This window comes from Cydia fagiglandana, chromosome 21, assembly GCF_963556715.1.
Source record: "Cydia fagiglandana chromosome 21, ilCydFagi1.1, whole genome shotgun sequence".
In the NCBI taxonomy this organism is placed as follows: Eukaryota; Metazoa; Arthropoda; class Insecta; order Lepidoptera; family Tortricidae; genus Cydia; species Cydia fagiglandana.
The window spans coordinates 13,098,568-13,170,656 of NC_085952.1; the positions used below are offsets into that span (position 1 = coordinate 13,098,568).

Here is a 72,089-nt window from a genome sequence, read left to right on the forward strand (position 1 = left end):
GCTCGGAGTTTTACGGGAAGGACCCGCACGAAGACACCTTGGAGTCGTCGGACGGCAGCATAGCCATCCGACACACGGCCTGCAAGTCGAGGCCGCGTCCTACGGCGTAGAAGCAGCGTCAGCATGACGCTCAGCAAAATCGGGGACGCGCAACAGCGCGCCAGGGAACACGGTCACCAGCCGTGCTCATGTCCATCGGCGACATGGGACGCACTAAGTAACTCACGCGCACAATTCACGCACAGCGATATACGCACTTTACAAATCGGTCTCCCACCAGCCGAACCAGGCGGCGGAAGGAGACGAGGCAATTCCTCTTAATCTTTAATTAGAAACCATCCACATGCTAGCGTATTCCCATTCCAAGTCCAAGTGAAGTCTCCGTGACAGTTCGAAATAAAATCCTACCGGACACGTTGCGTTTCGATTCACATCAACACACTAAACGTCAAACCAACTTAAATCCTTTCCAAATCAAATGATTCTCGGAAAATGTCAATACTCATTAATACTTGTAATATTCTAAGTGGTTAATAATAATTGCTAATAATTATATTTTTTATTACTGTTTTCTACATTGCTTCATTCAGAATATCTTCCTTCCGATGCGGTAACTAAACGCGTAACTTATTTTCTGACAGTTCACCTGTCAAAAATCTCAACTCATTGGCACCCTCAAAGTTGCAATTTATGTTTCATAAAAATTCCGAAAATGATTCTAAAATACGAATTAAATTAGGATGTGACCTACTTGAGCAGTTAAAGCGGATCACGAGGATAATTTTGATATACGTGAAGCCAGGTTTGGTTCAACAATCTCTGTACAATCTGGGTGACAAGTTCCGTTCGAGTGGCATGCTCTTTGGACTTGTTTCTTCGAAACCAGTTAGCCAGGAGGCAGTATATGCTAATCAACCTACAGCTGAGAAGGTACGTTACAGTTTTACCTAAGTGTCATACTCTGGTGTATGTTATTCTGTCCAAAATGCGACACTAATGTTGTACAGGTCACATTGTATGAGAAAGTACATGTTTGGTATAGGAAATTATGTAGCATCGCTACAGGTCCTACCTATAGTACTTATTCAGTTCAATGAATTTTAAATCATATTCGATTGGAACAGAGTTGCTTTTGCTTTGTATCGTTTAGTTTTTGAACAACGTAAAATCAACTCTATTTACTACACTAAAGGTTCAAATTTCTGTGGCAAATATTGAATTTTTCATTTGTATGGCTGGGCTTTAGGAGGTTATACCATGATCATCATAATATATCACTAGTCTTCAAAATCCCCAGGGCCAGAGTGAGGAGTACAAACAGCAATACTCCTGACTGTAAATAGGTGGACCTTATTACAAAAGGCATAAGGTCCAGGTCCACCTATGTATAGTTAACAGTGTGAGCGATGGTACAAAATCTTATGGCTCCTCTACACGATGGGCCAACGCCGGCCACTCCAAGGGACGCATTTATGCGTTAGGGGGAGCAAGTGATATTGCTATCTCATTCTACCCATGGCTGCGTCCCTTGGAGTGGCCGGCGTTGGTCCATCGTGTAGAGGAGCCATTAAGTGGAGCATTTGCTGAAATGCATCTGAAGCAAACACATCGAACAGGGCAAATTAATAAAAAGACAAAGAAGGTAGGCCCTAAGGTAGATGGAAACAATAATTGCCAAGGATAGAGAGAGAGACAGAAAGGAATCTATACAGGGTGATTTTGTTATGTCTGACGATACTCTGAGGAGTGGATATACAGGATGGAAAGATAAGTCGGGCCCTGGAGGGAAACTACCTTAAATCCTTAAGCTGGGTCATTTTACTTAAAGGAGACATTCCTTTATTTTTAAAAAGAAACAAAACTGCATTCAAAGATTTTCTAAAACTTGCTTGCCTCGCCCGGGACTCGAACCGACTAAAAATACCAAAAAATAAAAACTCGCTATTTTATTCTACTAGTCGATACAGTTAATGTTAATGATAACATTTCTCCAAGAAACATTAGGTCTTACACTCGTCTGTCGTACAAAATATCCATAAAATCTAATATTTATTACTTAAGATTTTTAAGGACAAGCCAAATTGAAGAAAAAAAGAAATATACTTTGAATGCAGTTTAGTCTCTTTTTAAAAATAAAGGAATGTCTCCTTTCAGTAAAATGAGCCAGCTTAAGGATTTAAGGTAGTTTCCCTCCAGGGCCCGACTTATCTTTCCACCCTGTATAGGAGCCACGACTTCTGACTTTGAACCATACCACTAGACCTTGATTGTCACTTGTTACTTTATTTTTATTTCTGCAAATATAGAATTTTATTCTGTTGACTGGTCTGTATTCGGAGCTCAATATTGACTCTTTTTAGGGTTCCGTACCTCAAAAGGAAAAAAACGGGACCCTTATAGGATCACTCTTGCGTCTGTCTGTCTGTCTGTCCGTCTGTCACAGCCTATTTTCTCCGAAACTACTGGACCAATTAAGTTGAAATTTTATACACCTATGTAAGTTTGTGACCCAAAGACGGACATGTAGCGTAAACAAATGAATTTTAAACATGGGGTGGCCCCCATGGGTGGCCCATTTGGGGGGTAAAAGAGAAAATCAAAAAATAAGGTTTTTAAACTGTATCGTGTTACATATCAAATGAAAGAGATCAATGTGAGAATCTCAAACATATTTTTTTTATAATTTTAGAATAAACAGTTTAGAAGTAATTCAAGGAAATAGGCAAAAAATGTCCATTCCCCCCCCCCCCCCCCCCGTTATCTCCGAAACTACTGGGTCTAAAATTTTGAAAAAAATACATAAAATAGGTCTTTACCTATAGATGACAGGAAAACCTATTAGAAATATGTAGTCAAGCGTGAGCCGGACCAATTACTTAGTTTTTGATCCGACTCCTACGGGTTTTTTAAAGGCAATTCACTCGCGTTTCACATTATGTAAAAAATATATTGTTAAAATTTAGTAATGTACGGAACCCTTGGAACGCGAGTCCGACTCGCACTTGGCCGGTTTTTTTGTATGTAATATTAATCTAAGTAAGTAAGTATATCTTTATAACTGCTCACTTCAATTAACAAAATCTTGACAAAGTTGAACAACCTCCATCGATATTAAAATCGAGTGAAATTAATAAACTCCACGACGACATATAACTCACGGCGCACGTTTCTTTGATGGCCCCAAATTCGAGGGTGGATTCTGCAAATAACTCGATTTATTAAATTCGGAACGTTCTCGCATTAAAAGATATGGTACCCTCTTTAAGGCTGGTTTTAGTGTCGCGCTGACCGTCGGCGCGTACTGCGTAGCGGTCCGCACCGGACCAATATGTATTAAGTTCAGGGAGCGCACTTGAATCATTCACTAATTCAGAGTTAAGCGGTTAAACCTGGAGTTACCAATGTTACCAGTACAATTTGACACTAGGTTAATGGTTTAACCGGTTAACCCCGGGTTAGGGGGATGCTGCAAGTGCCGCTTAGAGTAAAGCTAACAGCTTCGAGCAGATTTTACCAGCATTAAAGAAACGGTCGTCAAAACTGTGAAGATATTTTGTCTCGCCCGAAACTGTTACTTTTCCTATTCTTTAGATCAGCGGTCGGCAACCTGCGGCCCGCGGGCCGCATGCGGCTCGTGAACCTGTCACTTGCGGCCCGAGTGCCGCCTTGGCTATTTTGTATGTAATAGTGACAAACGACAATGTTTCATAAAGTCATAAATATTAACAAAGTACGGCCCGCGTCACCTCCGTTAACTACTATGTGGCCCTTGGCTGCTAAAAGGTTGCCGACCGCTGCTTTAGATGGTTTATGATACCTTAATGATTCAGAATGCACAGCTTACTATATTACTGTATTATGCCACGGCATTGACACTGACTGTATTGAGGCCGCAAATATCAGAAAGCCGGACAGAATCCGGATAAAAATCCAGATAGAATAGAATTCCAGATATAAATGTCAAAAAAAGTTATTTTATGTAGGTAATACTTTTGTTTATACATATATCGGCGGCACGGTTCCTGTGACTCGTCCATTCCTACTAGAATTCGGAGAGCTTCAATGGTCACAAATACAATTCTTATTCAATTACATTTCGATTCTAGCAGTGCAGAATAGTGCTCTGGCTCGCAGCCAACGACTGGGGTGTTGGTAATCTTCATTTTATTGATATTTGCTGCAAAATTCTTTATTGGGGTATTTTAGATATTTCTCATTCGCAGCAGAACAGTCAAACAAAATTGTTCGCGTCCGTACTTCCAAAGTACCTTCCATTGAAAGATGTTAACCAAATATCACGCGAGATGGCGCTGTACCGTAAGTGGCTATTTCTACATCGCGCTATTGAAATGTTAATGGGGATTGTATATAAGGGTTTGAAATTCTTTTTGACATATTGGCTGTTTATATTCATAGTCAATACTTCATTGGTAAAGAACGCCCTTTTTGATAAAGTTAGGAGTACATACAAAATTAGAAGTTACGAAAAACAAGAGAAATGGAATAAATCCACCTTGAGAGAGATTTGTTCACGACCAATTAGGTACCTATTCTGGTAAATATTTCCATCATATTTTCACGATGTCGAGCCGGTAACTCATAGGTGATTTTCTATTGTAAATAATTATAAATTTTCAAATATTTCATTTCAAAAATAAGTACTGTAATTGGCATAGATTTTTATTGTTAAAAACAATTATAATATAATTGCTTTTTATATGCCCATTACATAGAGTAGGTAAGTAGATTTAAATAAACTATTTTTAATTTAATCTAATGTGGGTAAAAGCCTCCTCACACTTTCTCCATTTATTTCTATCTTTGGCTGTCTTTAACCTCTACTCCCTATTTCATTAATAGTTTTATGATACCTAATTAAAGTTCATTCTTATTTTATATATAGAATTGTAATTAATTAACAATCTTAACCAAAAGCTGTCAAAAATATTCACGTAAATATTTGCAACGAAACTGCAAAATAACAATTTATCTAGCAATTTTTCTTGTCCTCACAATATAAAATAATTTTGCAAACAGGAAACGCACTTATATTGAATTTTTCGCGTAGTAAAAGGTTGTAATAATATTTCTGTAGCGTTGTAAAAGCACAATAGAGGGGCTTAGAAAGGTATTTCATAATCGGGTTATTTTTGTAGTGCGATTGGTCCTTGAAATGGTTTTGGTAACGATAATATGTTGTAAGCGTACTCGTACGTAGGAATACTTACGATGGTCAACGTACAATTATTTCAAAAAATCGGGCAAGTGCGAGTCGGACTCGCGCACGAAGGGTTCCGTACCATAAACCAAAAAAAAAATGCAAAAAGAAAAGGGTCACCCATCCAAGTACTGACCACTCCCGACGTTGCTTAACTTTGGTCAAAAATCACGTTTGTTGTATGGGAGCCCCATTCAAATCTTTATTTTATTCTGTTTTTAGTATTTGTTGTTATAGCGGCAACAGAAATACATCATCTGTGAAAATTTCAACTGTCTAGCTATCACGGTTCGTGAGATACCTACAGCCCGGTGACAGACGGACGGACGGACGGACGGACAGCGAAGTCTTAGTAATAGGGTCCCGTTTTACCCTTTGGGTACGGAACCCTAAAAATACCATTTTGATGTTCGACCGGAAAACACAAACAAAGAGGTAGGTAACAGAAAGTACTAATTGAAGAAATTTCAAGAGATGAGACCTTAGCAACAGTGTTGTTTGATCGCAATTGTGTGAACTTATTTTAAAAGTAATATAATTTTTTTTTTATTATTATGAATGGGCTTACTCATGGCCACAGACTAGCCGAGGCGTAGACGTGGCCTACGATGGAGCGAGCTCGCCCAGAAAGTGCCTGTTCACTCTTGATTTGAAGGTTGCCGGGTTATAAGAACACGGAAATATAGACGCCGGCAAGGAATTCCATTCCTTGGCAGTACGCATAAGGAAAGTAGAAGCAAACCGCTTCGTGCGAATTGGTGGAATATCTACCAAGTAAGGATGGAAACCGGCCGTGCGTCTAAAAGTCCGATGGTAGAATGGGGACGGTGGAATGAGCTCGTGTAGCTCTTGGGCACACTCCCCGAAGTGCAACCTGTAGAATACCGACAGGCGGCGACTTTCCGCCGATGGGCCAATAATTAAAACTTAGTGATAAAGAAACACAATAGCGACGAGACACTAAACCCGTGGGGTAGGGGGCACGGGGGCTCCATAAGGCGCTCAGCAAACGCCTAAGAGATGCTACAGGAAACCCTTGCGCAGGCAGCTTTTTAGCGCAAAGATTGGCCATAGCAATTCAGCGCGGGGACGCTGCACGCTGCCTGCGTGATGGGCACCCTACCAAGGGCACACAATTTTGATCTCTACAAAAAACAAAATCTTAATTTATATTCAAAGCAAACTGTTTTAATGTAAAGTGTCACCTTATATAGTCTAGTACACCTAGGCCAAATTAAAGAATCCTAAGATCTTTTCTCATATAACCAAACCCTGACTTATAACTCACGCTCCGGGCATTACCAAACCTCACGTGGCGCATACAATTTATTCCTAACTGTGGAGAACAGCCTTTTCACTTTAATTTTCCTGCCACAATAAAGTTCATTTCCACTAATTGCACTCGACGTACTAATTTGAGAAGAAACTTGTATTTTACAAATGCTATTGCTAATTTTCCTGTTTGATATTTTTTTCTCTTAGATATATTTTAAATACACTGCTTTTTTAAAATTTCCATTTTCGATATACGATGCAACAAAAAACAAACTTTGATCTGTCTCACCGCAGCTGCATTACTGTCAATTTTACTATGGAAATTGACAATGACAGCGACGCGTTCAGTACAGGTAGTGCAGCTGCGGTTAGAAATGGAATGTTACCAATAGTCTCACATGACAGTTGTAAGCTATAACAGCTCCAATATTAATCATTCTTTCACTTTACTACTTAGAAATGATATCGATAAAATTGATTACATACAATTATCAATTTTATTGCAGTAGCAAAATTGGCTAAGACCATAAAAGCAATTCAGCTAGCAATAAAAAAGTCACCCGCTGTTAGTAATCTAGGAGTAACCTAGAAAACAATATTGCTATAACACTATGTCATTAATTTACCAATGGGGCGAGACAAAAACCGGTATTCGAACTTCAAAAGCAACCGTGTTTAACTAGTATTTTGACACCGATAACAGATTTGTGATTGAATCACGGTATGAGCATTTATTTGTGTGTTACCTATTCACGAATATTTCTTCTTGGGTTATGGATGTTACCTATCTATACCGTAAAATGGGGTGAGTAGTGTGTTGGGTTATGAATGGGGAGAGAAGGGATGAAAGGGGGGTTTTATAGATGACTGTAAATAAGAAGGCACTGGATTTTCAATGGTAAAACAAAATGTAATGTGTCAGTAATAAAAAGACAAAAGGTATCAAAAAAACATAGACAATAAAACGTAAAAAAAGGTAAATTTATATAAAAAGGTTGTGTGTTGCACAGGGGGTGAGATGGGATTTTAAGGCAACTGCTATAAAAATAATGTATTCCAATTTAATAAAATCGATCCAACAATCTTCCAAAATCAGCTTTGTATGAAAACCCAACTCACCCCAAATACAAGGGACTACGGGGTGAGGTGGGAGTGGGATTTCCTGTTTATCGTCAAACGGCGCGATTCGGGAAATGAAATAGATCTCTACTAGACCTCAACAAGTTACGATGTGGATAATTTAACGATATTTGTAAGATAGATATGTCAAATTTGACGTTTCCGCGATTCTGGAGGTCCTCTTGAACGATTTCGACAAGTTATGACTTAGATATCCAAGTCAGATCTAGTCGATATCTATTGTAAATCTAGTTGATCTCTATATCGTTTCTAGATCTTGTGATTATCTCGTTTGCCGAATACGCGTGAAAGTTATGAAATGGAGCTACTCAAAATAAAATAAAAACTAAAATACAAACGTCCGGAATACATATTATATACACTATTCAGTTTGCATTATGTAAAAATAAAATGTTAGCGAGGTTTGAATGTCAGTTTTGCACCTACGGTACCCATAGTTGTACCTCAAGTTGCACTTACTATTAGCTTTGCTTAGTTTGTGGCTATTTATTTAATTTTTGCCTAGCTATGTATAATGGTTTCACACGGAAATTAGGCTTTAAAGTGTTATTGTTTTGTAATGTCAACCTTTTAACTCATATACAAATACAAAATATATTTTTTAATTTTTAATTTGAATATCATAAAGTTAATGATCCACCCATTTTTGAATTGAAGTCAAGAGATAATATAGGTATATTATTGCATACTATCTACTAGTTTTAAAGAACTGATTACACTTTCACAGTTAGATAAGATAAGCAACTAAGAGGAATCAGTCGTAGGTACAGTATGCGATTTTTGTATGTCTCAAAAGGTTGTTCCCTCTGTGCTCTTGGCCCATTTCCAAAATGTTCTGTATGCCAAATGAAGGTCAGATTTGACCTTCACAGGCGGGTCGATAAGGAATTTTCAGCACCGGCCGTCTGGCAAATTAAGTTTCTGAAACCTGGCGGCCTAGCCAAAGTGACAATTGCTTGCGATTCGCCATCGAATCGCTTTGTGCCTCTCTATCGCTCTTCCATATTAGCAAAGACATATGTAACTTCGCATAAGATGAATAAAATCTAAGGAAAAAACGTGCCTCGGAAATCAAGAAAAAGTCATTCTCGCAAAGATGGCGCACACACCTTTGGCCTGTGCTCGGCTAGATGGCGTGACGACACCGTTTCATATTTAACAATTTTAGCACATGGATATCAGTGAATGAACATGGATCAAAATGATATAAAAATAATAAAATCATTTATCCATATACATATAATTCTTTGATAATTTTATACGTTTTCGTTTTGAGTTTTAGTCGTGTGTCGATAGATGGCAGTAAAATTACAGGACCCCTCTATACTTTTTGTACATTCAGCGTTAAATATTTTCCTATTTATCCGTATTCCTACGGTAGCAAAGATATATTATGTGACAATACCTACTACGTATTAGACTACTTTGTCAGTAACTTATCTCATACTGAGAGTAAATGCAACATCTCAGTATTTCATAAAAAAAAACCGGTCAAGTGCGAGTTGGACTGGCGTTCCAAGGGTTCCGTACATAAGTCCGACTCACGCTTGACTGCACATTTCTAATAGGTTTTCCTGCCATCTATAGGTAAAGTACTCTTTTGTGTATTTTTTCAAAATTTTAGGCCCAGTACTTTCAAAGATAAAATGGTCGGACAGACAGACAGACGCACGAGTGATCCTATAAGGGTTCCGTTTTTTTCCTTTTGAGGTACGGAACCCTAATAACCCAAGAGTCACCGCTCTATAATATTTTTCATGGCCGAAGTTATTTACAGGGTGCTGCCAGAAATTTATGACGATTTCGGCACTAGAGCATAAATTAGGGGTGATTACAGCCATGGCCGTCTGACAGCAAATTTGGGGGAGATTTATTAGATATTACGAAGGTTTTTATTTTTTTACAAGCTTCTGTGTTTTATCGGTTTCCGGGTTTCCTCTATAAACTTTGTTTATGGACTTTTTTTATTATATTCGGTATTCTTAATCCTTGAATAAGGTAAAGTGGGGTTAGTCTATCACCGAGGCAAGACAAAAACTTGTATGGAATCCACGTTTGTCTTGCCCTGAGTAAAATAAGCTATGCTCTTTCCCCACCTTACTTTACATAACAAGCTATTGATTTTGAGTTTTTTTTTATAAATTTTTCAGGACTTTTTGTAACCCAAATAGATTATTGACGTTAAGCTCAAGAAGGCTTGGGTTTTGGGTACTAAGACAACGACATATACATATAATATACATATAAGTACTTAAATACTTAGAAAACTATCATGACTCAGGAAAAAAATATCTGTACTCATCACACAAATAAATACCCTTACCAGGATTTGAACCCAGGACCATCGGCTTCATAGGCAGCGTCACTACCCACTAGGCCAGACCGGTCGTATAACTTTACAGCGTTTGTACAGTCCACTGTAAAAATATGGGTGTACAAATCATCTCAAAAATATGTCCCATAACTCTTATATCAGTGAATTAAGAACTATGGGACATATTTTTGAGTAAATTGTCTACACTAATATTTTTACAGTTGATTGTACACCGGCTAAGTTCCCAAATAATTTAAAACCTAATAATTTAAACACAAAAAATATTTTTCTATACAATATTTTACTTGAAAAATTCCATTATTCGTCCGTAGCTGTCATATCAAAGTACCTATAGAGCCTAAATATTTTTTGTCTACTATTGTAAACCTGACAAGGAATTCGCTTTTAACTCTGATTTCCTCAGGGAATATCACGTCAAGGCATTTTACGTCAAACATTTTCACCAAATAAATTAAATTATAGCTACCTGGGACCATATAACAACTGCTACTATTTTCTTATCTAAAATACTAGTATTTTCTAGCAAATGGCAAATTTTCTTATACCAGTCAATTGACGGTCCGTTATTAAGTAATTTTTCACTATCGCGTTAAATTTCTTGAAGACTTATAACCGTCTAATTCAGTTGGGCAGGATTAGTTATTATTTCAATAAATCAAAAAACTAATTTCAAAATTCTCAGCACTTAGGTGTCAGAGCGATTTGTCTTCACTATATTACTGCCGTATTCGAACTTAAAGATATTGACAAGAGACGACACGTACTAGATCCATTCTAGATACGTTATAGTTTAGATATCAACTAGTTCTCTTTTGCAGCGCAATTCGGGCAACCAATGTCACTTTAACGTTAGATAGAGTAAGATATCTATTAGATGTGAATTGGATCTGTAAGTCATGTCCTGTGGAAATCGTTCAAGAGTATCTCCAGGATCGCGCAAATGTCAAATTTGACAGGTTAGATCTTAAACATATCGTTATCGTATCTTGGTGATGTCTAAAAGATATCTAATAGATGTCTATTTCAAAATCTGAATCGGGCCCTTATTATCTTGTTCATTCCCTTGTCATATCATTAGCTAAATTCTTTAGTTGGAAATCTTTACCTTAATGTTTACCTTTACCTTTTACTTTAATCTTTTATGAATAATAAATAATAATGAGGGTCCTAAAATACACCCCTGAGGTACACCACTCCCTTTTCAAATCTACACAATTCATCCAGTTGCTTTTGATGCAAATGAAATATGACTGGAAATAAAAATTGATTGAAAGCAAATTGTATGCTAGTATTTTAATTTAAACAAGGAAATGCCGCCAGCATCCTTGGTACAATGCCTCAAGGGCCTATTTTAGATTTAAGCTAGTTATTAATTTCTTTTAGTAATACCCTGCCCGATTCGAACTTTAAGATAAATCAATTAACCTCTAGCGGCCCACCATAGAAGGAAAATTGGCAATCGAATTTGAATCAACGGTATTAGAAAATAGAGTTGAATTTGTTTTGTTTTAAAATCGAACGAAACAAAATAAAAGAAACTCTATTCCATTTCATTAAGATTTAAATTTCATTGGAGGTAATTTGTACTAGTATTAGGACATTGAACCTCAAGAGGTTAATAGATCTAGAATCGATATGAATTAGATGACGTGTCACTGTCAAATGTGACGTTTCTTCAAACTAAAACGTCACTTTTGACACTGATAGATCTAATCCATATCGTTTCTAGATCTATTAATTGACGTATCTTAAAGTTCGAATTGGGACGACCGTATATATCTTGTTTGTCAATAAATGATTTTCACATATCTTACTGCCTCCTCAGTAGCCTAGTCGGTAGTGACCCTGCCTACGAAGCTGAAGGTCTCGGGTTTGAAACCCGGTAAGGGTATTTCTATGTGTGTTCACGAATATTTTTCCTGAGCTATAAGACATTTTCTACGTTTTCAAGTATTTATTCATATATATATTATAATAACTTTATTGACTCCCACAGCACAAACTTTATTGAGCTTACTGTGGGTTTATAACATTTTTGTTAGACTGCCCTATATTTTTTATATACCTTCTAAATGTGAACAAATATATTGTGAAAACTAGTAGGTATTTGTTTGAATTTAAAATCAAGAAAATACTAAATTTTATTTAAGTCAATTATCTTTTACGAATAAGTACCGTTTAAGGAAGAATTTACGAAAACGCTTTGGTCTAAATATTTCCCAAGTCCCTAAACGCTAATCCATCAAACTGATTAGTTCTTTTAAGCTAAAACTTTTTAACTGCTTTAGTCATTTGAATTCCGTCAATATTTAAGTTCTAATCGTTTTTCTTGTTAATTTTGCGAAAGTATCATTTTAGCGATCCTAAGTAAGCTAGATTGATATTAATCGAACTCTTTATTATGAACTCAGAATTAATTATACTTCCAAATCTTTACTAACTCTTTTTTCCCGAACCACCATCACCATCTTCAGTCTTTGATAGAGAGAGAGAGAGAGGGTGAAAAAGAGAGAGAGATAGAGAGAGAAATGCCTTTACTAAATCTTAAAATCGAAGCTTTAGTAACATTAGAATATGCATGAAATGTTCATAAATGTTAGATTTTTTTTTCTAGTCTATCATACATAAGGGATTGTAATTCAAACCTAAATATCTGACAGGTTTTACTTCGTACAACAAAAATATAATCTATTTATTAATTTCCGACTAAGATATTTTTATATAACTGAAAGCTGTAGGTGAATTCATATTTATAAAAGTATCTGGATACTCAGATTACATTATTTTAGTATCTCCAGTCTACTGTGTTGTACTCGTATACAGAAAACTAAATTAACTCAGACCCTCAGATTATGAGCTTAGGTTGAATCAGTGGCCCGACGCTTAGGAAAATTCAGTCATCTAGAATGAGTTATGAGTATAAGTAACTTAAATAGTCCAGAGTAAGACATTCAGGACACATATTATATTATTAATTGGTGGCAATTTATTACGTGCGTATTTTTTTACGTGCACTTCAACTATTTAGTGATGCGCGTGCCGCGACCGCCGCTGCAGAGAACCATCGAGTGCGCCGACTTCTGGCCGAAGGGTGTCCTGTTTCAGAGGTTCCGGGGCAAACTGCCGAATCCGACACAAGAGCAGATGATTCAACGGAGCCACGCCGTTCTGTCGCCATTGCCAGTCTTGTTGATAAAATGCAACTATCTCATATTTTTTTCAAATAAAGAGAGCTTTTGCGAGGTTGATGTGCTGAAAAGACCAGTTACCGTTACGTCCGTAACCGTTAACCCAGTGGCAAATTGTACTGGTAACCATGGTATCTCCTGGTTTAACCGAATAACCCCGGGTTAGTGTATGGTGCAAATATTCGCTAATACTTAGGTATCTTGGTGTTGAAAAAGTTTTTAGACTCGATATTTCACTGTCATGATCAATCCTTCTACTCGTAGATTCCCTCCAAGATTTCTGAAAGGCCTGATTTATTTGTCCGTTTAAGGCCTATCTTTTTAACCAATACAAAATTTTCCAAGTAGAAAATACAATTCGAAATCTTTATTTTCTTATATAATGTGTGTCTAATTTCTCGAAGACTACTGTACCATTGTTTTCAAACAATTTTTCAAGTTTGATACGCTGTCCCACTTAATATATTTCATGATTATACACTTACTGTTACTGTTAATAACGTTTATTTATATTTCGATTCCCAAATCAAGTAGCGGTCTCCAAGACCGGACGTAGGCAGTTGTGTGATACAAATTTGCTATCTATAATAAGAAAGAACGTTTTAAATAAAGTAATAATCAACTTCCGTCTTCCGTTGCGTTCTATTGTTTAACATAACTGCCAACATCCGTTAATTAAACGATTCCTATCAACTGTGACGCTATTCATCGAGATGTAATTATAATTTATTATCAAGTCCGGATTTATCCGTGATTGCGATTGTTGGAATTCTCGGAAGGAGAAATTTGTTATGATAAATGTTATTCGAAATTTTGATTAAATATGGCGATAATGAACAGGGAGCTGAATTGATTTCATGGAATACCTAAATGATGTATGGGCGATATTTTGTTTGATGATTCCTCTGTTTTTGTTCGTATTCCAAAACAATAATTATACTCGTATTAATATTGTTTAGTAATATGACTGATGTATGGGAGCGCTGGTGGCCTAGCGGTAAGAGCGTGCGACTTTCAATCTGGAGGTCGCGGGTTCAAACCCCGGCTCGTACCAATGAGTTTTTCGGAACTTATGTACGAAATTTCATTTGATATTTACCAGTCGCATTTCGGTGAAGGAAAACATCGTGAGGAAACCGGACTAATCCCAATAAGGCCTAGTTTACCCTCTGGGTTGGTAGGTCAGATGGCAGTCGCTTTCGTAAAGACTAGTGCCTACGCCAATTCTTGGGATTAGTTGCCAAGCGGATCCCAAGCTCCCATGAGCCGTGGCAAAATGCCGAGGAAGATGATGAATATGACTGATGTAAAAATTAATTGTCAGGAACTATTTCCTATAAGTACCTATGTATACACGCACAAGCTAATAAGCTAGAAAATAGAGTAAGTACCTATAGTTCGTTTTTTTAGCATTAGAAAGAACTTGGAAGAAGGTAAGCGATTTTGGCATGTCTTTTAATTGAAAAACGCTTATTAAAAATCAGTAACTATCATTTATGAAAGCAGAAGAATATAAATGATTGTATTACATTCATAATTGTTACACATTTGCCGTAACTTATTTTTAAAATGAGTTTTTCAATTAAAAGACACATCAAGATTGTTTACCTAATTTCTAATGCTAAAAAAAACGAGGTATAATAAATAGTCAGATATAAGGGTAATTTAGAAATAAGGGAATTAAGTGCCACATGGTTCATCAATAAGATTTAATGTGGTAATGTTTTTTTCATTTTTACTCTAGATTTTTATATCCAACTGTAAACTTGCAAAAAATAAATATTCTGAAATTAGAAACATTTAGAAGATTTGCGCTGTACACAGTCGACCGAGATCTTATACTTATCTTTTTGCCCACAGATGGCGCGCTCCGCAGCGAGGTAGAACTGCGCGGGCGCGGCACCGAGCCAGCGTTCCTCCACGAGCTGCACTCGACGCTGGCTCCGCCCGCCGCGCCCGACCACCACTGGCACCTCACTCTCGTCCTCATCATCAAGGCCCTCATCTTCAGCACCATCATCCTCGGCGCTCTCTTTGGCAACGCTCTCGTCATCATATCAGTCCATCGACATCGCAAGCTCCGCGTCCTCACCAACTACTACGTCGTCAGTTTGGCCGTCGCTGATATGCTGGTCGCTCTATGCGCGATGACGTTCAATGCCAGCGCTGAGCTCACCGGTGTTTGGCTGTTCGGACCTTTAGTCTGTGATATGTTCAACTCGTTTGATGTTTACTTCTCAACCGCTTCCATATTGCATTTATGCTGCATATCAGTAGATCGCTATTACGCTATAGTGAGACCTTTGGAGTATCCAGTCACAATGACACATAGAACAGTGTGTTTTATGCTAGCTAATGTTTGGGTATGGCCAGCTTTGATAAGCTTCGTCCCAATATTCATGGGCTGGTATACGACGGAGCAAGATCGTCAGTATAGAAGAGCGAACCCCGACGTGTGCATATTTAAAGCTAACATGATCTACGCTATGGTATCCTCAAGCATTTCCTTCTGGATACCAAGCTTAGTAATGATATCAATGTACTGTAGGATCTTTAGAGAAGCGATAAGACAAAGAGAAGCGCTGACGCGCACATCATCAAATATTCTTCTAAATTCAGTCCATTTAAGACATACGTCGCATGCAGCGCATCATTCGCACTATTTGCATCCAGATAGACGTCCATCAGACATCAGTCCAAACTACAGTACGTTTACTGAATGTCCGGAAGAGACAGAGTTTGGAGAAGCAGTGATGACTGTTGGAGATGTGTGTACGAGTAAAGAAGCAAGTCCGAGGAAGTCTGTGAACGTGAGCTGTGATACTGCCAGCTCAGGATATTGTTCTGGAGGGTCTAACAAGAGATCGTCGAGTGGACAGCCTCCTACAGGGTGGAGGCCGAGCTGTTCTTCGGCTGTTGCGTCGAAGGAACTTGCGAAGGCGGCTACGGAGCTCAATTCACAAGGTAATTTTACTTTTTTGTTTTAATTTTACACAGTCAGCTCCATAGTGATCTGACCTGTAATGAAGTTTGTAAACTTGAGAAAAAGAGGAAAGGTGGACCAGATCTTTCTACAGTTTCTGGTAGGCATAATATAAGGCAAGTTTGTGTACCTGGGATCTCAAATAAGTGACGATGGGGAATGCGGCTCAGAGGTAGTTAGAAGAGCACAGATGGCCAAAGCTGCGGTGAAAAGACTCGAGAAAATATGGGATAACAGAAGCATAAACCGCAAAACAAAGATCAGACTAATGCGGACCCTTGTTTTCTCGATCTTCTTATACGCGTCCGAAACCTGGACCATCAAAACCGAAACCCGTCGCAGGATAGATGCGTTCGAGATGTGGTGCTGGCGGAGAATGCTCCGGATCTCTTGGACTGAACGCCGTACAAATGCATTAATTCTCGACGAACTTAACATTACAACGAGGCTCTCCACTGTTTGCTCCCAACGTGTACTTGGTTTCTTCGGCCATCTGAGCAGGGCAGGGCCAGATAGCCTGGAAAAGCTCCTTATTACTGGCCGTATGGCAAGGAAGCGTAGGGGTGGACGTATGGCCACGCGTTGGGCGGACAGAATAACGTCAGAGACAAACGCCACATTGCAGGCTAGCATGCACTGGGCCCAAGACAGAGTGGCTTGGAGAGCGCTGGTGAAAAGTGTCCACATTCGTCACGTCCCTCAGCCATGAGGATACGACAAGGAAGGAAGATAATATAAGAGCTTAACCTTTCGTAAGTATGTGTTGTCAAACTTCGCTTCTACAGAAGATTATCGTTCTCGAAAAAATGCAATTTTAACGCATTTGACCTTCATCATCATCATCATCTCAGCTATAAGACGTCCACTGCTGAACATAGGCCTCCCCCTTCACCATAATAATGTTTATTTTAATAAATAGGATATTCGCCCTTGGCGTTAGATGCTTAAGGACCATTTAAGATGGTTGCGCTTTTACGAATAGCATTTACCATCATGGTCATCAATGCTTAACAAGTATGTTAAGCATTGATGTAACGCATGGCACGGTAGACGATATTGTATTCTTAACCCCCCTTACAGAAAATTATCCTCGATACAATTTTGCATAAATCGCTCTTCTAGTGAAATACTCCCGTATACAAAGCCGAAAGGCTTTAACCTTATACAGAATACTTGTATGCAATATGCAGGAATGCTTTACATGCAGGCTTTGCTTGACATTTATTGAAACGTCAAGCAAAGTCGATCTAATTTCAGAGCCAGGCAGGTTTCCGGCAGAATTCAAATATCCCAATATCGGAGGTAACCTTTACACTGATCCTTTACACAAATACATGGTTGCCTGAGGGGGAAATCGTTGGGAAACATTCGTGGAATTGCTAACATGGCATTTATTCGTTGTACAGCAACACTATAAACTGTCCATCGGTGGACCTTATGCCTTTTGTAATAAGGTTTATGAACTGTCAATTAACAGTATGGGCGATGATAGGAAATTCGGGTGGCGACTGCAGCGTGTAGCGGTGTCAAGGTGTAAGTTCGGATGGCAATAAGAACTGCATTATAGTATTTTTTAAACTCACAAATATGTAGGATGACAGGTGTCACCTCCATAATAATTTATAACCAAAAAATGCCAAATCTCGCAAATTGTTGCTGAAATGACAGCTGACATCCTACCCATCGAGTTTGAAAAATATTATACTGTTGCGAAGTTACCTACTTCTACCGCCTTGTCAATTTCAGCACAGCTGAATAAACAAATAACTATTTATATAGAAAATTTATGTATGAATTTATTTCTTAATTAAATAATTTTATAAAACGATTTGCACCAAAAAGAGCAAGCGAGATGCACTAGGAGCAAGTTTGCATAAAGTTCAGACTTTTGGAAATAGGCATCTAGAACAAAACCGTACAATTGATAGTTAAATCCTTTTGTTTTAGAATTCTGAAAAACAGATATTCAGATTTTTAGACCTAACACATTAGTCAAACGTCTTTGTCTATTGTTTGAGCTGTATCTGTTTTTGATTATCATTCATTTGGATGCTAAATTAAATCACGTAATTTACTTTCAAAATTGAACTTTATTCAAATGTAATACGTTCGTTTTTCGTCTATCATTGATTTGATTATACGACATTCATTGTATATTCGGTTATTGGGACGGTTATAGATAATAGGCAATTATTTTTATCGAGGCTTTGGAAAAGCCTTCAAGCAGCTACTTGAAGTAAAGGTCACGGAATTGGAAATGGAAATCGTTGTCAACTCAACTTTGTTTAGTCGCTAAATCTAGGGTTTTCGGAAACAGAGTAGGGGCCCGATTCGGATTTTGAAATAGACATCTATTAGATATCTTTTAGACATCACCAAGATACGATAACGATATGTTTAAGATCTACTTAACCTGTCAAATTTGACATTTGCGAGATTCTGGAGATACTCTTGAACGATTTCCACAGGATATGACTTAGAGATCCAATTCACATCTAATAGATATCTTACTCTATCTAATGTAAAAGTGACATTGGTTGCCCGAATTGCGCTGCAAAAGAGAACTAGTTGATATCTAAACTATAACGTATCTAGAATCGATCTAGTACGTGTCGTCACTTGTGAATATCTTGAAGTTCGAATACGGCAGTAAGTTGATATCTTATTACTTCGCGAATGCATTTTGACCGGATTTGAATGTGAGAGTGTCTCTGTTAAATTAAATCGGTTCAGTTGCAATCTGGTGGCTGGTTGGGTATCTTATAATGCAGAAGAAAGGTAGTAAAAGGAACGTCGTCAATGGAGAAACATAAACACATAGACAGTGTAGGCTTACTGGCTCAATATTACAAAGTTCTATGTCACATTTTCAAGATAGTTGAAATTCGACTTAATGTTCATGACAATATTCAAATTTCAGTTCGATAAAAGTGAAACATAGAACCCTGTAATATAGGGCCAACGAAATCACGAGCTGACTAAACTTGATAGATATGCAACACACCATGAAGGTATTTAAAGCCAAAGTAGCTCTAACTTTTATAACGCGTCGTACTAATAATGGGAGGGTCGTGCCGCTCACGCATCGGCCTCCATACGGCTCGATTCGGAAAATGAATTAGATTTCTACTAGACTTCAACAAGTTACGATATGGATAATTTAAAGATACTTGTAAGATAAGTATGTCAAATTTGACGTTTCCGTGATTCTGGACGGCCTCTTGAACGATTTGACAAGTTATGACTTAGATATCCAAGTCACATCTAGTCCATATCTAATGTAGATCTAGTTGATCTCTAAATCGTCTCTAGATCTTGTGATTATCTCGAAATCTGAATAGGCCTGAGGCCAAACCCGTCGACTAAACAGAAATGCATAAATCGTTTGCAATAGACGCAAAGGCCTGTGATGAACGTAAGATTCATGCATAGTAAACTTCAGTAGTAAGTAAGCCATCACAAGATCATCATAGATCAGGGATGGTCGCAGTGATACATAGGCTTTGGAGCTTTGTATAGCCCCTAACACGAAGAAGAAGAAAAGAAGAAGAAGAAAAGAAGAAGAAGAAGAAGAAAATAAGAAGAAGAAGAAGAAAAGAAGAAGAACAAAAGAAGAAGAAGAAGTAGGTAGTAGATTTTTTTAAGAGGAGGCAAACGAGCAGACGACGTCTAATGGTAAGAAATTACTTGAACAACTGCTACACAAGAGAGGGATCGCCGTTGCAAGCCTTTAAAATTTTCTCTGAACTTAAAAAAATCCTTGCATAAAAAAGCGCTAAACACAGACTAACTTAAACTTCCTCAAGCGGGTAACTTCGCCATTTTATCTCAACTCTTAAAAGTTGAAGTTGTTAATGTCAATTAAGCTGAGACATTGAGACTCCCTTAGAACAGCCTAAGAGCCTAAACGACAACATTAAGCCGGTTACACATTAACTTAAATCTTCACTATTTTTCTACATTATTATTTAAGTAAAACGGGCTAGGGAAATATTTTTTGATACCTTGTTCAAACGCTATTGTCAATGAGTTTGTTGATGTTGACCATTATGAGTGGAGTTTTTTGAATGGTGTGAGTTTAAAATTGTTTTCTTAAGTAAATTACTTATGATCTATAGCTAAACAGGCATGCAATAGCACTCAACTTTTTAGGGTTCCGTAGCCAAATGGCAAAAAAATGGAACCCTTATAGATTCGTCATGTCTGTCTGTCTGTCTGTCCGTCCGTATGTCACAGCCACTTTTTCCGAAAGTATAAGCACTATACTGTTGAAACTTGGTGAGTAGATGTATTCTGTGAACCGCATTAAGATTTTCATACAAAAATAGAAAAAAAACAATAAATTATTAGGGTTCCCCATACATAGAACTGAAACCCAAAATTTTTTTTCATCAAGCCCATACGTGTGGGGTATCTATGGATAGGTCTTCAAAAATAATATTGAGGTTTCTAATATCAGTTTCTTCTAAACTGAATAGTTTGCGCGAGAGACACTTCCAAAGTGGTAAAATGTGTGTCCCTCCCCCTGTAACTTCTAAAATAAAAGAATGATAAACCTAAAAAAAATATATGATGTACATTACCATGCAAACTTCCACCGAAAATCGGTTTGAACAAAATTTGGTTTGTAGTTTTTTTTTAATACGTCATAAACCGTAAACCGCAATTCTATTATGTTACTTGCTGTTACGGAACCCTTCATGGGCGAGTCCGACTCGCACTTGGCCGCTTTTTATATATTTGATAAGAGACAAAAATAAAAGCGCGACACCCCGGGGTTCTTCAGAAAGAAGACAAAGAAATGAAGAATTTTGACCTCGTTATGAAAAATCGGACTAAAGAGTACAAACCCTTGTGAAAAACATAAAACATGATAGATTATTTTATTTCTCTTTAATGTTAGGTATTTTTTTTAATGTGTAACCAGTTTCAAGGATTATATCTACGCCCTTATTATATAACACGGGAACTTACTTTAGTAAAAAGGGATAAACTTTCTTATTATTACTGAGTCTTAATGCGCTCTTTCAATGTTGATAACTTTACACATCTCGAGTATCTCGCAGAAACTCGTTTGGATGAGTTGAGACAGTCAAATGTATGTCATTTTACTTTACAAGACTTTCTGCCTTATTCAAATTCAAGATATTCACAAGAGACGACACGTACTAGATCCATTCTAGATACGTTATAGTTTAGATATCAACTAGTTCTCTTTTGCAGCTCAATTCGGGCAACCAATATCACTTTAACGTTAGAAAGAGTAAGATATCTATTAGATGTTAATTGGATCTCTAAGTCATATCCTGTGGAAATCGTTCAAGAGTATCTCCAGAATCGCGCAAATGTCAATTTTGACAGGTTAGATCTTAAACATATCGTTATCGTATCTTGGTGATGTCTAAAAGAAGTCTAAAAGTGACATCCCATTTCCAACTGCAGCTGCAATAATGTTCATTTTCTATGGAAATTGACAATGACAGCGACGCGTTTCCATAGTAAAATGAACAGTATTGCAGCTGCAGTTGGAAATGGAATGTCACTCTACAAGATATCTAATAGATATCTATTTCAAAATCCGAATCGGGCCCTTTGATAAATTTAAAATTTATGAGATAACTTAATTCTGTAGTTGGACTTTTGAGTTTAACTTTTCAAATGCCAACTTTTTGCTTTAAGTACTTACTTACATTGATTAAGTGCGCTTTCATCATTTTGTCTTTCTTTGGGCATGTGATGCGGGGGGGATGAAAGTCATGTGACGAGAAAAGTATTACGAATTCCCTCCACATGGAATTAACGGGAGAAGAAAACCGAGGAAAAGGTGGATGGACTGTGTGAGAGATGATATGAAACGAACACACGTGAATGATAATGATAATGTTAACCTTAATGATACCGCAATACGGACTAGGGGTTGTAAACATTTCGCGTCAAATTATTTTGTAAAAGCGTATTAAATATTAGTTTTATAATAGCGTCATTAACTTTAAACGTTTCGGCGCTCGTCGAGGTGGGCATTGTTGTTTTAAGCTTTCAATCTATTTTATTCATATTTGATTTGGGCTATAAAACTGAATACCAAAATATTTACATTTTAATGATAATAATATCAATTACAGAATATTTTTTCCTTTTGCTTGCACAATTTTTTATTAATGGTTTATTATGGTTGCGCTTATGATATAAAATTATATAGTAAATAGGTACGTCATTTTGTAGGTGTCACTACATGATAATGATAATGCGTATATATGGACGGCATTCATTGGAGGGACAAGTTAACGAATGAGGTGGTGCTAAGAAGAGTAAATGAAAGGAGAGCTATCCTGAAACCATTGCAAAATAGACGGGGAAAAATGATTGGACACTTAATACGATACGATAACTTATTTAAAACTATCCTGGAGGCGGATATGACGCAAGCGGGGAAGAAGAAAACCCGTCTGGGTTTTTGGAGAAAGTGAAAGAAAAAGTAGGGGTCGTGTCAAAAAGTCAATGAGCTGACGCAAGATAGGGAAAGCTGGAAGATACTCCACCGACAAGAGAATAACTCTTAAGTTAATGATGACGATGAATACATGATAATACGAGTAAGAGACAAGTGCTTTAATTTGAGTCATATCCTATAGTGTAAGCAAAATCATTTAATACGCCTGTGCCGGCCTGTGGTAGGATCAGTACGGATATGATGGTCGTATTTGTCTACGTGACAGCGTGATAAAACGGTGTCCGTCTCTTTCTATCCCGCAGAGTTAAAAAGTGACAGTTGTTTTATCACGTGGATAAATGTGGATAAAACGATCCATAATAGGCTTGCAGGTAGTCGTAGGTATATTTTGTTACAGTGAAAAGTGATGGCAGTTATTGTAAATAACTTTGAAAACAGTAACCACATTTCGTAAACCGCTTAAATAAATAATACCACATCATCTCATGCGGTTTCACGACCCTCAACTGTATTAGTCTTACCCCACAAAAGGTCCATATTTTAAATTTAAATTCGCCCAAAAGTTTTAGTTTTGTACATTTAAATGGGTTTTTGTTTGGCCCGCTGAATAAGTTTTCGTTTGTAAAGGAAGGCTCTTAATTGGGTAAGTAACTGGGGTGTGATTAAAATACTGAAGGTTCCTGTTTTGTTAAACAAATCACGTAACAAAAGGAGATTATTCGGCAATAAAATTGAATGCCAATATATCCTAATTTGGAGAGACTGTTTGGCGTAGTCTGTAATGATAATAATAATGAGGATGAAGGGTCCAATGCAGAAGGTGGTAATTTTTGATACGGCGTGTATAGTACGTCGATTCCTCACTCTGCAGCCCTGACCACCGGCAACTTGGGCCTTGCCCCGCTGCCGGCGGTACCCTATAGTTCGTTTTTTTAGCATTAGAAAGAACTTGAAAGAAGGTAAGCGATCTTGACATGATTTTTAATTGAAAAACGATTTTTAAAAATCAGTAAGTATTACTTATGAAAGCAGAAGAATATAAATGATCGTATTAGATTCACAATTGTTACATATTTGCCGTAACTTATTTTTAAAATGTATTTTTTAATTAAAAGACACATCAAGATTGTTTACCTTATTTCTAATGCTAAAAAAAACGAACTATAGGTTAGGTTTTTTATAATGAGTTTATATGGTGTGTAACGAGTAACTACCATCTTCTTCCTCGCGTTATCCCGGCATTCTGCCACGGCTCATGGGAGCCTGGGGTCCGCTTGACAACTAATCCCATGATTTGACGTAGGCACTAGTTTTACGAAAGCGACTGCCATCTGACCTTCCAACCCAGAGGGTAAACTAGGCCTTATTGAGATTAGTCCGGTTTCCTCACGATGTTTTCCTTCACCGAAAAGCGACTGGCAAATATAAAATGATATTTCGTACATAAGTTCCGAAAAACTCATTGGTACGAGCCGGGGTTTGAACCCGCAACCTCCAGATTGCAAGTCGCGCGCTCTTACCGCTAGGCCACCAGCGCTTAACGAGTAACTACCATAATGCTCAAATATTTTTTTAGGTATTTATAATAATTATTTTATTTAAAAAAATAAACCTAAATTTTTCAGATGTGTTTGTCCTAGCAGAAATGCAGATCTTCGATTTGCTCAGTCAACAATTGTCAGTGCGTGGTTATCGCACATTGTCATAGTAATGTAGGGTTAGCGAGGACATGTCAGAAATAATTTTGATATCAATTTAATAGGGAGGTAGGTATAGATTTAGATTTAGATATTTATTCTCATATTATTACATTACATTATAAATTATGCTAGATTAATCTCTACATGAATTTATATCACGGAATCACTTCAGAGCTTCTGAGAGCGGGTGGAACACCGGTACTTAAAGTCCTCCAGAAGCTCTTTAATTCCGTCTTGTGCGAGGGCAAAACGCCTGAAACATGGAATAGAGGCGAGGTGGTGCTGTTTTTCAAAAAAGGTGATAACAGCCTATTGAAGAACTACAGACCCATCACGCTTCTGAGCCATGTCTATAAGCTGTTTTCAAGGGTCATCACGAACCGTCTCGAACACAGACTTGATGACTTCCAGCCTCCCGAACAAGCCGGGTTTCGAAAAGGCTATAGTACCATAGACCACATCCATACGCTGCGGCAAGTTATACAGAAGACCGAAGAGTATAACTTACCATTATGCTTAGCGTTTGTGGACTATGAGAAAGCCTTCGATTCGGTGGAAACATGGGCGGTGCTTGAGTCTCTTCAGCGATGCCATATTGACTGTCGGTACATCGAAGTGTTGAAGTATTTGTATAGTAACGCCACCATGTCGGTTCGAGTACAGGAGCAGAGCACGAAGGCGATTCCATTGCAAAGAGGCGTAAGGCAGGGAGACGTTATCTCTCCGAAACTGTTTACTGCCGTAATGGAAGACACCTTCAAGCTCCTGGAATGGCAAGGACTTGGCATCAACATCAACGGCGAATACATCACTCACCTTCGGTTTGCCGACGATATCGTAGTCATGGCAAAGTCGATGGAGGAACTCAGCATGATGCTCGATGACCTCAACCGAGTTTCACAACGGGTGGGCTTGAAAATGAACATGGACAAGACGAAACTTATGTCAAATGCCAATGTTGTGCCCATCCCAGTCTCTGTTGGGAACTCGGTACTCGAAGTTGTTGACTCGTACATCTACCTAGGACAAGTAGTCCAATTAGGTAGGTCCAACTTCGAGAAGGAGGTCAACCGCCGAATCCAACTCGGTTGGGCAGCGTTCGGGAAACTACGTAATGTCTTTTCGTCCGACATACCTCAGTGCCTCAAGACGAAAGTCTTTAATCAATGTGTGTTACCAGCGATGACTTACGGCTCCGAAACGTGGTCTTTCACTATCGGCCTCATCTCAAAATTCAAAGTCGCTCAACGAGCTATGGAGAGGGCTATGCTTGGAGTTTCTCTGCGTGATCGAATCAGAAATGAGGAGATCCGTAGACGAACTAAAGTCACCGACATAGCTCACCGGATTAGCAAGCTGAAGTGGCAATGGGCAGGCCACATTGCGCGCAGAGAAGATGGCCGATGGGGTCGAAAAGTGCTCGAGTGGAGACCACGGACTAGCAAACGCAGCGTAGGACGTCCACCCACAAGATGGACGGACGACCTTGTTAAAGCCGCCGGAAGACGCTGGATGCGGGTGGCTTCCAACCGGTACGAATGGAGGTCCAAGGGGGAGGCCTATGTTCAGCAGTGGACGTCTTATGGCTGAGATGATGATGATGATGATGATGAATTTATATTGTGATCGTCATTCATATTTACATAATTTTATTTAATAAATATATATAGGTACAATGGAAAATACTTACTAGATCTCGTTCAAACCAATTTTCGGTGGAAGTTTGTATGGTAATGTACATCATATATTTTTTTAGTTTTCTCATTCTCTTATTTTAGAAGGTACAGGGGGGGGAGACATATTTTACCAATTTGGAAGTGTCTCTCAAGCAAACTATTCAGTTTAGAATAGAATTATATTAGAAACCTCAATATCATTTTTGAAGACCTACCCATACCGTATGGATTTGATGAAAAAAAAAATTGAGTTTCAGTTGTATTGTTTTTTTTTGTATTTTTGTGTGAAAATCTTAATGCGATTTACAGAATACATCTACTTACTAAGTTTCAACAGTATAGTTCTTATAGTTTCGAAAAAAAGTGGCTGTGTCATACGGACGGACAGACAGAAAGACAGACAGACATGACGAATCCATAAGGGTTCCGGTTTTTTCCATTTGGCTACGGAACCCTAAAAAGAAACGGAATAACGAAGATACACATTATTATTCTAAAAACGTATTTTCCCCAGTTCTCTTATTGATTCAAAAAATTTACACGATTTTTCCAAGAATTACCGTAACGCTACGTCTTACGTAGGCGAACAACGCGCGAACGCGGCGCGGCGCGGCGCGGCGAAATCAATCCTTTGATGCCCATAGAAGTGTCCTACGTAAGCGATCTCGTTGCGAACACGGTGCGGCGCGATTTGCACGCGAATGTCAGGCGGCGCGGCGCGGCGCGGCGCGGCGGCGGCCGCTTTCGCCGCGCCGCGTTCGCGCGTTGTTCGCCTACGTAAGACGTAGCGTAAAGCTAACCAAACCAAATTAGTTTAAGAAACTTAGTCGAACAGAACGAAGTATAATTTAATACATTTTATCACTGAATTTGACATATCGGATTATGTTGATTCGCTTAAAACTTTTTAATTTGATGAAGATAAGGTTAGAATTGTGAAAAGTTTGGAGACAATTCAATACTCGGAATATTTGCATGGAATTAATCTTAATCTAATTTTGAATAAAAATATATTTATTCTTTATTTCATTGCGTGAATAAATATTCCGAGCGCTACTCAGTATATTGACGTAGATTAGCGATTAGAGGATATTTTGTATTTATCTTTTACCAAAAAATGTAAGTAACTACCTACGTAGTAATTTCAGAGGCAAAAAGGTTGTCTGCGAGAGATCGCTTTTTAGCGATAACACTGTCCTTTGTTTGCCTCTGCTTGAGTGTCGTATTATATAGTTAGCTTCGATTTTGTGTTTTTTTTTTATTTATTTTTTTATTTTGATTTTTGAGAGAATAGACGAGGCAAAATAATAGGTCACTTGAAAGGACACGACACTTTCCTTAAAACTATATTAGAAGGCAAGATCGAAGCTAGGAGAGGAAGAGGAAAACCACGAGCACGCCATACACAACAACTAAAAGCAAAAGCAAATGTCGTGTCTTGCAAGGACCTAAAGAACCTGGCCGAGGGCCGCGAAAACTGGCGCATGCTCCACCGGCAAGAGCCATGCTCTTAAACTATGATGATGATGATGTTGACTGTATAAAATCCTATTTTTTTATCTTAAAGGTTAAATTACAATTAAAAATTACACTAAATAACTTCAAGTACAATAAAACACCATAAAGTCGCTAGAAATCCGCAACGCAATATAAACTTACTAATGTGAACCACAGTTTCATTAAACTTGGCAACATAACGAGGGGTTCCGTCAGCGAACTGCCAAAGTGATGGTATCTGAATAATGGATTAGTCCGTCTGTCTGTAGCAGCTGTTGCGTAATATAGAAACTCGTTATTTTTGGACGAAATTTGGAAAATGTTGGTGACCTCTGGCTTGAGTTCCAAAAACAGGTAGCTTATTTTTGTATGGGAATAAACTGGGAAAATATTGGTAGTTCCTGACTTAATTAGGTTTCGGTTGTGTGCCGCACTTTGGTGTATTAGATGTTTTATTTATATTGTATTTTATATGTAGGTAGGTCATCATTATTTAAGTAGCTTCAGAATGCCGAAAAGTAGGACCTTTTTTTTTAACGCCAGGTAATTCTAAACTTTTTTTGTATGTAAAGCCACTGCCTTCGGTTTGTGTTTTTTTTTTATATTGTACAACTGTACGTGTTGCCTAAAGTAAAACTTTATTTATTTTATTTTATTAATTTTTCAGTTAGGTTCTGTACAAAGTTTTTTCATTTACGTTCTTAAAAGGTAGGTACAGTCGCCACAATAAAGGCGTGTTCAGATACAGTCAACAAATATCTGAACACGCCTTTATTGTCAAGGCGCTAGAGTGCGTGTTCAGATATTTTTGAGCACCTCAGCCGCTCCGATATATCTGTTGGAGACTGTACACTATCAGATGTCATTTTGAATGTCAATATTTTGTAAGGGCATTGCCCTTACTTCTATATGATTAAGTGTTATAGTAGTTAAAATATAATAAGACATGCAATTTTATTTTATCATATACTACGAGTATAATCATCATCATCATCTCAGCCATAAGACGTCCACTGCTGAACATAGGCATCCCCCTTGGACCTCCATTCGTACCGGTTGGAAGCGACCCGCGTCCAGCGTCTTCCGGCGGCCTTAACAAGGTCGTCCGTCCATCTTGTGGGTAGACGAGTATAATGGTATATTGAAAATACTTGAGGGAATTTATTCGTGAATAACCTACTTAAGTTTGTTGAATTCCCAAGACAAATTTGCGATTACTCGGATAGAAACTAATTTCTTATCGCTTTAGTTGAGATTAATTGTTCACTTGAGTTTTTGGGACTGAAATCTCATACACAACACTTTTGTACACACCTATTTTTTTTTCTTGTTTTTATATTTTTACTGTTTAAACTCTGTGTCTGTTTTATATCGCGGTAGACCCGTTTGTGTAATCAAATATGTGTACAAAACGCGAGAGTTTAAAGTGTTATGTTCAAACTACTTACAAACAAATTTGTAAAATCACTTTAATACCCTCTTCGTAGATAAATAGATTACTTACATAAGGGGCCCACTGATTAACAGTCCGCCGGACGGTATCGGCCTGTCAGTTGTTCGGAACTGTCAAAATTTTGTTCTAACTGACAGGCCGATACCATCCGGCGGACTGTTAATCAGTGGGCCCCTTTAGATAGATAAACCATAGTATTGCCACAGTATTGTGTGTATACATATGTTGATAGAAATAGAAACAATATATCAAAATACGAAAATAAAAATAAAATAAAGAACAAGAAGCATAATTTGAGCTAGGTTTGCTGTGTGAAGCAAAACAAAACGGCTCCGGCTACAGTAATACCCACGCTCCACTAAACGAGTTATTTGCTTACAAAGAAGACTCTGTAGTTAAGTTAGTTGCATGATAGATTTAGTCCTTTAATTTTAAGCTTTACATTTGATATTCGCCAGAAAAGGCGTAATATGTAGAACAATGTTGTACCTACTTAAGACCACCATACTACGAACCCCGATGCAAATTATTTCGTCTAGTTCCACGCAACAATTTTGTTTATTTTAATAAATTTTACACATGAACTTAAAATGACCCAGTAATGGGAACCATAATAGCAATGTTTAATGTAGTTTATTTTGATCGTATAATAAAATTGTATGAGACTTTTATTGCTGAAAAAAAAGGACTTTTCAAAAACGTTGTCCAAATCATATGGTCCTCTCCTACAGAACTGCTGCATGCATGGGCTGGAAACAAAATTGTCAGTACATTGGCAGAGCCCTAGTAATAGCCCTTTTCACATATGTTGTAATCCTACCCTTCAATAAAAAAATAAAAAATCATTATTTTTCTTCTCTCAGTACAAACGGCATTTCTTGTATTTGGATTTAGTTATTGCAGAGTATTACCATATAAAATTGAATTACATTAGTATAAGCATTAATATTAGTAATTTTTAAACAAAAACATTATTTTTGAACAAGCGCGAGAACCTCAAAAAATGGTCTCACTAGACGAAAACATGTGCATCGGGGCTCGTATGAAACCATATTACTGCGAATAAACCATTTGTATTTGTATTTGTACTCTTTCGGGTGATTCTGCTGGAACCCGTACAGTCGCAATCAGATATATCAGAGTAAATAAAGTCTGTTTGACTCGATTTAATGAGAAATTAGATTGAAGACATAGGTATTAGGACAGGTACAGTCAGCGTCAAATAGATATATGTCAAAATGACATAATGCATTGCAACACACCTTTATTACGTTAGAACTAAGAATGTGTACATATTGTATACTACTTTGGCCATCACTGCTGTCTGTACTTATAGAAACTGCTAATATAATTAGCAAAGTTCTTACGGGTCCAGTAATAAGGGTTAATTTGGCTTAATAAGATTTATAGCTGGCACTTTGTTGCCACAGTACCTCCAGTTTTCGAGTTGGGGACTTTGCAACTACCTAAGAGAAATTTAAATTAGGGATTTAAAGCTTTCTGCAGTGATCAGTAATATTTAAGGTATTATCGAAGTCTCGCTGTCAGCTAAAAATTTGTTTTAATGGAAAGGGAATTTAATTAATTTATTTGCTTGCTTCAAAAAAAAAACGAATATCTTTTTGCGTAATACTTTTTTCACGCACATTAAGGATGACTAACGTTAGACTGTGCCGTGTCCGGGCCGGAGCTTCCTTTGCTATCATATGACAGGTGACGTGACGCTTTCCATAAAAAACGATGCGCCGGAAGCTCCGGCCCGGACACGGCACGGTCTAACGTGAGTCATCCTTTACTCGGACATCTGACAATAGATTTTTCAAAATTGGCATTTTTTGATCGAAAAATTCAGACTGGGCATAAATAGCATTTCTCAACTGATTCTCGTGATAATTGGTAAGCAGTTTCAAAAAGAAATATAATAAGTACATAGCTATGTGAACTAAGTTATAGATAGGTAGCTACATACCTATAACTTAGTTCACTTATTTGTCGATCCAGTTTTTTGAAAAATGAATTTCAAAATGAGTATGAATACAACCAATTAAATACAGGGATTTTTCTATGTAGATAACAGGTGTTTTGCACGAAGAAAACACTGCAATTTAAATTAAATAAAACATCACAATTTAAATTAAACAAAACTTTGACAAGTTGCAGATTCTTTTTCCCGATCGCTTAAAGTCTTAAGCGAAATCCCGATCACTTCAACGAAAGGAAAAGTAACTTTTAACAGATTTAACAAATTTAACTGTAATTTGGCCCTGTTTTCATTTGCAAAGAAAAGCCTTGACTTAAAGGGATTTGGCTTGAAGCTTTCAGTCGCTGTTGTTTTGTACTTACAGGGCACTTTACGCATAGATGGCACATTAAATGAACTTTTTTTTTACATATCCCATTTTTTATTACAACACTCATAAGGCAAAGTTAGGTTAGGTAAGACATATGTAGGTAAGGTAGAAAAGGGGCTTCAGTCGATGTGTGGAAGGGCGGCACCGTCGTCGAACCCAAGCCACTAAATCAATTTGCGTTTAGTACGCATTGGTGCATGATATACCTATGAGCGCGTGACCGCACATTTCAATTGCGTAAACGTTTGCGTCTAAAATGCAAATAATATTTAAAAATATATCTTTGGCTACCGCGATAGTTACTCTTCAAGATACTATGGATTAAAATATTGCATAATAATGAATTTAAAATACATCCCGTTTCAAACTCTTTACAGCGGATATTATTATAATCCACTTTCATAGTTTTATTTCATGTTAATGATGTCGTAATTTTTTGTTGCCTTTATCAATCTATACTTTTTAGTTTTTTCTATCCGATCGATAAACGTATCGATGTACGATTTTCCTCTTGGCGATAATATAATAGGCCCGTTAAGCTCAGGGCCGTCTTAAACTATGCTGGGACCCCTATGCACATAACAAGTAGGGGATTTTGGGGCCCTTTTGGGAAGTAAAAAAAGCTAATTTTTCTACTATGATCTGCTATTTATTATGGGTAATCAAATATACTGTTACTGTCTGTCCTTCGGGGCCCCCTGAGGATGGGGACCCTGGGCACGGGCCCCGTGTGCCCTTATGATAAAGACGGTAGATAGATAGATAGAACGGTACTGGCTGGGCTGTTGTAGAAGGTAAAACTCCTTAATAATTACTCTCGTAGTTGGGTCCCACCGAATAGTGTAACTCTAAATATAACAACGCATGAATTAGGTAATATACCAGGTGTGGCCTGTAACACGAGCAAATAATTAAAACATAGATTGTACTCCTCAAATAGTGACACTTTTGTTCAACAACTTTTAAAAATTATGAAGTATTCAGACTCCCTATTTTTCATACAAAATAAATATTATCTTCAATGGACGCCATATCATTGTGATTGACGTTACTTGTCACGCCTTAAACATAACAAAATTCGCAATACATTGCGTCTTAGAATAAACTTTAAAGTGTATTAAAAATCAAGTCAAACAAGTTATTTTTAAAAGTCGCTGAAACAAATGTTGGTCAGTATGAAGAGTACAGCTTACAGTTTAATTTTTTGCTCATGTTACAGGCCACACCCGGTATAACAACGCATGAATTAGGTAATATGTATATATTATAATATTGACCGCGAGTTATTTATCGTAAAAATTTTTACTTCCGATGTAGGCAACGTGGATTCTATAATGGGTAGTCTATGCTTGGATTCGTACTTTAAGCAGTTTAAAGATTTCGATGTTGATTTTGCCGAAGCGTTGCCCTGTTTCTGAAATTGTTGTTTTAGGCTAAATCTGTCGAGGCCTGTTCCAGACACGGAGTTACTGAGTTTCTTGCAATATTGTTACAGTCTCTTGGATTTATACCCATATTACTGAAAGAAATGTTAATTGAGTTATAGTAATAATATCAAATATTAACATCATTCGATCAGAAAATAAATAAATAAAATGTCAATGGAACTTGCTAACAATGTAAACAAGTCACTAGTAAATTCATTAGTCAGAGACAATTTCAATATGGCGGTTTGTTTACGTAGTTAGCAAGTATCGTAGAATCTATTAATACCTTTAAGCTTAAAGCTTTTCGCTGTCATTGCGAATTTTATATACTTTTTTTATCGTAATGTAATAACTATAGTACAACAGTTTAATAATGAATATTTTTGTACACAGGAGCCACGTTGCGCGCGGCGGGCAAGTCTTGGCGCGCGGAGCACAAAGCTGCTAGAACGTTGGGCATCATCGTCGGTGCCTTCCTTCTTTGCTGGCTGCCGTTTTTTCTTTGGTAAATCTCTTTCCCTCACTTATGGAAAATAAAGGCCTGCGCAAAACGGCGGAGCGCAGCGCAGATCAGTTTAAAATTATCAATGTATTTTATTCCCTATTTCAATTACCTTTAGGTATAAATTCAAATGCTTTGAGACCGATCTCGGAGCATCACGGAGGATTGTTACTCCGCGGCATCGAGAAGCACGTTAGAGGATACCGCGGCGGTAGGCGGCGGCATGCCGCGGTATCCCCCGGCATGCGCCGAGGCCTCCCGGGGTAGCGCCGGGACGACGGGGGAGAACTCGTGCACTAATCTCTAATCCCATAAACGTAATGTTAATATAAGAAATAGTACTTTTCGAAATTAACCTAAAACCTTTAGAAAATTTAAGACCCAAATAAAAAATTGTCAGTACGTCGTAATTCTAAAAGCTTTACAAATTGTTCCTAAAACGTTTACATTAAGAAATAACGCTTTAACACCTTGCCTCGTGAGATAAAACAAAACACCGTCACTCAGCCGAAACACACCTGCTACAGTGTACAGTCGACAGGAATTATAAATAATAAATAAATAAATATTATAGGACATTCTTACACAGATTGACTAAGTCCCACAGTAAGCTCAAGAAGGCTTGTGTTGGGGGTACTCAGACAACGATATATATAATACACAAATACTTAAATACATAGAAAACATCCATGACAACAAATATCTGTATCATCATACAAATAAATGCCCTTACTGGGATTCGAACCCAGGACCATCGGCTTCGCAGGCAGGGTCACTACCCTCTAGGCCAGACCGGTCGTCAATTATATTTTGTGTGATCATAATTTGATGAACTACAAAACAAGTAGGTACTTACGTATTCAAATATGATTGAATTTAGCAGCTCCATTAACCTATTTTAATTTTATTTAGTATTAGTTTTATTTTATAGATAAATTAGGTTATTTTTCTTTTTAATTTATCTACCTGAAACTGAAAATAAAGTCAGTACTTTTCCATTTGGTAACATAAATGTTTTTTTTTTATCAAAATTTACTTATCCGCTCAAAGCCGGAGCGGGTCGCTAGTACAAATATAAAAAATTGTCTAACTTTTAGGTTATATTACTACAGAACTTTTATGAGTAGGTAGAGTGCGTTCAAAATTATCTGCCACTTAAAGTATTTAAGATAATAATATTACTTTTCGTGCTGACTTTACATCACCGTGTGCAATGTTCTGTAATAAAGACGCGTTTTATGTATTACCACTTGAGTTATTCACGTCTATATTACTTCTTGAAGGGTATTTTCTTTTGCAGTGATTTTTAAACTAAATATGCAAGTTACCACGATTACCTACCTACTTACCACCTATTACCTACGCTGGTTTATATTGATAAACATGGGCATGGGTTTTAAATTTCTACATCATTTTGGCATGCCGAATGAGTTGTAGGGCAAAATCACTTCAGCCCGAAAACTCAAATTGGGGATCTGGCAGACCTTGCCGGCGATTACAGGATGAACTAGACTCCTTAAGGGAGTGGCCAGACACAGCACTGGACAGAGATTTATGGACACATTGAGGGGAGGCCTTTTGACCAGTTGTGAGACATGACAGGCTCCAAATAATAATAATAATAATTGGCACGATCTCGTGTATGTGTCATTAAATTCGTCTCATTTGTGGGAGTAAATAGCAGTCAGGTTTCTTCATTTTTTTATTGGATTTTGTTTATCCTCCTAAGGCCCAGCCATCCAAATAAATATCAGAATTTGCCACAGAAATTTGAATTTACAATGTAGGAAATAGAGTTCATTTTGCGTTGTTCAAAAACTTAAAAAAACAAAGCAAAATCAACTCTGTTCCAATAGAATATGATTTAAATTTCATTGAACTGAATAAGTTTTATAGGTAGACTCATTTTATCATTTATCCACAGGTACGTGACAACCAACGTGTGCGGCGAGCCCTGCGAGACCCCCGACGTGGTCGTCGGCGTGTTATTCTGGATCGGCTACTTCAACTCCGCCCTCAATCCTTTAATCTACGCGTACTTCAATAGGGACTTCCGCGACGCGTTCAAAAACACTCTCATGTGCGCGTTACCGTGCTGTTTTAGTTGCTGGAAGGACACTAGCAACGCGCACTTTGTGTGATAAGAGTTTCACTTTTAGTTGACATTTAAGTATCAGTTTATTAGTTAATATGCTACTTCAACTCCGCCCTCAATCCTTTAATCTACGCGTACTTCAATAGGGACTTCCGCGACGCCTTCAAAAACACTCTCATGTGCGCGTTACCTTGCTGTTTTAGTTGCTGGAAGGATACTAGTAACGCGCATTTTGTGTGATAAGAGTTTCACTTTTAGTTGACATTTAAGTATCAGTTTATTAGTTATTACTACGCTATTTCAACTCTGCCCGAAATCCGTTAATCTACGCGTACTTCAATAGGGACTTCCGCGACGCCTTCAAAAACACTCTCATGTGCTGTTTTAGTTGCTGGAAGGATACTAGTAACGCGCATTTTGTGTGATTAAACTTTCACTTTTAGTTGACATTTAGTAGGTACCTATTAGTTATACGCTTTTTTAAGGCCGTGCATTAGGACGCAAAATTACTAATTGAACAAATAAGTTAATATTGCTAACTTCATTTTCACGGGTTAAGTATGAGTCCAGGCCGGAGCTTCCGCGGCTTGGTTTTCTATGGAAAGCGTCACATGCGCCGTCATGTGTTACAGAAAAGTAAATGTCGGGAGCTCCGGCCCGGACCCGGCTAACATGGGCGTGCCGTCATGATTTGTTACAGAAAAGTAAATGTCTAACGGCTAACATGGGTCATCCTTTATCAAAGAACTGGAGTTTACCAGAATTTATAGAACCCTTGAAATTGATAGCAATTTTGAAATTTGTTTTTTCACCTTTTATACATGTAATCATGCCAATATCGCGAAAAGCAAATCCATTCTAATTACAAGCAAGCTACCACGAACATCAACTTGAGCGTACATAATTAGTCTCAAAAGTCCCAAAGCCATCTGCATTAATTGGACTTCCAATTGGACATCGCTCCCATTCGACCCGAGGGATATAACTTAGAACTTGATGTGATTAGATAACTTTACACGTCGATATATCATTATATCGTATCGTCATATTCCAAACTATTATGATAGCTTTTGCAATATTATACAACACATTCATAAAACGTAGATATGACTTCTGAAAGACCTACGCGTTACGTAAAGTGTCATTCAATGGAACTTGCTAACTATGTAAACAAACCACCATATTGAAATTGTCTCTGAATGATGAATTTACTAGTGACTTTTGTTTACATAGTTAGCAAGTTCCATAAAATGACACTTTAATTTGAAGATTTTATGTATGATTATTTGAAAGGATTGCGTCGGCGGTATTTTCTTGGGGCTGTGGTTTAGGGTTAGAACTGGTGGTATTTTCTGACATTCATAAGTGCATTGTAAATATGCTTAAAGTGAAGAATGACTTCCTCTTTTAGAGTATTTTTTTGTTTTTTGCCGTTAGAACTATTTAAGGCAGTATCTTTTGCTTACTCGGGATTTAAAATAGGTCGAACAAGTTGCCAATTACTTTGGTCTCGTGTGGTGTGACACATAATGCATGGAGAACCGATATAAAACATGAGAAGTTATCGGTTATCGCCCTTATCACCATTTTTATTTATCATGCATGATTCTGACGTTCTTAATTTATGATAGGTACGTTTTGTGGCAACAGACTTTTATTAGATTCTGACGCTTTTAATTTATGGAAGTACAGTCAGCAGCAGAAGTTGCTAAGCGGGTGTGGTGTTCAAAATGACCTTGACACGCTCTTAGTCTCTTAACAATAAAGTCGCGTCAAGATCATTTTGAACTCCTGATCCGCTTAGCAACCTCTGCTGCTGACTGTACGTTTTGTGACAACATATTGTTATTTCTCGGTGTCCACGAACATTATAATGGTCGATTTATCCATTGTATCAGAATTTTGATAATTATATCATTTAAAATCAAAGGAGCAGCATTGTTACCTAATAATTATAGTTTTTTTTGTAAAACTAGTTAATTAAAATTTTGTATCTCGTTTATTATTTGAATATGCAATATTTGAAGTGCGTGTTAAGAAGATTGTATATATAAATTTACTACGTAGTTTTAAAATATTTTCAGGAATTGCATCGAATATTTCGCGATTTTGTAAATTAGGAGTTGTGGTAAAGTATACTCTATTAGCTGTAAGCAAGTGTACATAAGGGTAGTTTTAGTGTGACAAATTATTGTTACAATCATTGTGATTCACTACACTGTTAGATAAAAGTGCAGTCTAATTTAGACCTAGTTGATTCTTGTTATAACGGCCAAGCCGTAAAACTATCTTAAGATTTTATTTTTCAAAAATGGGTATATTATTAGCTCTTCAATATCTAAATAAAAAGCACAAATGATTTTTCTGCATTTATTAGATATAATGGTATTTATTTTAAATTAAAAATTTAATACAAATACATTTCACTTACGACTTCTAAGATTGTGGTACTAGTGCTCGACACCCTGTTGTCACCTCTATTGACAATGACTTAAGTTTCAAGATGACATGACATGTACTGACTGGGACCGCGTCGAGCACTTGTACCATCACTTTAGTTAAAACTATGGGCATGTTTATTACAATGATACAAAAGGTAATCACGGTTCATATCCCGGTCGATATAAAGGGGCCCACTGATTAACAGTCCGCCGGACGGTATCGGTCTGTCAGTTGTTCAGAACTGTCAATATTTTGTTCTAACTGACAGGCCGATAGCGTCCGGCGGACTGTTAATCAGTGGGCCCCTTAAGTCTAGTGAAACTAACCGTGAATCATTCAAAACTGTTATTACAATGATGTCAAATATACATACATACATACATATAATCACGCCTATTTCCCGGAGGGGTAGGCAGAGACCATACATTTCCTACTTGCTACGATCCTGACATACCTCTTACCATGTCAAATATATTTTACGATTAAGCGAAATTCGCTCTAAAAGGCTTGCTACACGGTCGCCGACAAGCCCCCAGACCGCGTGGCCTTGGTCTGTCCCGGACCATGTAGACAGTTGTTACCAACAAAAAGGCTTGCTACACGGTCGCCGACAAGCCTTCTAACCGTCTGACCTTGGTCTGTCCTTGGTCAGTTTTGGTCAAATTTTGTTGGTAACAACTGTCTACACGATCCGGGACCGGCCAAGGCCACGCGGTCTGGGGGCTTGTCGGCGACCGTGTAGCAAGCCTTTAACTTTAATAATATATATACTATTATTTTCTACTAACAGTCTAGATACTCTAGATAGTCATGATAAAATTCGCTTTTAGTCTTATTAATATCTTATACAGAAATTAATCATTCTAGGTTTTGTAGACTTTTTTATCTGTTAGTACCTATTTAAGGCCGACTTGCACCATTCCACTAACCCAGGGTTAAGCGGTTAAACTGTTAACCCAGTGTCAAATTGTACTGGTAACCATGGTAACTGCAGGTTTAACCGGTTAACCCCGGGTTAGTTGAATGGTGCAAGTGGCCCTAAGTAATGTAGACTTCGCAGTGACACTGTCCCAGTACATGACATCTTTGAACTTATGTCATTGTCATCTTTAAACTTATGTCATTGTCATCTTTAAACTTATGTCATTGTCATCTTTAAACTTATGTCATTGTCATCTTTAAACTTATGTCATTGTCATCTTTAAACTTATGTCATTGTCATCTTTAAACTTATGTCATTGTCATCTTGAAACTTATGTCATTGTCATCTTTAAACTTATGTCATAGTCATCTTGAAACTTATGTCATTGTCATCTTTAAACTTATGTCATAGTCATCTTGAAACTTATGTCATTGTCATCTTTAAACTTATGTCATAGTCATCTTGAAACTTATGTCATTGTCATCTTTAAACTTATGTCATTGTCATCTTTAAACTTATGTTGTGGCATCGCAACCATAATGTGATTTGAATTGTTTAGTTTTAAAATTATATATTTTTATAATATGTATGCTAGTTTTAAGGTATTTACGTATGGGCTACTAGTAGCCTGAAATTAGGATTAAATTGAGATTTTCATTTATTAATTCATTGTTAATAGCAGGGTGTCATCTATTCGGCATTAGCATGTCGAGCGCTGGGGCGTTTACCTTAACGTAGTTTAATGAGGTTGTAAAAATAGTTGCTCAATGATCGAGCCAAGTCCGAATAAAGGCAATAATGTATTGCATGTTTCGATGTCGTATGCCTACTATTTTGTACTCGGGTGATATGTGTTTTACTTTTAGCTTAATAAGTAGTTGGTAAAAAAGTGTTTGCAAAATGGTATAAGTGAGGATACGCTCGAATAGTTTCGTTTTTATAGCTAGTTTATTATGTAAATAAAATCATTAGTAACAACTAGTAGGTAACTGTCAGTCAGTTTTGTCAGGTTGTATAATATTATTATAAACTTTATTTGAAAGACAGAGTCTAATGGTCAGTTAAAAGTGTACTACAATACAACTACAATAAGTTTTTTGCAAAAAAAAACATTTTTGTTACAAGTTTTTATCGCTGACTGTACTTTTCTTTCCACAAGCTACTAGTAATTATCGAGACAATTCTAAAAACCCCAAATACAATTAGGTTTCGTTTTATCATTATCAACACAATTGCTATGGCATATCAGGCCCATGGTACCATATTGCATTGTCACCTGACTTACATATGTATACATTTTTTCAGCTTCATTTTAAGTCGGGAAATGGGTCAAATTTAACTTGCAATATTTGACCCGTACAAACATACATGGGTACACTGCAAGTTAATAAAAAGCTAGTAAAAAATGCTGTACATTAGACGAATAGACAGTAGACAGAGCCAAACTGGAATCGTGGAGAAATAGCATTAAACAATATTTTAATAGTTTTTGAATAAAATTGCAACGCTGTGAAATGTGAAGACAATTTGTTAACCAAACAGTCCTGAACCATCAATTTTACTATTTTACATTTCTATTTAATCCGTCCCATCAGAATGACATTTGAATAATCTCAAATCTCATTCTTTATTTAAATATATATGCTTTGTGAAATCCAATGTCTTTATAAATGAAATAACAAGGATTTTGCATAAAAAAAATTGCAGTCACGGAACGATACAGATGTAATCGGATTTAAGTGCAAAGAGACACGCTACATGACGTGAGTTCGAAGTATCTGAAACGGTTTGATAACAGAAAATTGGTGTGGGTTTATAGAATAAAGGGTTAAATGTAGTTTTACGCTTGACCGCCGACTTGTGTTTGTTGTTGTATATCACATTTAAATTCGTTACCTATTTAAATACCTAATCTATCCCACTGATCTGTTATTATCGTCCTTCGTTATCGTCTAATGAAATATTATAGTTATAATTATATACCTACCCATTTAGACTTGGCGTACTACACTACCGAGTTCCCTAATTCGTATTCAATTTCGTCCGTGTGGTTTTACCATATGTCCAATTTCATAGAATCTCGGTCACGTCACCTAGGTTTTGTGGTGATCTGTCAAAGTATGATATTCGAATTTAACTCTTACTGCAGATAACGTGACGTAGACAGATGAGTTGTATCGAAAATTGTTGAATACTTATTTCAACTCGATCCGTTGTTGCCGTTTTTTTTATCGTAAAACAAAATGTTCTGTTTAATTACTGACTGGATTTTATGAATATAATTGACATGCGCTCGCTTGTACATACGACATGATATTAAGTCAATAATTTATTGACAAAAAATGGAATTGCAATTTGGCGGTACCACTTAACAAATTAATCAGAATATTGTTTAAATACTCAATAATTTTAAATTAAAATATGCATTATTTTTAAGAATAGTTTGAAATCAGGAGCCGTTTTCTTATTGTACTGTAATGACAGATTACGAATTCGATCCGGATGTGACAGCTCTGTTTGAAGAAATGGCACTTTTGACAATCTTCTTCTACCTAGCGTTATCCCGGCCTTTGCCAGGGTCCGCTTTCCTATTTGCTTTTCTCCACTTTGCGCGATGCTGGGCGTCCTCTCGTGTGAGCCCGTAAACGCTCATATCTGTTTTCACAAGAGATATAATCCCTGTTGTAACAATCAGAATACGCCTCTGGGTCGGTGTTTCAACAGTAATTATAGTAATCTATTATCTTGATCGAAACCCGGTAGCATCAAGTTAATAATATACACCGGAGATATCATTAATTTTAATAAACGTCTCACCATTTGTAAGCATCCTCTAATTCTAAAATTTTCTGCATTTAAATAAAGCCCCAATCTCATTCCTGGCATTAGGGAAATCTTATTTCCTTGCTATGTACGAAAATGATCCCACATTGTAACTCGGCTATATTTAGAAACGCTTTTGTTTCATTCTTGGTACGAGTATAATTGAATATTTTATTTCACATGGTTAGAAAGTATGTTAAATTCGCGGTTGATTTGTGGTATTATTTACTTTGTCTGTACCTATTCGTTTTATGGCTCCTCTACACGTTGGCCCAACCTATTGGTCCAATGTGTTGGGACAACGTGTAGAGGGGGTATTGGTGGTGCAAAAATTGCTCAAAAATACCCCAGCAAATCCATTACTTCTCACGTTCAAATGGATTTTAAATTTCACAGAACCGTACAGTTAATTGCTATCCCGTCTATAATTCCCTTTTGTTTCAATGTTGAAAGCTTGACAAAGACTTCAATTAGGATTGTTCATTTTTTTTAGACCCCCATTTTTATTTTATTTTCTGAAAATATAGGTTAATTTAAGATACCAATTTGAATGATTTAGTAATTCGCGGCTCGGTTGAATATTTATAATTTATTGAAAATATGAGATACGACTTTTCGTAAATTACATGTCGTCGGCTGATTAGGATAATGCACAAGCAACAACAAGCATTTAAAAAAATAGTTGTCATTGTCAATTGATTGTAATGTCACCTGTCGACAATGTCAGTGTCACGAGTTTCTATAAATAACAATCGTCTGGAATGGAAAACTCGTTTATTTTGAATCATTAATTTCAAAATACCTACGCTATAAATTTGAGAAAGCTGATTCCAGAAATCTGCCTAAGTTATATAATATAACTTAGTTTTATTGGAGTATGTATCCATATAGCATCCAATTCCAACCATAACTTGGCTGAAATCAAGGGAGCAAAAATACAAATGTAAGTTACCTACATACATCATATATATTTTAACTGATTCGATTTGTAAGAAGATTGGATTCATAAAATCGTTACAAGCGTCCATTGCTAAAGGTAGCTTAGCACCCAGTGGGTGCTTTCTGCCGGCTTGTCACCATTGTTTGGATATTGTACTACATACTTATACTACTATATTAGGAACATGCCAATTTTGCTAATTATATCCTATTATTTCAGGTCATCGTGATTCCTATTTAGATACAGCTGTGAGATATGTAACTGCACTTGGGCCCAGAACAAAGTTGAGCATTTTGTATTGAAACGAACTTCATATTAATTATTAATCGTCGTAATACTTTACGACCGTAAATAATGCCTGGGAACAGAGTAAATAACAAACCATACACTTCTCTTCTGGATGGTCAACAAGAAGCCACCATTGTCAGATGCTCGTGCAGAACATGATAAACATACATTTAATGTAAAGTTACTATTTTTTTTGTAAACATATATAACATATTTCCCAAATTGATAAAAAAGTAGGTAAACAAAAACATGTTTTATTATTCACAACTCTTTATTAAGTCTTGTCCACCATGATATCAGCAGCTTGAACGGCAACATGTACCTGGAAATTAGAAATTATATCTTTTTAAAGCAGTTTCAGGCTGAATTTTGAGTATGGCTATGTATTCTTGTATATTCCTTCTTTCTAGTAGGCACCATCTCTGTTTAACGGTTTGCCTTTAGATACTCTGGCTACATTACCACAGAAAATAAATAGATACCACGACCCTACCAATAAAGTGAGCTTTTAAATACTTAATTGTAGTAAATTAATATTAATTTTATACTTACATCAACGTGATTCTCACAGCAATACTGTGTGTAACACGTGAAGTAGGTAGGTATTCCAAGTTTAATTCACGGCACCATCTTTCACGTCGTAGGTCTTCGTGGATTCGAACTATTATTTTTGTGAATCATTCCCACACATAGGAACAAGGTTTTTGATATATTATTAAGCAATGAAATCTACTGTTTAGGTATTAATTATAAATCAAATTGTAACAAACAAGCGCAGCGGTTTAACTGAAAAATTTGTTATGACAATCGATGACAATGATAATTTTGACAATACGTGAGTGACGGATTTATTTACTATGGTTCGATAACTTTTATTATGCAATGACTTTACATTCAGCCCAGGAGAAGGTCAAACTAAGGTCATAAGGATATTTGTTGAAATATCTTCAATCCTCAATTATTATATCGCAGCAAATGTCGGAAACTGTTTAAAAACCTTATATCTCGAAATGGTTTTCGAAATAGAACATTTGAAAAAAAATGAACAATCCTAATTAAATAGGATGAGTTTTCATTCAGTTAGATTAATTATATTGCTTCTCTGAAGGGCTCACCCTTTAAGACAGATGTTAATGAGCACAGTTCCTTTTTTTGCTTTATTAATTCCTTGATGAGTACTATTGATGAAATAGAACTTGCCCTTTACAAAAGTTCTTTTACAAGTTTGTGACAGTCAGAGTTAAAGTGAGAGGAAAAGTATGCATATTATCATAGAGAAAGAGAAAAAAGTTACTTAAGGGTACCCACTCCATACAACTGATTATTAGACCGAAAGCTTGACACTTAAAGCAAAGTTAAGGCTAGCTTTTTTATTTTTGCAAACATTAATTAGCATCGTAATATGCGTACAAAATAATGAAAAAATACCTGCTAAAAGCGAATTAAAAAAATATATTCATAAACTAAAAGTAAATTTATTTTTACTATAATTTGTGTATAAGTGTTTATATTGACTAATTTGTGATTTTGTTAAGTGTTTATATTGACTAATTTGTGATTTTGCTAAGTGTGGATATTAATTATCATCGTGTTATCATCGTGATAATATGCGTACCAAATAAATAAAAAAATCTGCTAAAAGCGAATTAAAAAATATATCTATTCGTAAACTAAAAGTAGTTATATTGACTAATTTGTGATTTTGTTAAGTGTATGAATAATAAAACTATAACGTTTCCTACCGGGTCGCCATGTGATGAACTAACATTAAACATTTGATTTGAAAGTTATGTATTTGTTTTATCAGACCTAATTGTGACGTCCCCCCGGTAAAGGTACCTTATCGCGGTTGGCGCTTACGCTGTTATTAACGCCGCTCCAATATTATTGCGGCGCTATGCAACGTAAGTGCCAGCCGCCATAAGGTACCTTATGCCGTGGAACGTCACAATTAAGCGTATCATAGGGCGGTTATGTAAAGTAAATGTGGCGTTTTAACTAAAAGTTAACACTTCGTCACTTTTCCTTGAGAATATCATAAAAATCCTCTGTATTTTAGAGATGTTAGTAAATGTAATTAATTACGATTCTATTTTTTCAACTGTTACCTACCTAATCTTTATAGATAATTGTAAATAATGTAGTCTTAAGTTAGTAAAAGGGGAAAACAAATACGTAATTATTAAGTGTTATGTAATTTAAGCTAAAATGTAAAGTTATAATATGTGTTGTATCCATTGTGACGATTAATTAAGATATGTGTACTTTAGTTATGATTCCATTTCTTTTAAAAAGTTAATAATAAAATCACTATGTAACTCTTTTTGTTATGTCAATGTTTATTGCAATAAAAATAAAATTTTCGCAAGATCTAATAACGCAAGTAATGGTAAAGTTTCTAACATTTGCTTATCTACAATATCAAAATTGACGAAGTTCTTTATATTTACCTCTTTGTAATGTTATACTTATATCAGTATTTTATTTTCTTTATTAGCATGCCAGCTAAGTATATTGAGAGGGTCTTGACTTAACCTACTCGTTCACAAAAGGGCCCTCCTCTTAATGGCCCATCGAACAATGATACTCATTTCCATTCCTTTCCCTATTCTCAGTCAAACATTTGGTTTCTTCCCTGATTTTCTAGGGCTTGAAAGAAAATTATGAGATTATTATATTATACAATAAGTTTTTTTTAGACATTGATAAACTGACATAACCACATAAGTTAAACGTTCTAGTGCTCGACATGCTAATGCCCAATAGGTGACACCTTGCTATCGTCTCTATTGACAATGACTTAAGTTTCAAGATGACTTGTACTGGGACCGCGTCGAGCACCAGTACGTTTACCTTACTCGTATCAAGAAATTTTATTTAAGTATGTTCGTACTTAAATTGACTTTCTATGAGTTCAAGTGTGTTGGAGTACGATCGATAGTTTATTCTTGATAGAATTATTCAAATTGTCTGGCGATGTTAAATAAATAACCACCTTATTACACAAGCGCTAAAATTTTAAGAGAGGGTCTAGTTAATATGGTGAGTTTTAATACATACTTAATATATATTGAAACGCGTCATTCACGTATTTTGCATGTATATTTTCGTACTTTCAATTTTTTTTTATCAAAAAACATTAACAACCAATGTACACTCCATTCCTATTTGAAATAAAATTATCTATATCAAAATATGACAACGCACTAACATAGCGTTTTTCTTAGTAGCCCGTCATGGGCTGAGTTAACAGTAAAGCAGGTCGAATAGATGCCTCTTCTCCGCAAAAGCCTTATTTGATCGGCAGGGTCGATTTGCATCTGTTATGTCACTTTCCATGAGATTGCTTAACATACATGCATTACATATATAACTGTTAAATAATTTGTGACGTTCCATGGCAGAAGGTACCTTATGGCGGCTGGCACTTACGTCGCATAGCGCCGCAATAATATTGGAGCGGCGTTAATAATAGCGTAAGCGCCAACCGCCATAAGGTACCTTTACCTGTGGGACGTCACATTTATAATGTTAGTTACATTTATTAAAATACTGTATTTATTAGTACAGCTGTTGTTTAAAAATATCTGGTGTTTAAAGATTTTTGAATCTTGTCCTAATAGTTGAACTAGTTGGGTTACATTTCTGGTATTTATTTTTTTATAAAAAAACCGTTTTTTTTTCAAAACCTGAATAAGTTTATAAATATATTGCAAAGCAGTAAAATATTTTTGTGTATTCTGTGATAGCATAATTGTAATTAAATTGATGTATAATTCGAAGCACATTGCCAACAAGTTATATAATTTAATAGTTGTTTTAGATGTAAAGTAATCATAAATGTAAGTTATATACAATTAATTATCTATTTGTTAGAATTTAAGATAAAATTACACGTAGTTGAATATGTAAATATTGTGAAAATATGTTAAGTAACAAACAGCAATAAATTATAAATGGCCATAAGTGTATTAGAGTTAGTATTATAATAATAGAAAATAACCGATATCATGTTGGAATAAAGCTGGTTAATTTAGATTTGCGTTTAAATTAAACTTTAAACAAATTAAAATAGAGCTCATTTTAAAAGGGAATTGAATAAAGAAATTATTATATCTAGAGGCGTTTTCTGATTGTAATATTAGGTCATGAATTTGATCTTTTACTACGAGTTCCAGCTGATAATTAACTGATATAAGAGCCAAAAATGTGTTAAGGATAGGAAAAGTAGGTACGTACTCTATAATAATATATTTTCAAATCATTTTTGGCTCTTGTTATCAATAGGGAAATAATCAGTTGAAACTCTAATTTTTTCATTCAGCCTGAAAAAAAGATGACTAGGTATTCAAATTATGCGTCTGGCCCAAACTAAATCCACAAAATTAAAAAAAAATGCAATTTTTGTGACACTCATGGCTAGAAAGATGAATTATTTTCCTATAGTTTCTAATAAATGTAAGGAATTTTGTGTCTAACACATATGCTGTTGCCGATACGCAAATTTTGAAAATAAGTAAGTAATCAGATACAGTGATTTGTTATTGTCATTTTTAATATTATGAAAGGAGGTAATAAAATGTTTAAATTGAAATGTTAAATTAATAAACACATTAATACCACTTTTTGTAATACCTATCGTAATTAAAACATTGTACAAAAAATAATAAATAAACGTTAAAAAGTAATGTTTTTCTTTAAATTTCTATCCAGTTTTTCCTCATAATTTTTTGGAGCTGTAGGTATTTAGTTCAGGTGAGCGATTCAGAATTTATAATCTTGTTACGAAATGGTTTCGGATAAATGATCTGGTCACTGTCGGCACTGTTGATAGCTCATAATGCATAACCATACATAATAAAATTATAATATTCTAATCTTCCTGCATACGTATGGAGATCCAAGGGGGAGGCCTATGTTCAGCAGTGGACGTCTCATGGCTGAGATGATGATGATGATTATGATAATGATGAATCTGCCTGTGTGCCAAATGGTTGAGCCTTCATCATTGTGTCATGCGTCACACTCTCGAATACCGTAAAATGTGCCTTATTTGCACTGGGTAATTGTGCCCCAACAGTTTATTACATATCAACATAACCCAATAAATTTCGAATTTTGGAACAAAGTAGACACATTTTACGGTAATTAAAAATTGTAAGCTCACTATGACAGATAATCGGGTGTCATTCTGAATCCCTAACAACGTTTGTCCTAAAGTCACTTGCCCTAACTGGTTTGTCCTAATGGGCACATGCCCTAACGATCAATTGTCATGACGATTATTTTCCATAATGTAAGGTTTTGAAAAATGGTTAGGTTTTAGAAATTGCTGCCACAAAAGTAGGTTAGGTTAGGGTTAGAACTGCGACCCTCGCAAAATAGAAAATATGCTTAATAACATTAGGACAAGTAATCAATAATTAGGGAAACCAAAATTAGGGTTTTTAGTGTTAGGACAACTGATCATTATGACAAACAATATTAGGGAATGCGAAGATAGAAGAAAAGACTTTAGGGATTCAGATATAGATCCCAAATAAATAATCAATGTGCCCCAAAGACAGCTTAAAGTTTCTTCAGAGACTGCACTAAAGCTTTAAACATGAAATGGTCCTATGGAAAATCCAATATCAAGGGCTATAAAACCTAATTTACTGACTGAACTAGGATTTATGTGGCTAAGGATTCGCAGTACTTCTTTTCTATTTAGCTTTGTGATATATTTCTTACTTTTTTAGGTGTATATACGAATATGCGCCCAAATTTTTGCTCATAGGAGTAACAACTTAGTAAATATTTAAATCGCAAAGCGAAAAGCGGGAATCATTTACCCAGCTCAGTACTATGGAACAATCTAGGATTCTGAGGCTCTTTATTTTAATATAATTAATACAAATCTAACGCCATTCTGAACAGAATACTAAAACATTTCCTTTACTAAACAAACTAGGTTAATGCATGCAATCAAAACTTAGTTACCTACTTAATGAACCCTTCATAATGCATAAGTGTTAACGCACCCTTAACCACATAAATATTTAACGAGTATCCTAAGTTAAACAACGTTCTATCTCACTATGAGAGTCATAAGCGGATACGCCTTTGTCGGCCTAAACTGATCCGTTCTTAGTAAGCTCTGCGCCTAGTTTCGGAGTCAGGCGCAGATTAAGTTAGTCTAAGTAATGTTTAGTTAGAAGGATAAGTAATTGCTCGATCAGACTGTGTTCTTTGGCTTAAGCATCTGTAAGACCGACGGTGGCAGAGCTACTTACTGGTGATCGACAATTTTCTCTTGCAAGAACTGTGTAAGGTTCATAATAATAAAATTCCAAGCAAATAAAGGACTATACAGATGTCGTGCATAATTGTTTTCCATCGTATTTTCTCGGTAACGGTCGTATTTGTCATGCTACTTCTGTCAACCTCGATCACTCGAAGATATCAATCTTCTTGTCATTTTTGATAGGTTAATAAAGTCTTAAAGGGCCACATCTTTTCTGGTGTGTATACGGGATACGGGATAGTCTGTTGCAGTCTTAATCTGGTCTTGCCATCTTGTTGGGGATGTTTTGTGAATTCTGGTACATACAACTTTTCCGTCAAGGTACTATTAGGCAATAGCCTTACCGCGTTATTAGACCCCAACCATCATAAATATCCAATTAGCCAATCCATTGTCCCTCAAGTGCTTACGACGCGCAGCGACAATATACTCAATTACTTTTCTCTACCGACAAAGACGTATACAGAATGAGCCTTATAACAATCATGATAAGGTCTACATTAGTCAGTGTTACGTCCAACTGGGTCAGACTTTTGGAGCGGAAATGACATCTGCCGAAAGCCATCTTTTATGTTATTACGGAGCGCTGGCGACGACCAATAAGAGTTAACCCGGGATTTGGAAAAAATAAGGAAAATATGTCAAATTAATAGTCAGTGTCAATCCAAGGACTTTATATTCAAACTACAAGCTTCTCAAAGCCATTCTTGTGATGCGCGAAAGAAACTCTTGTTGAGTTACTTTCGCTCTCTTCTTCTTTATATATCGTATCGTATCGGTTTGATTTAAGAGCTGTCTATGCTCTTGTCGGTGGAGCAATATCCAACTCGTCCGGTCCTCTGCCAACTCCCTTCTCGTATGACATGACCTGAACCTTTTCTTTTATTTGGTTAAAATAATTTATTCTCCGTCTACCTCTTCTTCTCTTTCCCTCTTTTTTCCTTCTATGATGTTCTTCAGGAACAGGTCGTGTGGTAACAGATGTCCAATTAGTATTCCTCTTCTATTGTTTATTAACATCAGCAACAGCGGCTTCTTTCAAGAGGATCAGCCTGTAAAATGATTACATGCGCGATTCTAAAGGATGACTCACGTTAGTCCGGGCCGTGTCCAGGCGGGAGCTTCCGGGGCTTACTTTTCTATTACATGATAGGTGATCAGGTGATGCTTTCCATAGAAAACGATGCGCCGGAACCTCCGGCCTGGACACGACCCGGTCTAACGTGAGTCACCTTATATGTGGTGCAAAATATGATCTTGAATGACGGTCATTATACGTTTCAACGAAGAAGTCTAAAAAGGAACTACTACTTTGAATGTAAGGTCCTTGCTAGAGAAAAAAGTATTACTAGTGTTAAAGTGTTACTCCGTTGACTCAGCGACCCAAAATGAGACTTGGCCTCCGACACGCCATTATTCTCGGTCCTGGGCTACTTCTCTCCAATTGTTGACTCTGAGTTCGCGCAGATCCGTCTCCATCATGTCGCTCCAGCGCTACCTGGGGCGTCCGACATGACGGCCTCCTGCTAGGCGCCTCAGGCACCCTCTTTTAGCATTCTGATCTTCATTCATTCTCTCAAGAACCCAACCAACGAAATATGTGAGTTTGAGTCTTCCCCACATGATGTTTGTTCAGCTAGGTCTTCAATCTCGTCGCGGAAGAGTACTTTGGCGTTCCTGGGACCTCGCCGTATAGCAGCAAGGCGGTAACAGAGGGGTTTCAGTGGGTAAACCTGGGGTCTCATTAGCCCACAACAGGGAGTACCACATAACCATCCCAGCCCGTCCCCGCGCCGGGTGGTATGCGTAAAGCATTGCCCTCATTAAAAAAAGGGTCTTCAATCTCACGGTTCAGTTATCATTCTCATGTCAGTATATGTTCGAATTGGCTGGAAAACTGGTTTTGAGCCAAAAGCTCAGTCTCCAATAGGAATGATCTGTTTTGGGATATAAAGAATTATGCTGCTGTTATGCAAAATGACTTAATTCCCTTTTCAACCGGCCAATGTTGGTTAATTACTACCATTGTTCTGTCTGCTATCGCTTTTGTATTTAAAATGTATGTGCGTTTATCTGAACCCTGAATTGTATTGTGATAACAGATGTTTTTTTTTTATAAATGATGGAGGCAAACGAATGGACTAATTAAACACCTGATGGAAAGCAATTAACGTCGCCATGGATACCTGAAACACCTGATGAGTGGCAAGTGCGTCGCCGGCGTTTAAGATGGGATATGTCAGTGTCAAAAGTGACGTTTTTGTTTGATGAAGTATCCCTCTTTGTACCTGACCAGTTATTATCACTCTATGCATCATGTACCTGACATGTAAAATTATATTTTTTACCAATAAAGAATTGAATTGAACAGACGTCACTTTTGACACTGACATAATATCTAATCCATATCGTATTATAGACGTGATATTTTTTTAATTAAAATTAAATCTGTTTGTTTCAAAGATTTCTTTGAAACAAACAGATTTAATTTTACTAATACTTATTACAATTTCTTAAACCTATGTAGTTACGATCTTGAATGAATGAATGAATGAATGAATGATGTAAAGTAAAGTTCGAATCGGGCCGGAAGTGATCTTTGTGAACCATTTACTAACTTTTTAGCTTTAGAACAACGCAAATAACGTAATATAATAGATAATATATCAAGTTATTGGAGTAAAAGCTAATGGCCACTTTAGGAAGGAAGGAACTGAAGTTACCTCACTTGTATTAAACTTCTCATAAGTTACGAAGTTCGTGTAAAGGTTTTTATTCTTTGGGAACGAGTTGCTTTTGGCTCTGTACCCTAGTGTAAAGGATGACTCACGTTAGACCGGGCCGTGTCCGGGTCGGAGCTTACGGGCGCTTACTTTTCTAAGAAATGACAGGCGATCACGCGATGTTATCCAAAATGTACTCGCGCGCAAGAACGCAACTTATGTTAGACCGCCTGGATTAATCCCAAGTAGCACAGATTAGCTGTATAGCAGCCGCATAATGAAGTACGAATACGCTGAAAGCTGGAATAAAAAAGCTGCATAAGAGCTGTATAAGCCTCTTTTCAGCTTTTATAACTCTTAAATGGGCACAAATTATGCAGCCTTAAGTTCACATAGCTGTTTAAGAGCATTGTAGCAGCAATTTAATGGAATTATAAGGGGTAACAGGAGTTATAAGAGGTGTATATTGACTGGGTAAGAGACCACCAGTTACCCTTTATTCAGTTAATATGTCACATGTGCGCCCTAATACCGGGAAAGATTGACGTTGGGCTGAATAAAAGATAATTATTAACATACTTTTACACCTCTGCCTTAAAAAACATATTTATAATATTGAAGCAAAAACCTTTAGCGCAACAACACCATAAGTCATTTTGTTAAAGTGTTTAGTTAAATGTTAGTACATGATCTTTTATATATTAATGTGAGAAAGATGTTTGGGAATGCAATTTTATTGACATTATATATATACATTATCTAAGAAAATTTCAATGCGCCACGAGAATAATCAGGATTTATTTAAATTAATGATATAAATAAGCTATTGTGTAAAAACTACTTTAGTGGTTTGGACGGAATTATGAGATAAAAAGTTCATAATACGTTATAGGAAGTGCTAAACTAGTGATTTAGGTTAAGAACTCATGCACATAACGTTATTGTTGCCCTTAAAAGTTGGAAAAGTAATTTAAATTTTGTAGGTTATATACAATAAAATGGCGGTCAATGTTAAAAAGCAACGTGAACCGTTAAAATTCTAATATGCAGCATACGACTGTTATATATCTGATTAAGATACTTAAGTGAACCACTATAAAGTCCAAGTCGTTCTTTCGATACACTAGTGAACCTCTAAACAGTTATAAGGCATCTTGTGAACGTTTAAATAGCCGCTATACACACAGTCTCAATGGTAGTATAATAGGCTGCTTAGCGGTAAACATGTTCAGCGCTAAGCCGTATTATGCGCCACATGTGTTCGATTATACGTCTATTGGTTTCATAACAGTTCACTCGTTCTCCCTTATATAATAAGTCAGCAAAATAAAAGCTGCTTTAGCGGTAAACATCTTCAGTGATAAGCAGTATTATGCGCCACATGTGTTTCATTTATAGGTCTATTGGCTTCATATTAGTTCACTCGTGCTCCCTTAAAGTCAGCGTAACAAAAGCTGCTTAGCGGTAAACATGTTCAGCGATAAGCTGTATTATGCGCCACGTATGTTCCATTATACGTCTATTGGCTTCATAATAGTTCATTCGTGCTTCCTTAAAAAGTCAGCGTAATAAAAGCTGCTTAGCGGTAAACACGTTCAGCGATAAGCTGTATTATGCGCCACAGGTGTTCCATTATGCGTCTATTGGCTTCATATTAGTTCACTCGTGGTCCCTTAAAAGTCAGCGTAATAAAAGCTGCTTAGCGGTAAACATGTTAAGCGAAAAGCTGTATAATGTGCCACATGTTTTCCATTATACATCTATTAGCTTCATAATAGTTCACTTGTGTTCCCTTAATAAGTCAACGTAATAAAAGTCCACAATTACCTCCTTATACAGCACATGGCGTAATTTTATCCACTAAACAGACCTTATAACGGTTAAAGCATTTGATAACCCTTAAAGCTGTATAGGTTCGTAGCAAATATACCTTTATATCACTCCTTGCGTATTAATGGTATTTTTCAGAGCCGTAATGCAGCTTTTAATCAGCCCTAAGCTATATAAATATCACTGAAATCTATTATACAGCTGTAGGACCACGAGTGTGCTGTTATAAGTGTCTTAATACGCACAGAGCGTTAGATAGAACTAAAAGTGAGTAGTTATAGAGCTATCTGTGCTACTTGGGATAGATATTATGGATCTGTCAGTGTCAAAAGTGATACTTCTTCAACCAAAAACCGGAAAAGTGCGAATCGGACTCGCCCACCAAGGGTTCCTTACTTTTTAGATTTTGTTTTTATAGCGGCAACGGTGAAAATTTGAACTGTCTATTAGGTATCACGGTTCATGAGATAGGGCCTGGTGACAGACGGACGGACGGAAAGTGGAGTCTCAGTAATACCGTCCTGTTTTTTACGCTTTGTGTATGGAACCCTAAAAACGTCACGTTCGACACTAAATTATATTTTACACCAGAAAGCTTACAAGCTTAAATTTCATCTCATACAACATTACAAACAGCTCCACTCCGCCACATTTTTTGGAAAAAAAAAAAACAAGACAACGAAAAGAATTTTGACCCACGTACCTTATCCTCGGTCAAATTTAATTAAATATTAATAAAATATTATAAATTATTAATAAAAATATAACATCGCTAATCCTAAACTACAATAAAAAAATCACCCTTTGGCAAGGTGCCGTAGATGCTGGCAGCATTACCCCGCTGAATTGAAATCGTTTTTCAATAACCAACAAAATTATTTAAACAACGTTCGTCGAGCAGCTAGTAAATAAGTACTTTAATTATGTAAGGTAAACGTACTGGTGCTCGACGCGGTCCCAGTACATGTCATCTCAAAACTTAAGTCATTGTCAATAGAGGTGACAGCAAGGTGTCATCTATTAGGCATTAGCATGTCGAGCACTCAAATAGTAAGTTTACCGTATACAACTTTCGATGAGCAGCTATTAAATATTTTAATTATGTATATAAGGTCAGACGAGCGGACTATGTGCATAGCTGTGGGTTCACTGGATATAATTGAACACTAGAAATTAATTAATAGTTAAAGTTATCCATAGTAACCACAGTCTGGACTGCAAATTAATTCTAACCATCCTAGTAGAAACCAGCTGTCAGCAAACATTTAAACCTGGTACGTGGCCTTTTTACTAGATTTTATTTAGTTTAATATTCAGTTTCAAATGTGATGATTCTGAATCTGATTTCACCCGCTCGTTGTCTGTATGTTTACATGTAGTTAACACACCACATTTTGGACTTTTGAAGCGATTATTGTATAAAATTTTCTCTTCATCAAAATACGATTTAAAAACCTTAATGTTATGTTTAAAGACCTATTAAACTGCTGAGCCATATTTAGACTACAAAAATAAAACACTTTATTGAACATAATTATGTCTAGATAATATATTTTCATAAATTTTAATTTCTGAGTTAACTAGCGGTAGTTGTAAATACATCTACTTACGTTATAAATTTCATTAAAATATACCTATTTTATAGTTTCCGAGTAAAATGGCTGTGACATACGAACAGACGGACGGACAGACGGACATGACGAAACTATGATAAGGGTTCCGTTTTTCCCAATTTTTGCCTATGCAGCCCTAAAAAAAAGAAATCACAAAAAACAGAAATTCTTTTTTTGCCAGAATAAGATGACATCAAGTTTCAGTATAAAGTCGAAAACACGACATACAAATAATTGACAGTTTGATTTTTTTTTGACATAAAATTTCACCATAATAGTTACAATTTAAAAAATTCAACATAGAAAGTTTAGATACCTGGTTATTACAGTGGGGTCAAGGGCCTCGTTACATACCACATTGTTACTGAATCTCAAGCAGTTTGTAAACTAGTTTCGAGTTGTAACAATATTGCTACAAATAAGGTTTTAGAAGTCCATTACACGGATCTACAAATAGATACTTTATAATCAAAAACTGCTCGTTTTGAACTGATCCTGTTTGCATTGGGTTATTACATTTCCAACATTTTAAGTCCACATTGAAGATTGAAAATAAAATTGCCACATAATATATGACGGTATGCTATGTAGAGAAAAATATCTAAGTACCTATATCGTTGATTTCCAAAAAAAACGTTTTTGGAAATCAACGATATAGGTACTTAGATATTTTTCTCTACATATCATACCGTTACATACCACATGATCATTTATCCATAGTTCTATTAAAAGACACATCAAGATTGTTAACCTTTTTTTCTAATGCTAAAGAAACGAACTATAATACTTACCACTAACCACTCAACCGTCCGGCCCGCGAGACTGTTTTCCTTTCAACCGTCCGGGGTTTTTTAGCGACGCACACGCCCCGCGCAGCGCATTCACAACTTTCTACAAAAATTATAACTACACTGCCATCAAATTTTTTTTAGAGGTAACTATATAATTAGGCTACGTTATCGCATTAAGAGAATTAGTAAATAATGCCGAAATATTCCGTTAGATGGCTCTGAAATCAATTCTATCTTCCACCCCTTTGGATAGTAAGGTTCCCGCGGACGGTTAAGAGCATATTTTTTTTGGATACTATGCTATCGTCGGACGGTCAAGTGGCAGTTATCCCTTCTCCATAATAATACCTCGCGTTTTGTTAGAGAGTGAGTCTTCTGTACCTAGTACTATTATTTATTCTGTGCTGGTGGTAGTGGCACAGAATAAATGTTGTGGTAGGTTATTATTATTATTTATTTTAGTTATTTATTATACTAGAAGTTACAACTGTATTGTTACATACAATGCTCCACAAAACTACATTTAGTTTGACCGTGGAGTCTCAGTATACTGTAATACAATACTTAATTAATTTTAAAAACCGGGCAAGTGCGAGTCGGACTCGCGCACGAAGGGTTCCGTACCATAAAGCAAAAAACAAAAACAAAAAAAAAGCAAAAAAAAAAACGGTCACCCATCCAAGTACTGACCACTCCCGACGTTGCTTAACTTTGGTCAAAAATCACGTTTGTTGTATGGGAGCCTCATTTAAATCTTTATTTTATTCTGTTTTTAGTATTTGTTGTTATAGCGGCAACAGAAATACATCATCTATGAAAATTTCAACTGTCTAGCTATCACGGTTCGTGAGATACAGCCTGGTGACAGACAGACGGTCAGACGGACGGACAGCGAAGTCTTAGTAATAGGGTCCCGTTTTACTCTTTGGGTACGGAACCCTAAAAATTAGAATAGGTTTACATTCGTAGTTGAAATAGGTAGGTATATCATAAATACACTATACAGGTTTCAATAAGAATGATGGGGCCTTACTCAATAAGAATGATGGGGCCTTACTCAATAAGAATGATGGGGCCTTACTCAATAAGAATGATGGGGCCTTACTAATTTTCTTTTCATTGCCTGTAAATGTAAATGCGTGTAATTTATTCTTAACTCGAGAACATTCCGGTCGTTCTTTGAACATTCAAAGGCCTCTATTCTACGACAAATAATTTAATACAAGTACTATCAATTTCTGTAACTAGAATTAGTGATCTGTGTGAGGCTTGTGTTTACTTGATCACTACAGAGTAGTGATCCAAAGCCTTTTAATAGCTCTTTTTTTAGGGCTTGCCTCATCTCTTGATGTCTAAAAGGCTAAAAGCCTATTTAGTTCTTTAGCCCCCGAGCCTAGTTCTATTTAAGAGCCTAGACTCTTGGGGCTTAATAAGGTTATTGGCCATCTGTGGCCATGAGTAAACCCATTCATAATAAAATAAAAAAAGACATATCAAGATTGTTTACCTTATTTCTAATGCTAAAAAAGCGAACTATAATTATTTTAAATTATCGCCGTGTGCCTGCTACACTGCCACATCTCAAAAAACCGTTTTTTCGAGAAATCGCGTCTCAAAGTTGTGAGAGTATAGTTCAGGGTGTTTAATAGGATCTTACTCCTTTAGTTTTAGGTCTATGAATTCAAAATTTAGCTTTTTTTACTCGGAATGACATAACCCTCCTTATGACCACGCCAATTTTTAAAAGAAATGTATATTTTTTAAGACACAAGGCCCGAAAGACAGGTATTTAGAGTTGTGGCCGTATTGCAGAAACGTTTTTTAAAGATTTTGGGATGCGGCCAAATATAAACACAAAATTATTGGATAAAGGTTAACATCCAAATATAAATAAAAACACCAAAATAGTTAAAATCCCTTTATTTTATCAACTTTGATAGGAACAAGATCACTGTACGCGATAATATGTGTAACTCAACTAATTATTATTTTCTAGGACGCAACTCAAAAGCTTCATTTAAAACGTGTGCTATATAGCCACAACTCAAAAGGGCCGTCTGAGGGCCTACCGCGAACCACGTTCGACGTGTTGTCTCTTTGTCGCACTTGTAAATTCGTAGGTAAGTGTGACAGGAAGGCAACACGTCGAACGTGGTTCGCGGTAGTCTCTCAGTTCACGTGCGAACGCCGCGGGAGCAGGCGGCAGACTGGCAAGTGGCTGTATTGCAGGGAATCGTCTGACAATTTATGGTCAAATCCATAAGGCCACTTGTGGGAAAAACCTCTTAAAGACCTTTTTTGCTATGGCTCTCGAAATAAGGTCGTAAATTGAACAATTTTGAATACGAATCTGCAATAATCCAGAAAATTAAAAATTTTGAATTGTGGCCGTATAGCAGGCACACGGCGTTATATTCTTTGAGCGAGAATCGAGCCTCCGGCCATTAGCAAAGCCGACCGCTAAACCTAAATAGTAAGGCGTAAAATATATTCGGCCAGAAAAAAATATTAAAATGATATATTTCTGTCCATTGTCCACGCTCCTTTGTATAAAGCTCTCATTCCCAAGATAAATGTCATTTCATTACATTAATGCTTTTGTTTTTAGGCTTTTGTATTTTGAGAAAGGGGAAAGTAAGATGTTTGAATTAATTTAGGATTTATTTAATATGGTATTTTGGTGTAAGTTGGGTGATAAGTTATTTAGTGTTTATTTTTCTTATCATTAACTTTATTGCTTTGTAAACTTAAGTCAAATTATTTCATATAATATAGATATACAGGGTGTAATCGTTAAGTGTAGCCAGGCGATAATTCCGTAAATATAACAGATATCAGAAAACTTTAAATTGATATCGAATGTGCGTTTCCCAATGAGTAAAATTACATTAATAACTTTTTTTTAATAAAAGCAGAAATATCCCAAACATTAACTTCAAACCCTCCCATATTTAGTTCGACGACTCACCTCAAAGAACGTCGGTGTCGTAAGAGATAAAACTGCTTGAGATTAATTTTATGTGATAATAAATTGTAATAAAATATTAAAACTACTGTTTATGAAATAATAAATCTAACATTTATTTTTTAAGTAATTTTTTTTTATTACTATAGTTGCTCGAAGTAACGCCCTTCTTGTGCGATACATTGAAAAATAAAATACAAAAGCACATATGCGTCATGTTGTTGCTATAATGTTAAGATTTCTGAGAATACTTACGTACTAAGTACATAATTATTATAAGTAGGTATTGTACTAATATACACTATATACAGGGCTGATTGGTACATCGTTTGCCAAATTAAAACGGCAGATAGGTTGAGTCATTTGCTATCTACTCATGCCTTGAAAAACAAAACAAGATTGGCCATGGTTTTTTTTTATATAAATATAAATTAAAAATATCTAGGCCTCAGAAGATAGCAAATGACTCAACCTATCTTCGGTATTAATTTCCCAAACGATGTACCAAACACCCTGTATACATATATTAGTATAAATACATTGAAGCTGTAAAAAAATAACAGACAAAGTACATACCAAACTACCTTTTACCCAAATACCTAACTGCGCTGTTACGGTGTACGTTTGGGGCTATTACGTAAAACTGGTTCAATTTGTTCCGTATACGGAACACCCGCAACTTGGGACCATTGAGGGGTCCATTAAACGTTGTTTATGGAGTTCCCTCACATTTGATCCTTTTGAGAATACGTTTTGTCGGTTCTGTTTTTGAATAAAATGTAAAACAGTGTAGGTACTTAGGGCCCGATTCGGATTTTGAAATAGACATCTATTAGATATCCTTTAGACATCACCACGATAGGATAATGATATGTTTGAGATCTAACCTGTCAAATTTGACATTTGCGCGATTCTGGGGATACTCTTGAACGATTTTCACAGGATAAGTATGACTTAGAGATCCATTCACATCTAATAGATATCTTACTGCCCGAATTGCGCTGCAAAAAAGAACTAGTTGATATCTAAACTATAACATATCTAGAATAGATCTAGTACGTGTCGTCTCTTGTTAATATCTTGAAGTTCGAATACGACAGTTACTTTCTGTTTTGCTTAAGACGGAGTGTCAAGCTTAGAATAAATTAAAAAGTGGATAAGATACTGTCTTGGGTGAGACTTGAACTCACGACCTCTGGATCGATACTCCAGCGCTCTGCCATCTGAGCCACCAAGACCTGATCCATAGCCAGCAAATCTTTCCACCATATTATGTGTCAAGGGGACCCTAGCGACATCTACTGTAAGAGTGTTACACTTCTCAAACGGCTACCGGAGTTCCAAGTCACATTGGAAATTCACCAGTTGAATGAAGTTTGAATCTTATTTCATAACTACGTGTTGGATTATAATGAAACTTTGCACATAAAATGACATGAGGTATATCTAGTCCAGCACGGATATCATGGTCGCATTTTTATAACCTGTCATGTCATGCGTCACTTTCGCACTTTCATACTTGTTAGAACGTGACAGGCATGGTGACAGGTGATAAACAGGCGACCATCTTAGCCTTACTGTGATTGGTTTATATAGCTCCAGTTTATGAAACGAACGAAATAGAGCAAAACAAACTTTCGTATGAAAATAGTTAAATTCGCAGTATTTTTTAACTAATAGTATCTGAAGCTACATAAACTGATTACAGGTCTATAGCTCCTTTTTTTAGCATTAGATAATAAGGTAAACAATTTTGATGTGTCTTTTAATTGAAAAACACATTTTAAAAATAAGTCACGGGAAATATGTTACAATTATGAATTTAATACGATCATTTATATTCTTCTGCTTTCATAAGTAATAGTAACTGATATATAAAAAGCGTATTTCAATTAAAAGACATGTCAAGATCGCTTACCTTCTTTCAAGTTCTTTCTAATGCTAAAAAAACTAACTATAGTTAGACATACCTTATTATATTGTAAGTACAAAGTTTCAGAGCAATCAAGCTAGTCGTTTTAAAAATGAAAACGTAACCACGTTTGCATGAAGAACCGAGCTTGCTGCGGACTCTTAAGAGCCCGTCAACGTGCACACTAACGCCACTGCTAAATAATCTTGATTTTTTAAATTTAACGACAGGTTTTTAAAAAAGGGGGCCGCTACGTACTGTATTTTGTATATAAGTAGGTAGCTTTTGAATACATTAAACTAGTTTTTATGTTGCTAGATTCGTCAATCCATGCGTCCAAAGTTAAAACGGCCGTTTTAAGTTCCTAGATCGACGAATCCAGCAACATAAAAATTAGTTTGATGTATTCAAAAGGTACTTAAATACACAATACAGTACGTAGCGGCCCCTTTTTAAATATCAATCGTTAAATTTAAATAATCAAGATTATTTAGCTGTGGCGTTAGTGTGCACGTTAAGCTGTTATAATTATAATCTTGTACCGTAGAACAACTAACTTCACATCAGGTTAAAGGTTAGTAAGGGTGCCGTATTAAGTTTCATTTCAGTTTAATAGCAAGCTTTGAAGTAACTTTGCTTTAAATATCGAATGTTAACACTTTGATGAGTCTGTTTTACTTAGAAGTTGATCAGCATGTTTCCATAATGGTTTTAGTATAGTTTACAAAATAGTTTGTGTCAATTGTGCCCTTACAAATAAGATAAGTTACCATTTATTGCTTAAGTATAAGTGTAAATAAAGGTTACATAATACTTTAACCCCTGGAGGGCCCCAGAATTACCGTAGTATGAAACTCATATACTAGTGTGATATTTCATAAGATTTCAAGAATAAATTATGATTATTTTATGTGAGTTATATTAAACTTATGGCATTCAGTGGGTAGTGATTAGAAATCTGATTATTGTTTACCCGAATATTTGTTAATTAATCTGTCGGTAGTCGCGAAAATGACCCTTCTCTCCTACCCGCCAATTCAAATGATGAAAAAGTATAAATGTAACTTACCATGGGATGGAAGGGGCATTCTCGCTCTGGCGCTTGAACCGGTAACATTGAGTAAGAAGGCTTACTGCTTGTTAAATTAAGAATGTCGAAAGTGTTTAAGTAAGAACTTAGAGTAAAATAAAGGTAATTGATTGTACGAAGGACTTTGATTCATCACAAGCCAGAAGTGGTAATAAACTGCGCCCATAAAAGGACCAGAACGTGTGAGTACCTAGTATATCTACATATACATATTTTATATGCTCTGACGTCATGGTAGTAAGTTTTAAGTTGTGTAATGCTTATAATCTTAAAACCTGATTAAATAATATGCAGATACGCGATCATGGTCAAGTTGAAGTAAATTAAAAGAGTCATGTTACGATTAGTGTATACAGTGCAGTAGTATGCTATTTTTATTTTTGGGTAATATCAATGTCTAGCAAAGATGAATACAATGAATACTACTTGGATAAACATTTAATGAATCCGTTAACAATTAAAATACAAACATGTACTGTACGTGTACCATTAAAGGCAAGTACGTTTATTGTCATTAAAAAGGAGCAATGTTATTTAACTGAGAGAGGTTTTAAATTTTAGTATGCCCATATTGTGAAGACATGCAGAAGTTCTCGGTTGATATGCAGATTTATTTGAAATACGTATTGTCGTTAAATGAAAGTGTTTACATATATTTACATCCTATGTTTGAGTTTCGAATACTGAACCTAATCCATTAAATAGTATGTTTAGTATGAGCTAAATTATCCAATAGCAAGTCATGCTTGATAAACTGCTCTGGTTAGTTTTGAAATGAATATATATATATTTTAACCAGATCATGTTGCAGTTGCATATGTAGATAGGTAGAGGCGTAGCTATAGTCACCATGTAGATGGTGTACTATAGTCGGACCCCTAATGTTTCTGGTTATCTATGTATGTATGCGGACTATGTTATTAGGTAAGATATCATGTAGGTGGTATCATGCTTATAACCAGGTCTAATGTTTAGTTACCTAAGTATGTGGGTAAAAGTGTAGTTAGCAAGTAGTTAGTCACCATGTAGGTGGTGTACTATAGTCAGACTCTAATGGTTGCAGTTGTCTATGATACCATGTAGGTGGTATCATATAACCGGGTCTAATGTTTAGTTACCTATGTATGTGGGTAAAAGTGTAGTTAGTAAGTAGTTAGTCACCATGTAGGTGGTGTACTATGGTCAGACTCTAATGGTTCTAGTTGTCTATGATATCATGTAGGTGGTATCATATAACCGGGTCTAATGTTTACAGCCATGTACCTAGGTGTGCTGTTTATGAGTGCGGCCATGTAGGTGTGCTGCTAGAGTATATGAGTGCGGCCATGTAGGTGTGCTGCTAGAGTATACAGCCATGTAGGTGTGCTGCTAGAGTATACAGCCATGTAGGTGTGCTGTTATGAGTGCGGCCATGTAGGTGTGCTGCTAGAGTATACAGCCATGTAGGTGTGCTGTTTATGAGTGCGGCCATGTAGGTGTGCTGCTAGAGTATATGAGTGCGGCCATGTAGGTGTGCTGCTAGAGTATACAGCCATGTAGGTGTGCTGTTTATGAGTGCGGCCATGTAGGTGTGCTGCTAGAGTATATGAGTGCGGCCATGTAGGTGTGCTGCTATTAGAGTATACAGCCATATAGGTGTGCTGTTATGAGTGCGGCCATGTAGGTGTGCTGCTAGAGTATATGAGTGCGGCCATGTAGGTGTGCTGCTAGAGTATACAGCCATGTAGGTGTGCTGCTAGAGTATACAGCCATGTAGGTGTGCTGTTATGAGTGCGGCCATGTAGGTGTGCTGCTAGAGTATACAGCCATGTAGGTGTGCTGTTTATGAGTGCGGCCATGTAGGTGTGCTGCTAGAGTATATGAGTGCGGCCATGTAGGTGTGCTGCTAGAGTATACAGCCATGTAGGTGTGCTGTTTATGAGTGCGGCCATGTAGGTGTGCTGCTAGAGTATATGAGTGCGGCCATGTAGGTGTGCTGCTATTAGAGTATACAGCCATGTAGGTGTGCTGTTTATGAGTGCGGCCATGTAGGTGTGCTGCTAGAGTATATGAGTGCGGCCATGTAGGTGTGCTGCTAGAGTATACAGCCATGTAGGTGTGCTGTTTATGAGTGCGGCCATGTAGGTGTGCTGCTAGAGTATACAGTCATGTAGGTGTGTTGTTTATGAGTGCGGCCATGTAGGTGTGCTGCTAGAGTATACAGCCATGTAGGTGTGCTGTTTATGAGTGCGGCCATGTAGGTGTGCTGCTAGAGTATACAGCCATGTAGGTGTGCTGTTTATGAGTGCGGCCATGTAGGTGTGCTGCTAGAGTATATGAGTGCGGCCATGTAGGTGTGCTGCTATTAGAGTATACAGCCATGTAGGTGTGCTGTTTATGAGTGCGGCCATGTAGGTGTGCTGCTAGAGTATACAGCCATGTAGGTGTGCTGTTTATGAGTGCGGCCATGTAGGTGTGCTGCTAGAGTATACAGCCATGTAGGTGTGCTGTTTATGAGTGCGGCCATGTAGGTGTGCTGCTAGAGTACACAGCCATGTAGGTGTGCTGTTTATGAGTGCGGCCATGTAGGTGTGCTGCTAGAGTATACAGCCATGTAGGTGTGCTGTTTATGAGTGCGGCCATGTAGGTGTGCTGCTAGAGTACACAGCCATGTAGGTTAGCTGTTTATGAGTGCGGCCATGTAGGTGTGCTGCTAGAGTATACAGCCATGTAGGTGTGCTGTTTATGAGTGCGGCCATGTAGGTGTGCTGCTAGAGTCTACGCCATGTAGTGGGCTGCAAGAGTCTACAGCCATGTAGGTGTGCTGTTGACTCGTATGAGTGTGGCCATGTAGTGTGCTACCAGAGAGTCCATAGATGTGTTATTTAGTACGAGTTTGCCGTTACAGTCGAGTGTAAGAGTTGTAATGGAAAAATATTTAGATAACAAAATACTTCTATGAAGCCGGACGGGCGATTAAATCTGTGTCTCGAATAGTGTCGATGGACTGTCAAGTTGGCAGCGATTCCGTGTTGCCAGGGAGATAGGTCTGAATCCCTTCGAAACCAGTTCGATCGCCAACTAGTTCTTACCAAAATAATTATTATCATTCTCCATGAACGGGTAGGAATGTATAGATTGTCGAGTCTTCCTTTCCCTTTCTTAAAAATATCATACCGTGCTTGTCCAGCAGCGTTTACCACGCTCTGTTCTAATTTCCGTATTTAGAATTTCACGTCAGTTTTGTTAAATGCCTTGGGATTGTAACCCTGGCAACATCGAAGAGGAGGCACCGAGGGAGAATGATTCGGCCATTTTGGGACTTGGATTTTCTTCCCCGACCTAGCCGGGCTCGGCTTTATATTAAATAATTGGGACAACGTTCTCATCTTTGGTAAGTAATCTTACATTCGTTTGTGAAGACCGTGAAATTCGGAATCTGTTGTTGGATTATGCGATTATTGACGTGAACCGTTTATTTCAGCCTGCCCTCAGGTGTACCTTGAGGTTAACCCGTTTCCCGAAAGGGCGAACCAGGAGCGTCCTGGGCACTTCGGAGTTGATATTCGATCACTCATAAACCCCGGCAAGACGATTTTCCTCCGACAGGTAAGGCGTCGTTCATATACTTTTGTCAGAAATTGTATGGCGTGCCATGCGGCCACATAAAAGTATCCCGCGTAGCGCTGAATTCTATACTGTAATATAACCCCAAAGGGTTACGCATGGAAACCCTTGTTCCTATGTGAAACGGACTCTCACGTGGCACGGACCACAGATTCTTGGCGTGACCTGAGCCAGTGGAACTAATCCCGTACCCGGAATTTTCCAGGAGGTGTCTACTAGGGGCGCGGCCTTTGGTAGGCCAGATTCTGTGCCAGTCGACCTGTGCAGCTGGCCCCGCCAGAGTCGGAGCTATTGGAACCTCCGGCCATCTGGTCGAGAGAGAGAGCCGTCGACTGTCGCTACAGTGCAGCTAAGCCTTTCACTACTTTTTCCTAAACTGCGATTTTGGACTATTCACCTTTTAGTATTAACTATCCAATAGCGCAATCGACCAAGTATCACCAACAATAATTAAAACCCGGTTAGATAAATATAAATTTAGTTTACTATCAATAAGTCGTTAAGTAGTGTTTAAGCTCAAAAGTGTAAACTTAACCAGGCCGGCAATTAAATTGTACCTGTCCACTATCGGGTTGTTTGTTTTATCCCCTTCAGGACCCTTAGTTTAAAAAAAAGTATTACAGTGGCGCCCGAATAGGTTTGGTGATATTTGGCTTCTTTCCCTCCAAAATTCAGCGAAGGTTTGAACTTGGTTGTTTTGTGCTATTGTATTTTAATGTAACTTACTTTAAAAATATTTAAATTTAATTGAGTTTTGGTTAGCAAGAGTGTCTAACCACATGTTTTTTTCTGGCACAGTCAGTACCTACTGTTGTATTTCACTTCCATGTCATTTTACGGTACTAGGTTGATTTAGGGAAGAAAATCCACTGTTTACATTTATTTTTTTAGTTGTATTTATTTTAAGGACTCTTTACATCCACTTTTATTTTTATGAAAACATTATTTCCACTGTGTTTAATGTTATTTCATATTACTTGTTGACTCTTTAAGAGTGTGCTATACCTAAACTGGTGAACTTAAACTTGTTGTTGGTCGATAACGCTATAACATTCTTAAACTTATAAACTAGGTAATTATTTCTTTTCGGGGAAAAATATAAGGAAAATACATTTAATATTTAATAGTGATAACCTTTACTACTGTAACAATGGCGAATGAGACCGCTTTGGAGGAGCGTCCAATAGCTTTTAATCTCTTAAAAAAAGATGAACTCGAGTATGAAGTGACGGTGCGCCTCGGGGTACCACTGACTACAGTGATGGAGCTCCGGAGCCAGCTCCGGAAGTTGAATCAGGAGATTCCCACTGACGAGGTCGCGGATTACAATGGTGACGTCAAGGAAGAACTGGACATAATATCTGCAAAAATGGACGACCTTCGTGACCAACTACAGTCACCAACACAGCGTCGTACTTCCTTGAAGCTTCTTAACCGCGTACAGGCGGTTGCACACCATCTTTACCACCGTCTAACCCGCCTAACACCAGCTGAATCAGAGGCCTCAAGGCATTGTGAATTAAGTGATCAGTTGGATAAACTACTATCTCGCCTTGACAATGTGTTGATTAATTTTAGAAGTGCATTGTCAAGGGATGTCGCACTCGAGGTTGACAAACCGAATCCTACGGCCTTACCAGCATGCACAAAACACCATAATTTGGTGCAAAAATTAAATTTAAAATATGATGGCAAGACCTGTGTCAAAGCTTTCTTACGTAAGTTAGAGCAAGTGCGTGTGTCACGTGACATACCGGATTCAACCTTATTTCGCTCCGCCTGCGAACTATTCACGGACGAGGCATCCTCGTGGTTTAACGGAATCTGTGATCAAGTACACTGCTGGACGGACCTGAAGGCTGTGATGATCCGTGATTACCTCCCATTAGATTATAATGTCCGACTTATGAGGGAAATACGTGCTAGGACGCAGGGTTTTGATGAGTCAATAGTTAACTATGTCAGCGTAATGCTTAATTATTTTTCCCGTTTAGAGACACCCTTACCAGAGGCCGAGAAATTGAGTATATTGGTACAAAACGTCAGACCATTCTATTCTAAACAATTGGCATTATTTAAAATAGAATCTATAGGTGAACTTAAAGATCGTTGTCGGCAGCTAGAGGCCGCCACTCAAAGCGCCAAACGTTTTGCCGAGCCTGACAGAGATTTAAGTAAGTCACTGGCCCATGATTTGGTTTATAAGCCACTCACAACAAAAACTGTCTCGGCAGTGCAAGCATCGGCTGACTTTTGTGTGCGGTGCCGCGTGGACGGTCACACCTTGAAAACTTGTAAAGCAGCTCCTAAACTCGTTTGTTATCGCTGCGGCGAGAACGACGTAACAGCCCGTACTTGCCCTAAATGTGCGTCCACACCTAGTACGTCAAAAAACTAATAACGCCGAGTCAGGGTATGGCTGATCCGGTTTCCACAAAAAATACTAAAAAATATAAAAGTAGAATATTTATTCGCACGCCTATATTTAGTAATCCCAGAAAGCCCACTCTAGAAAACCATACACAACTCAATAGTTATTTTAATAACAAATACCCTAGCTCTTCAGCACCCATTACCCTACTTAACCATCACTTACTTGCACCTAATGCTGTATCAACTTCATTGACAACAAAAGGCCAATGCCGCCCATTACATACCATATCGATGCCAATTAATAAAGCTAACACCCTTAACCCGCTCACTACCGCTGTTATACCCACGAACATAACTCCACCCGCTTCACTTCCCTATCCTACCCCTACTAACCTCACTAACACCCTTAACCCGCTTACTAATGCTTTTACCCCCACTAACATAACTCCATCCGCTTCACTTCCCTATCCTACCCTTACTAACCACACTAACACCCTTAACCCGCTTACTAACGCTTTTACCCCCACTAACATAACCCCACCTACTTCACTTCCCTATCCTGCCCTTACTAACCTCACTAACACTCTAAACCCGCTTACTAACGCTTTTGACCCCTCTAACAACATTACCCCTCCCGCATTATTTCCCCATCCGGCCTTTACTAACCTAACTAACCCCTTAAACCTCCTTACTAACGCTTTTGTCCCCACTAACTACATAACCTTACCCGTTTTACCCCCCACAATCCCTATTTCGCAAAATAACTTGACTTACCCACTTAACAAAATTTACCATAATGTAAATTACTGTGTAGAAGCACTACCTAAAGCCCCCACAGCCCATATTTGGCAAAATAACGTAACTTACCCAAATTATGAAATTTACCCAAATGCTAATTATTGTGTAGAGGAACCGACTCAATCCTCCACGACACGTATTTATCAAAATAACGAAACTTACCCACATAACCAAATTTACCCCAATGCAAATTCTTATATAGAAGCACCGTATGTGCCTTCCACGACCCATATTTGTCAAAATAACGAAACTTACCCACATAATGAAATTTCCCCTAAGGCAGATTTTAGTGTGGAAGGACCTTCTGTACCCTCTCCAACCCCTATTTGGCAAAATAACGTAACTTACCCACATAACCAAATTTACCCTAATGCAAATTATTATACAGAAACACCGTCTGCACCCTCCACGACCCATATTTGTCAAAATAACGAAACTTACCCACATAATGAAATTTACCCTAAGGCAGATTTTGGTGTAGAAGGACCAACTGTACCCTCTCCAACCCCTATTTGGCAAAATAATGTAACTTACACGCATAACGAAATTTACCCTGAGGCAACTAACAGTATGGAGAAATCGTCTACATTCCCCATAACACCTTTATCACAAAATAACGTAGTTTATCCACAGAACGAAACTTACCAGGATACAAATCCTTATTTGGAAACATTCCCCGCTAATTCTTATAATGGGGCCTTACAGGATACAATCGGTCCGTGCAGCAATGTACGCGAATCACGGATCTCTCATGCCGACGACCAAGCATCTAAGTTCGATCGAGAGGAATGGCACTCTTGGTTGTCATTTGTTACTTTTGTTTTTGAGTCTTGCCATAGTTTGAAGTTACTAGATTCGATAAACGAAGCTGATGAACAAGGCTTGCGACCATACCTTAAAGTAAAAATTTATGGCATGTCCTATTCTGGCCTAATGGATTCTGGCTCGGAGTTGACAATTTTGGGTGGTGACACCTTTGACAAGTACTTTGAGGGTCGAGTTACTCTGCATCCGCCGCACGGTTTAACTCATATAATCTCGGCGAACAAAGTCCGTTCGCCCATCAAGGGCCATGTATTCTTGCCCGTATTTGTAGGTAACAACACGCAAGTCGTAAAGTTTCATGTGATACCGGAGGTCCACACTAAACTTATTTTCGGTCTTAACTTTTGGATAGCCTTCGGCTTCGGACGGGATATCCTCGCGCTACTAAAGAATGGAACCTGTTCCTTATCAAACGAAGAACATAACAACATCGTCTCTGAGGTCAGGTACATACACGGCTTGGAGTCTCTTTCGACGGAGGAACAACGTGAGGCAGATACTATTATTAAAGAATTTGCATCAATATCCGCCGAGGAGAAGGGGTTGGGAAGAACGCATCTGCTAACGCATTCGATTGATACAGGAGATGCGAAGCCGATCAAACAGCGGTATTACATGTTATCTCCGTACAAACTTGCAGAGCTCAATAAACAGCTAGATGAGATGCTCCAGCTGGATGTCGTCGAGCCAAGCAGCAGTCCATGGAATAACCCGGTGACCATGGCCCCGAAATCAGATGGCTCCTTTCGATTCTGCCTGGACAGCCGAAAACTAAATGAAGTTTCCAAACACGACGCTTACCCCCTACCACTAATTAATCAAATTCTTAATCAACTAGGGAACGCGAAGTATTTGTCATCCTTGGACCTTAAATCAGCCTTTTGGCAAATAGGCTTAGATTCCAAGGAATCCATGGAAAAGACCGCCTTTACGGTCCCTGGCCGCGGTTTGTTCCATTTTAAAGTAATGTGTTTCGGCCTTACCTCAGCCCCAGCAACTCAGCAACGCTTGATGGACATTTTGTTTGGTCCAGAATACAACGGCCGTATTTTTATATACTTAGACGACATAATAATTGTCTCTGAAACGTTTACACAACATCTAACCCTACTTCGCCACGTACTAGAACGACTTCGATATGCTAACCTTACAATAAACCTATCTAAATGTAAATTCTTTCGTAGGCAACTAAGGTACCTAGGTTTTCTTGTAGACGAGTACGGCTTACGCACGGACCCCGACAAAGTCAAAGCGGTGGTGGACTTCCCCATACCGAAGAGTCGGAAAGATGTTAAACGCTTCCTAGGTACGGCGTCGTATTACCGCCGATTTATTAAAAATTTCAGCAACATTGCTGGACCTCTCAATCAGTTAACGTCCACGCGAAAAGGCGCTCCACCTTTTCGTTGGTCCCCAGAAGCGGATCAAGCTTTTAATGAGTTAAAAGTAGCAATGACCACGGCCCCAGTTCTAGCCTGCCCAGACTTCTCCAAATCATTCTCGGTTCACTGTGACGCTTCAGATTTCGGCATCGGGGGAACTCTGACACAAATATTTGAAGGAGAGGAACACCCACTGGCGTATTACAGTCGATCCCTCACGCCTCAAGAAAGAAATTATTCCGCCACTGAGAGAGAAGCTTTGGCGGTGGTCAATGTTGTAGAACACTTCAGACCATACCTGGAAGGAAGTCGTCAATTTAGGATTGTTACAGACCACGCCAGTTTGAAGTGGTTCCTTAATCTCAAAAACCCCACGGGGCGCCTCGAAAGATGGGGTTGTCGTCTCTCACCTTATAACTTCACAATCGAGCACCGGAGAGGCTCAGAACATATCGTACCGGACGCCTTATCAAGGGCAGTTCCCATCTGTTTAATTGATACAAACACCACTAATAATGACCCTTGGTATTCGCAGATCTATAACAAATGTGAATCCAACCCAGGATCGGTACCTAATTATCAATTGTTAAATGGTCGCCTTTATCGCTACACCAAATCAAAGAATGCCTTAACTACCGATTTCGAGTGGAAAGAGGTGATACCAGTGGAATTTCGTGAAGAAATCATGCATGCTAACCATGCAGTCCCCACTGCTGCACATTTAGGTACCGCTAAAACGTATAACAGGTTAAAACTTCGTTACTCCTGGCCACGGATGTATGAAGATGTAGTCCGATACGTCGCCAATTGCTCGGTGTGTGCCGCTTATAAACACAGCCAACAACCGACTCCAGGCTTCATGGGAAGTGCGAAAGTTTGCAGTCGGCCCTTTCAGTGCCTCAGTATAGACCTGGTTGGACCGCTACCACCCTCAAGGAAACTAAACACTTATATATTGGTAGTAGTATGTTGTTTTACTAAATACTGTATGTTGTTTCCCTTGAGACGTGCAACCGGGGCTGTAATTTCCCAGAGATTAGAAGATCATGTATTCATGATCCATGGTATCCCCCAAACAATTATTGCGGATAATGCATCCTACTTCACCGGCGGGGACGTTCAGAAGTTGTTCGCCAACTACAATATCCCACAACTACACTACACCCCCGTTTACTGTCCCCAGGTCAAC

General features: G+C 37.4%; 1 protein-coding gene and 1 long non-coding RNA gene across 3 annotated transcripts; both read left to right on the forward strand.

Annotated features, from left to right (window-relative positions):
- Positions 1–15,016: 15,016 nt before the first annotated feature.
- On the forward strand, positions 15,017–35,761 carry LOC134675268 (octopamine receptor beta-3R-like). Its single transcript, XM_063533488.1, has 5 exons — positions 15,017–16,120; positions 33,088–33,199; positions 35,121–35,331; positions 35,382–35,525; positions 35,576–35,761. Exons 1-5 carry the CDS (start codon positions 15,283–15,285, stop codon positions 35,714–35,716), a joined length of 1,446 nt encoding a protein of 481 aa, XP_063389558.1. The 5' UTR covers positions 15,017–15,282; the 3' UTR covers positions 35,717–35,761.
- A 2,753-nt stretch (positions 35,762–38,514) lies between these two features.
- Positions 38,515–47,394, forward strand: LOC134675283 (uncharacterized). 2 transcript variants are annotated; one of them, XR_010099711.1, is made up of 3 exons: positions 39,023–41,956; positions 43,770–44,521; positions 44,663–47,394. It is a non-coding gene; the product is annotated as an uncharacterized LOC134675283 (long non-coding RNA). The 2 variants fall into 2 exon arrangements; XR_010099710.1 differs by having other exon boundaries at positions 38,515–41,956; positions 43,770–47,394.
- The last annotated feature ends 24,695 nt before the right edge of the window (positions 47,395–72,089 follow it).

What these genes read in the sequence shown, in the direction of transcription:
- LOC134675268 (XM_063533488.1), top strand. Translation starts at nt 15,283, where the DNA reads ATGCTGGTCGCTCTATGCGCGATGACGTTCAATGCCAGCGCTGAGCTC. An exon ending in TGGCTGCCGTTTTTTCTTTG is followed by an intron (nt 33,200 to 35,120) that starts GTAAATCTCTTT and finishes ATTTATCCACAG; the next exon opens with GTACGTGACAACCAACGTGT. An exon ending in ACACTAGCAACGCGCACTTT is followed by an intron (nt 35,332 to 35,381) that starts GTGTGATAAGAG and finishes TCAGTTTATTAG; the next exon opens with TTAATATGCTACTTCAACTC.